The sequence below is a fragment of the Nannobrachium achirus genome (genome assembly GCF_963921795.1).
Source record: "Nannobrachium achirus genome assembly, chromosome: 7".
In the NCBI taxonomy this organism is placed as follows: Eukaryota; Metazoa; Chordata; class Actinopteri; order Myctophiformes; family Myctophidae; genus Nannobrachium; species Nannobrachium achirus.
In genome coordinates, this window is record NC_137816.1 from 22,919,830 (window position 1) to 22,991,918 (window position 72,089).

The 72,089-nt window shown below is 42.2% G+C and overlaps 2 protein-coding genes across 2 annotated transcripts; both read left to right on the top strand.

Moving 5' to 3' along the window:
* The first annotated feature begins 12,531 nt into the window (after positions 1–12,531).
* mmp2 (matrix metallopeptidase 2) lies at positions 12,532–38,656 on the top strand. The gene is made up of 13 exons (XM_080729883.1): positions 12,532–12,814; positions 13,068–13,294; positions 15,154–15,302; positions 16,957–17,085; positions 17,439–17,612; positions 19,180–19,353; positions 21,087–21,260; positions 21,709–21,867; positions 23,466–23,592; positions 30,687–30,823; positions 32,340–32,499; positions 33,014–33,123; positions 37,390–38,656. The coding sequence occupies exons 1-13, from the start codon at positions 12,677–12,679 to the stop codon at positions 37,491–37,493; spliced, it is 1,962 nt and encodes a 653-aa protein (XP_080586009.1). The 5' UTR covers positions 12,532–12,676; the 3' UTR covers positions 37,494–38,656.
* Positions 38,657–39,258: 602 nt separating this feature from the next.
* On the top strand, positions 39,259–56,204 carry lpcat2 (lysophosphatidylcholine acyltransferase 2; the record flags this gene model as incomplete). The annotated part of the gene is made up of 14 exons (XM_080730118.1): positions 39,259–39,588; positions 40,419–40,561; positions 43,448–43,665; positions 44,412–44,524; positions 47,726–47,786; positions 48,651–48,709; positions 49,012–49,046; positions 49,824–49,878; positions 50,700–50,782; positions 52,213–52,338; positions 53,270–53,423; positions 53,747–53,845; positions 54,711–54,852; positions 56,023–56,204. Exons 1-14 carry the CDS (start codon positions 39,478–39,480, stop codon positions 56,202–56,204), a joined length of 1,581 nt encoding a protein of 526 aa, XP_080586244.1. The 5' UTR covers positions 39,259–39,477.
* Positions 56,205–72,089: the final 15,885 nt, after the last annotated feature.

Here is a 72,089-nt window from a genome sequence, read left to right on the forward strand (position 1 = left end):
CGGTTCCAAAAAACCTGATCGGACCATCCCTAGTTGAAAGGTTTATGCAGGGACATACCTTTGCAGAGAGGAAGGATATAGTTCCACTACTGTCTGTCAGTGTTAATTCCATGCATTTGATGATCTGCTGGTCTGGTTGGCCACTGGTTGGCCACTGACCACCTGTCAGGTCAAAGACAGACATACAGTGTCACCACGTGTTCTTCATGAAGGCCCGACACGGACATAATGAAAACGTGTCTGTTTTGTATACATACTCTGTGTGTGTGTGTGTGTGTGTGTGTGTGTGTGTGTGTGTGTGTGTGTGTGTGTGTGTGTGTGTGTGTGTGTGTGTGTGTGCGTGCGCGCGCACGTACCTTTAGGTGTGACTGTGTTGCCCCCTCGTTTCTGATCCTGACAGAGAAGGGTTAGAGAAACAACATATTGTATGACACTCACTACACAACTGAATTCAATCAGAATATTCTCCCATAATGTACTGCTGGTGCTATACACGTCTATGTTCTCATTCAAATACTCACTTTATTTACCCATTGAATTACTAACCTACTACTAATACAATTAATCTCCATTAGGCACTGGCATCTTGACAGCAACAGAACTTCAACATAGCAACCATGAAACATGAAGAAATGTATTAACCTATATACATAGCCTATCAATTCAGACCCACCAAGGCACCTTCAATGTCAATTCAAATCAGAACCACCAAAGGCACATTCAATGTCAATATTGTCAACAGAAACAGTAAAGGAGACATATAGGAATAGGAAATAATAACACTCTAGACTAGAGCAATAAACTACTTTATCATTATGTATTAGAACGAGATTCCCTCTTTCCCAGGTGTTTCGACCAGGTGGGTGTGGTTTTGAAATGAACTGGTCACGTGACCCATGTTTCAGCACGAGTGAGACAAGCGGGCAATTTAAACATAACATTGGTTTCAATAGCAGCGCCGCGAATATCAGCATTTTATATAACTGTTTTAAAGTATTGTACAGTGACAACTAAAGTCTCTGTAATATTTACTTTATACTATTGCCAAAAACGTGGTTTAAGATCATTAAAGTCGGGCTGTTGCCTTGTCACTGGCTCACTGCCTTTTCATAACGTTGATAACATGCACAATAGCACCACCGAGTGGCAGGTGAAAGTAAGGCAATGAAAGGCATGTAGGCCTACTTATTTTGCTCTTTCGGGACGTCAATAATAGGCTAATATTTATATCGTTTGCGAATAAAAAAACAAGATATCCGGAAAAAACCTGTGATATTTTTTCATTAAAGGTCACATCACCTCCCTTCACTTCACTGACTGACACACCACCTGCCTTAATAGCTACACCTGCCTCACCTGTCGTAAATGGAACTGTTGTTGAAATGTTGATTGTTAGCTCCTTTCTAACCTCTCCATCCGCCATGCAGCTCCGGGATACTGTGTTTTGTTCATTTATTGAAGTTTAAAAACAGTTCATTTAATGGCATCATACTATAAAAGGAAATCCGTGGCATTATATTGTTCAGTAGTGTTTGTTGTTGGCTGCGCATGCGGCCACCTGGCACCTGTTAAGGCAGTGGTTCCAAAACAGTAGGTCGGGACCCATATGTGGGCCGCGGGCCGGGTCACAACAACTCGAGTAAAAAAAAAATCATAAATACATACGGCGAGTAGGCAACAGAACTTTTCCAACCTCTCTGGTCTAGCACATGACATGATCTAGCTAGCATCATGATCATCAAAGTTGACCTGAGCTCGCTACGTCACTTCTTGCATCCTGATGAGCATTGACGTTGAACCTTTTGCGTCATTTCCTCTAACCAATGGGAAGCTCATATTCGTTTAGTTTTAAACTATTTATTCTACCAACTGTACCAAGTACCGACTGTCAACCAACCAACCGACGCCTTCTTTCTTGGAATGTTTACAAGCAGTGATTTGGTTTGAATTCCTCATCATTTCAACTTGGAACAGCGAACAGGTAGCTCTAAGCAGCAGTAGGACGATCATGTTAGAATAGACATTGTCTTCTTAAACTTCAAGTTGTATCATTGATGTTTTTGCAGGGGTAGGCAACCTTAGGCACGGGTGCCAAGTTCCAACATTGGCAAATGGGAGGGTGATCACTGGTCAATCAAATATTTTTTTAAACATGGTCAATTAAATGAAGTCACCTAATTTACAGCATATTACATCCTGCAGTGCAAATGCTACATTCATTACAATTCTGAACTCTGACTGAGGAGGGAGTCTGCCTGGGGAGATAGGTTTGGTGGATTATTGCTAGTCTAATGATCATTACAACAATGTCCTACCAATCAAAATATGTCAGAATGTTTGATAGCGTGTCATTATCATGTTGTCATTTAGGTTGACATGGCACACAGACAATCCAGAAAATAAAAAACATGGCACTTCATTTCAAAAAGGTTTCTGACCACTGGTCTATAAAACAATGAAGGTCAGTTAAGGATGGTTTAAGACAAGTTAAAACGTTAAAATGTTTAACTTTAGTTTGATTTCCATTAACCGGCTCTGGGACAATATCTTTAATTGCATTTGCATTTGAAGACGTGTGCTTGATTTCTTTCTTTTCTTTTTTTTCTTCTTTTTTTGAAGCAACCATTTCTAACATGGTTGTTTCTGTCTACATTTCAGCCATTTCAGCATGGCTTTTCGTCAAGGTGAGAGTTATTTGTCAGCGAGGGACTCCAAAGCAGAATCAACGACGGAGTGCCGTCCGTCGTTGATTCTGACCTCAACGAAACGCTCCTATAAGGTGACGTCCATCCTTGGTCAAGGAACGTTTGGGAAGGTGGTCAGATGTAAGAGCTCAGACACCCAACAGACCGTGGCCATTAAGATGGTGAAGAGGAGCATCCCAGGAGCCAAACGTGAGGTAGGTAGACCTAGATCTGACACTGTCACTGACACCCCAAGACTCATTTAAACCAGCCGATTTCCATGTTAATCCTCCCTTGGAATGGGTCTGTTATCACCCCTGTCATGCCTGTATCAGGTGTTTAAACAATAGCAAAACCGGCATTAGCTTGTAGATCAACCCTAATCCAATTTATTTAGCAAGCGACATCCTTTGCGGTGATGAATGGAGCAGTACGGCTTAATCTGTTCACAGAAGTTCTTTTTTTTTCCTTTTTTCGCCACAGTATAGGCTAGCCTAAATAAATCAAGCTTTTAGCTGTGATATGATTGTCATGTATAGCCTATGGCTCAGAGTGCAGGGGTTGACGTGTCTCAGAGGCACTTTCCAGTCGAGCAAGTACAGGTCATGTTCTACTTGCCCGAAAAGTAAATCCTCCATTACGAAATGATAGGTAAAATGTGCATTACCATTTCATTTACCACTTTTTTTCTTTTATCTTTTTGTAATTTTCTTCTGGGGCTGTGCAAATGAAAAATGTCATACCTCAATTTGTATGCCAAATACCTACATAGCTATGAATATAGCTATAGGTTCACACTTGTTATTTCATATACCGGTATCATTTTTAAGTGTACTAGCAACAGTGAAAACAGCACATTACCCATAGGTAAACTGTGCTCTTATTTTACATTCCACAGACGAGACTGAGCACTCTGGCCACGTTCAGGTGTTTAGACAGATATCTGCTTTTGTGTTTAAAGACGGTTGCGTCCCCTCTCAAACAAGCTCTTGCCCAGTCGGGCAACCTGAAAGCATACTCCACCTGCCCCAATGTTTTATTTACCTGCCAGGGGCAGGTGGGCAACCCCAGCCTAGTGTCAAGGCCTGCAGAGTTGTTCAGCTACTTGTTATGATAACGGTTTATAAAAAACAACGAAAAATTTGCTGTCTGAACAGTAATTTAATTTCCAACTAAGATTCTGGATAAGTGGTTGAAGATGGATGGATGGATGTCTGGCTGGCTGGCTGGATGGATGGATTGAGGGATACCTTCACAGAGATTAGCCTTTTCTTTTGAAAGTTGTTACCAATGGTTACAGGCAGCCATGACAGGTCCAAACATTCTGTGCAGGCAAGGCCTCTATTACATAATAATAATCAGGAAAAGAGACACAAAATTCAAAACAATGAATTTTGCCTTACCCCGCCCAACTACAAAAAGTTGTGGTGATTATTATTATTATTAAAGACATAACTGGCATGGCATAATTATGTTTTTAATCACATACATAATATTTGAATTATTTGTGTGCTTATTATATAATCTTTTCTCACATCATCTAAACTCTCTCTCCGCAGTTTGAGATCTTCAAGAAGCTGCAGCAGCAGTGTTTCAATCCCGACGAACACAACTTTGTTAGTTGCTTCCACTTCTTCCGCTTCAGAGGATTTTACTGTCTAGTGTTTGAAAGGCTGCACATGAGTCTCAGTAAATTCATGTCCCGCTTCCAGCGATTGTCCCTAAGACAGATACGGCCAATAGTTCAGCAGGTATGTTTTACTATTTGTAATTTGTTGAAAGTTTGAATCGTGATATTGATGGAACTTCATCAAAAATAAGAACCACATTACTGTATGTGGTTCATAGTAATTGTTTGCAATGTCACAGGTTTTGAAAGTGGGGGCTGCCAGGCGTGCCATTTGGAAAATAAAAACACTAGATCTACTGTACAAGCTCACAATGCATTGTGAGCTTGTAGATCTGCTATTTTGTTATTTTTATTAAGCTATTTTTAAATGGGGGCGCAGCCAGAAGCTATTTGGTGTTTGTTTGCATGCATGTTTGTTTGCATACGTCGCAGGTGGCTACAGCGTTACAGATGCTGAAGAGAGCTGGAATCATCCACACTGACCTGAAGCCTGACAACATTATGCTGGTGGACCACCACCATCAGCCCCTCAGGGTGAAGCTCATTGACTTTGGCTGTGCGTGTAGCACTTCTGAAGTCAAGTGTGGCGTCACCATTCAGACACAGTGGTACAGGTGAGTGAATGTTTCATTGTATCACTGCAGCCATTGTATCATAATTATCTTATCTTCCCATTTGTAACCTCTTATTTAGGAAAAATACTGCATACATACATGTGTTTATAATAACCAGTAAGGCTCCCTAATCGGGAGATAAGCGACCGTAGGTCACTTATCTCCACAAATAGGGCAAAAATGTGTTTTGCCAAAATCTTCCTGATCCATGTTGATGACATGAGTGTAGACATACTGTGTAGTGATTTTCGTGATTTTAGGGCAAAATCTGTAGGAGCAGTGTCCAAAAATGTGTTTTTAAAAATCGGCCTGGAGGTGGCGCTATATGGGAGAGATTCATGTTGATGGGATGAGTGTAGACATACTGTGTACCGATTTGCGTGATTTTAGGGCAAAAATTGTAGGAGCAGTGTCCAAAAATGTGTTTTGCAAGAATCGGCCTCATGGTGGCGCTAGAAGAGGGCCATGTGAGAAATTAGGGGTGGGGTCTCCGCGCCGGCAAGGCGGACGAATAGGTACCGGCCCCGGCTGTCCCGGTCGCTCCTAGCCGGAGTTACGGCATTTTATGTGAGCTGCAGTGTAGGGGGTCCTCCACTGGGGGCGCCACCACTTTTGCATCCGTTGTGGAGCAGCAGGAGTTGGTGGTCCCCGGGAATTCCCCGTGAGCAGGCCGGTTGGGGTGGTCATTTGGTCATTTTTGCACATTTTGGATTTTTTTTTCATCTGGGGGTCCCCCAGGGACATGGGGGTCCCTGGAGCTCTGGGGGTCCTTGGAGGTTGTAGTTTGGCAGGCAAGGAACGTGTGTGCAAAATTTGGCATGGATCGGGGCAACGGTTGCGGAGATATGAGCAGGGCAAGAGTGTGACGTGTGAGGTGCACAGACGGAGGGACGGAGTTACACTTTGTGGTGGTTTTGATAGTAAAGTGCGACCTGACGGTCGCAATTAATTATTAGTGTGACCAGACTATTGTTCTTGTCCATTTTACTCATCATCTGATGTAACCCTTCACCCAATCAGGTACCTTGCTATCGTGATGTCACCCTTTTCCTCCTCTCTGATTGACTCCCATTTCGATTCAACAGCAACCGCACTTGCAATTTCCAATTGACCGATCGCTTTGCCCCTCCTAAAGCCGTCCTTGTCCAATGCCAAGTTAGCAACAGGTTACTAACGCAGCTGACTTGGCAAGCTGCCATGGCGGCGCGCATCGGTGTACCGCGAGTCTGGCTGCTAGATAGAGATGGGATTTATGGTTCTTTGAAGTGAGCAGGATCTCTGACTCTGAGATCCGTTCCTTTCAAAGAGCCGTTCAAAAGACTGGCTCATTTTAGTTACTGGTTACTTTGTAGATTTTGATTATGATTGCAAATCACTTCCACCCAAATAGGCCTATACATTTTGGCCATTGGATACATTTCTGGCATTTGAAAATAGGTGATCTACAAGCTCACAATGTGTCACGTTGCGATGCATTGTGAGCTTGTAGATCGGCTATTTGCAAATGATTTTTCTACATTTTACTCATTGGAAAACCTGTGAAACAGGACATTCTGCATAATGAGTAGTCTACGTTCTAATATTGGTACTTTAAGTACATTTTGATACCAATACTATTTTACTTTTACTCAAGTAGGCCTACATTAATAACATTCCAAACTTGATTGCAGTATTGATATGTTTACCTAAGTAAAGATATTTAGTACTTTTCCCACCACTGTTCATTAGAAAGGAACGGCTCCCTACTGTGAACCGAATCATATCGTTCATTTCAAAGAGCCGTTCAAAAGACTCGATTCGTTCGCGAACGTCCCACCCACTCGCTCCGTGTCACAAACACTGAAACAAAAACAGAACGGATTGCACTGACCTACAAACCCACAGAGCACTTCATGAGAAAATATAACTGGTAACACTTGTGTAGCCTACTGTATGTTAATCTGACTTTAGTATAGGCTATTGTTTTCTTCCTGGACGTGCGTTTGTGGCAGGTTTAACATGGGATTTTGACAGCTGGCTTCTCCTCTGCAGTCTGCACGCCGCCATGGCAGCTTGCCAAGGCACCCGCCTTAGTGAGCAGCACCTGGCTGCAGACACTAGGGTCCTGTTGATGTCCACGGGAGACAGGAACATCAACAAGTGGCAGGAAGTGACCTCACAGTGTCAAGTGACTTCATGCCGCTTGTGGAGGTCACGTGACGTCTCTGCCTTGCAGTCCAAGGCACTACAGTCCCTTTGAGCCGCATTGTCGCTATGTGTACATGTTATCTTTTATCTTTTAGACAACCCAACTCTACCCCCTAACCCTAAACAGAACCTCCATGGGGTAGAGCAAGAAAGAGGTGTGAGGTCACTTCCTGCCACTTGTTGATGTTCCTGTCTCCCGTGGACATCAACAGGACCCTAGTGTCTGCAGCCAGGTAGTCTTGGGCCTTAGTAACCTGTCGCTAACGTGGCATTGGGCAAGGACGGCTTTAGGAGGGGCATAGCGATCGGTCAATTGCATCTTTCTAGTTAGTGTACCTGTAGATGCCCAACACACTATGTAGTCCTGGGAAACTTAATTATTTCCAGTAGATAAACCTTATTCTAGATAAACTATTTGTGAATCAGATGCAATTGGAAATTAATGGAAATCAGATGCAATTGGAAATAGATGGAAAACCATTTGAGGAGTGGTGCTAGCTCGAGTATTGGTTGAGATTCTTGCTGCAGAATTTAGTCACGTCGGCAACCACACTTGCCGTTTGTCCATACATTAATGGACAACCACACTTGCAATTTCCAATTGCATCTTTATAACATAAGCCAGCAGAGCACGCAAGTACTGCGTTTGGCTGCGTAGGTAGGTAGCCGTGTGTGTTTAAGCCCTTAGCCAATCGGGGAACAGAAGTTCTGGTAATGTCATAATTAACAGCCAATGAGGGTCAGAGGGACCAACATTCCTGGTGATGCCAGTGCTGATGTCAGCGACCAGCATTCCTGGTAATGTCATCATCACCAGGAATGTATGGCCTACTAGTGCACAAGACGCAAGTTGGCACCTCGACAGAGTGCAGTTCTTCCCAAACAAATCTTGTATTCCTATTCTCAGAATGTAATAATAGGAAAATAGTCTGCAAAAGAAGCAGACCTACAGTACAATCCTGCAGATCTGATCTACAATCTCACACACATGGCAACGCAGCACATTGTGAGATTGTCGATGTGCTATTTTAGGCAAAATGATTTGGTCTAGAAAGGGGGGGGGGGGGGGTACGCAATATGCATAGACCCCTGGGGTACTCTAGACAATGAAGTATATAGGGTGTAAATGGTTAATAAAATTAGGATCATTGACAGACTTCAGAGTAGACTTTTCATGTATGATGTTTATCTTCTCTCAGGTCTCCAGAGATCCTGTTGGGACTCTCCTTCACAGAGGCCATTGACATGTGGTCTCTGGGATGTGTGGCAGCAGAACTCTTCCTTGGCGCTGCACTTTATCCTGGATGGACTGAATACGACATGGTAAGTATAGAAACATAAGCTCACAACAGTTACTGGAGTTAACCTCATGAACACTAGCGTCCCTATTCTGTGAATGTCATAATAGGCTAAATGTTTTGCCTAATTAGGTGAACATTCAACAGAAATGGGTTAACGTTCTGTGAAAATGGCCGAGCTTGTAGATAGGCTATTTTCGCTATTTGACGTACAACACACTCAATTACATTGGGTTTGAGTAGTTAATACATGACAATTAATTGATTAAACAATATTATGAATGACTTTATGCTGTGTTTCTAGGTGAGATTCATCACAGAGACTCAGGGGCCGCTACCAGGGCGTCTACTCCATGCTTCATCCAAGACTGACTTGTATTTTACAAGAGACCAGAAGGGTGTCACTGTCAGGAGGCTCAAGGTACAAACACACTTCTGCCCTCATGGTACTATATCCTTAAAATACAGGCTATATGTGTATAGGTATATGTATATGTAGTATAGGTATATGCAGTGGTGTGTCTTAGACTTTTTTTGAGGTCATACTATAATCTATGATCCGTGGCTATTCGCGTGGCCAGGGCATACGCCAGTGCATAATGCCTATCAGATAAGCTACTTTGAAAGGCTCACGAGGTATACTCTTTTTCAAAAAAATGTCTTCACAGCCGCATGACAGGTAGAAGACAGCACTGGGTATATGTGATATAAATGTTGATTCTATTATTTATTTTGCTTTTCAGACACCGGTGGAGGCAAGGGTCCAGTCTGGTGGGACCAGGGTGTACAAGTTATGCTCCCTAGATGCAATCAAAGATGTAAGTATTCTCTCAATTTACATTCATATTCATCATGTAGCACTTGAATGTGAGGATGTTTCTCAAGGTTCTCTTGAAACTAACATAATGTATTAAAAGTAATATAAAGGTTTATGGGTCCATTAGGTTAAATTGTACACAAACACTCAGGATGTAGATATAGAACTATGGACTAGGAAAGTGATTTGTGATGTTGTTTTTTCCATTATAGATCCATCCGTCCATGGAGCTTAAGAGTAAATACCTGAGAGCGGAAGATTGCCATCACTTTGTGGACCTGGTGAAGCAAATGCTCCAACTGGATGCTGGCAAACGGTTTGAACCCAACCAAGTACTGCAGCATCCATTTGTGACCATGAGCCACCTGGGGGACAGCCTGCACCACAGCTCCTTGTAAGTGTGTGTTTTAGTTGTTGTTTTTGGCCTGTGTCTGGATCAAGGACGTGCTGGGCCCCTGATTCAGCCCGGGAAAAAGAGTTGGAGAGGCCCTCATTGCACGCTATAGAGAGAGATCCCTGTCTATAGCGCTGCTGCTACTCAAAAGATTTGCCATTTCAGATCATGACAAGTGACAAGCCAGTGGGCCAGTTACATGAGTTATATTTACGTCGTTGTTGGGTGGAAACCTTGTATCTCCAGAACCGTTTGTTTTGTATTTATCATTTAAAAAATGATTTAAACTAGTGAAAACAGCCGATCTACAAGCACACAACGCCTCGCGCCGTGAGGCGTTGTGTGCTTGTAGATCTGCTGTTTTCACTACTTTTGTGCGACGGCCTTGTATGACGAAGCAGGGCTTTACTTTGCGAAAAAAATGTACTTGGAGATACAAGGTTTCTGCCCGACAGTGACGATTTACTTTGTTGGCCGCCCAGCCCCCAAAATGGAACGAAGGCCGACATTGTATTTTATTTTTTTCCTAATGGCCGGCCTGGACCAGCCGGGAATAAACCGGCCATTCGGGAGTTGGCCCGCTTTTCCCAATGGCCAGCACGTCCCTGGTCTGGATATGAAATTGGTTTTGTGGTTGATTAATCAAGTCATTAATTCATTGTTTCTTTTCAGTGTGAGGTCATGTTATGACAAGATGAGCGTCTGCCTGACACAGAGGGTCACAGCTCCCACAAAGAGGAAACGGACCTCATCTGAAGCAGCAGAAAGCAGACCAGAGCGAAAGAGGAGGAAGTGAACACCGGACAGGAACACAAGACTGACGGCACCCTGGCATCACTGTCAGAGCCATGACAACAACAGACACCAGGAAGGCCTGGCACGTTTAGCCAACTTCACTTCAAACAGCCTTATCCCTAATACTTTGTCCAAGAAGACAGTAGCCTGATTTCAGACTCAGCGCTGAAGCAGTCCGCTCAGAGCTAGTGGGCGGGTCTATGGGCTGGAGCCAGGCAAAGAAGACAGGGGACTACCCCACCCACTGGCACCCAGTAGCCACACATATCAAGGTGTTGGCTCTGCCCTATACCAACAGCTGGTGCATTTTGGTGCAGACCAGTCAGAAAAAATAGACAGTTGCCAAAGTTCAACTTCAGAGAACAGTGATTTTTGTCTTTTATTATTGCTTGTTGTATATATTGTAGATATTTTGTATTTTGGCCAAGTTTAATACAAACCCAGTATGTAATTAAACCATATATTATGTTACCATATATGCAAAGGTGTTGTGAATTTAATTGATGTTAAACCCGGTGCAACGGTGGTGTGAATTGAATTGGCTTGTCCATATAACTCCCTCTATTTACTGTTATCCAAATACATTTTAATGAATGATGACAGAAGCAGTTTTCCATCCATTTGACTATCAAAATCTATCAAATCCTATAACAAACAAATCTTTGAAGAGACTCTCTGTGTCTCCATAGGGAACAAAGCAAGCTCTTTGTGTCTCCGTAGGGAAACACTGTTGGTCATCAAATTATTGGCTTAGGAATGCTACAAAAACAAAGAAATATCCATGAATTCAAGTCTCCGTGGCCATAGGTGAGTAATCGTTAGAGATATCCCTTTAAGGAGCAAACACATAGGTGCTTATGAAGAGGAGGGTTGTTTAATTGTCAGGTGAAAGTTGAAACAAAACTTAACTGAGTTTTACCACATAGGTGAATTCACTCGACGCAATAATTGTAAACGTAATATTGAGTGTTTGTATCAATACGATATATCCTATCCAGATTTATTAACCTAACGTTTTTGCCTTCTAAAATTCATAGAATGATTTGACTTCTTATTAGGCCTGGCCTATGCAGTAAAATCCTTTATAAATAGGAAATAGGCTGAGACAGATTGTTAACAGGTTCATAAAAGGAAAATACTGTATGGGGTGGGGCAGATTGGTCTCTACTCATAAAGTAAGCATTGCCGCCAGCCCTGAGCCATGAGGCCCATATGACAGGAGCCTATCTCCTGTTTCTGTAGCATGATGCAGCTTGATGATGTACACCCCCCTATGGACTTACCCCCAATCCTACCCTTGATGCTGCATGCCAAGCAGGGAGACTCTGGGTCTCATTTTTCAGTCTTTGGTATGACCCAGCCAGGGATCGAACTGAGAGTATAGCACATTGTTTTTATTTTGTTTTGTCACACACAAACGCCAAAATAAAAGTCTGGGTTTCCGAGGCTACACACAAACTAATCTCTCAATAGCCTCAGAAACCCAGACTTTTATTTTGGCAATAGGAAGAAAAACTGACTCTGATGAACTTTTCTTTGATGATGGCTAGCCAGATGTCACACAAACTGATACAGGGAGGGTGATTCATACAGGTGGGTGCAAGAGACAGTGTTGCAATGCACAACTCCTCTAGCCAGTTATATCAACAAAGACTGTCCTATTTCATAAAGGCCTAATGTCATGTTTCTAAATCTAAAATATTAAAGACATTTATTCTGTATTATTTTAATTTTATTTATTTTTAAGATTCTTTTAAAAATGATTTATGATGTGGGGTTGAAGTGGTTGAACTTTGTGATGTAAGAATGTGCTAGGACTCATTGAAACCTGATACCCCTGAGGAATCGTGGGGATCCGGACCCCTGATTTATAGCCTATATAGTCCTTCGACGGTGTCGTTGTAACAAACCGAAGATAGCCGATCTACAAGCTGACAGCGCGTCGTGACCATGTAGATCGGCCTTTTTCGGCGCAGCGACACCGTCGTACGACGGAGAGAAGCTGGCTGCAGACTGGAGACTGCGCAGTGTTGCACGGCGGAGAGCAGAGAGAAAAGTGCGAGAGCAGCAGAACAGAAGTGAGGGAGAGAAGGAGAAAAGTTCATGGATCTGCTGAAGTGCAGGATGTCCCGTTAAAGGAGAGAGAGAGAGAAGGGAAAAAAACTATTCCAGAGGAGCAGAGGCAGGCAAGGAGTGCAGAGCGCACGGCATCTATCCTAAACTTTTCCCCAAATCGTTTTCCAACCCGATAACAACTATGGGGCGATCGACGATATTTGGCGTGTTTTTGTTGCAATTCATCGCTTTTCTTCAGAGAAGCTGCGCTGCCCCCTCGCCCATTATCAGGTTTCCAGGAGACGATACCAGCCCCAAAACAGACAAAGAAGTTGCCTTGGTAAGTTATTTGTTTGTGTATAAAAAAAAAAAACTTTTTTTTGCATGCACAATAAAAAAGGCTAGTGGAGAAGTCGTCTGCTGATCAAATCAAATACCCTCGAGTTTTGATAGCATTTCTGTTTTTAAATGGTAGTTTAATATTTTTTCATAGGAATGGAAAAAAATATATACTTGTGTCATCGTCAGCAGAACGGAAAATCCAAATCTGCATTTACAAAGACCATTATTGTATCTCCGCGTTTCTCTTTCAGCACTATTTGAACAAGTTTTATGGATGCCCACAAGACAGATGTAACCTAATGGTGCTCAAGGACACTCTGAAGAAAATGCAGAAGTTCTTCACTCTGCAAGAGACTGGAGAGATTGACCAGAAGACAGTGGAGATCATGAAGAAGCCTCGTTGTGGAGTGCCAGACGTGGCCAATTACAACTTCTTCCACAGGAAACCCATGTGGCAGAAGAAAGACATCACCTACAGGTCAGCACAACACGACACAACACAGCACAACACAACACACACCATATAACACAAGAGCTATTACATGTATCCTGAAATGACCATGCAAGAGGTAGGCTATTATAGCATATCTGTGTCCAATGTCATTACCCATTTTTGGTCTTGCCCAAATCATTGAATGCTTAGTTGACTGGAGTCTCCCCAGGGGGCTATAGGCCTACTAGCCCCTTTTCCACTGACATGGCCCAACACCACACCACACCACACCACACCACTCCACCGCCCACTTGTGCCATGTTTTCCACTGTGGTGTGAAAGTGGTACTAAACGTGGTACAAAAAAGTATCCAATCCAGACTCTTCCAGAGTAGGTCTGAGCTAATAGGCCAAACAGTGTTGGGTGTATAGAAAAAAATGGGAGGGGATGAATATATGATGACATTAACAGTGTTTTTAAGGTGTGCCTTTGACTCAGAGGCTTTCAGCTTTCAGGAAGTAACCAAAAATACACAGGGAAGACAACTTTGCGCATTATAACCACATCTGGTGGTCTTTTAGAGTAATGTTAACTCCATAGACACATACAAAACAGGGAAATAGTGCATATCCATCTAAGCAGGGCAAAGAAACACTAATAGGGCACAGTCACACTGCGTTTTTTATTCTACCCATGAGGGCGGATTCTGCCAATGCATTTCAATGGGAATTGACTTTTTCAGAAATCCGCAAATGGCAGAAAAGCGCTCCATCCCCATTGAAATGCATTGGCAGAATCCTCCCTCATAGCTTGAATAAAAGTGTGGCGTGACCATGCCCTAACAGAGTATTATCCTGTTTGTCCCAGGTGTGGCTCACATAAAAACACTGTCAAACACACACAGGTCTGAATTCTGTTCCCCTAACCAGTGTTTAACTGTGTTGTTCCATAAACTGCTGAGCAAAGGAAACTATAAAGAACACCCCCAGAGTCTGTTTGCTTTGAGAGATGGACCTCAGCTATGCCCCCTGATTCCTTTACACCCAACCCCCATCCACACAATCCTTGTGCTTGAATTGTTTCTTGCTAACACCAGCATTCCTCCACAGCCTGTCTTTGATCTCTTTTATTCTCCCCCCTCTCCATTTATTTGAAGTTTACAACAGTGCTGAATTGTTTTATTTATATCAGCGTTTTTTTGGTGGTGTGGCCGCCTGACCGCTTTAGCCTGTCTGTGTGTTTGTCAAGGAGGATGGCAAGGCTAAAGGAAAATAATAACAACGTGGGGATCTCAGCTCAGCCCTATGTCTAGAAGAATCCACAGTAGAGACAGGCACACAATGGATTTTTGCGGTTGAACTCTCTCAGGAAAGATTTTCCCCAGATGACTCATAGGCTGTTAGTAGGAGTAGTGTCTGCAGTGTCTGAAGATAACAGTTTTACTGGATCAGTGGGTCACTCTGCTTTGACTGTCTTGGTCTTTGGGTCCCGGGGTTTAAAAGCTACAACATGGCTATTGATTATTATTTATAAAAATAATTGCGTGTCATTGTCTGAGTGCCACGCTGAGAACTTGAAGATCTGCTATTTTTGAAAAATTGTGAAATTTTCTATCTCAAGGACCCCCAAAATGATATGTATTTGGCCAAAGACCCCCATCTGAAAATATGTTGTTCCAGGGCCCCCCAGAAGCAACATTTGTGTTACAAATGTTAGCTTTAAAAATACATATTATTCAAAGATTTGAAAAAGATTTCACGACTTTTCAAAAATAGCAGATCTACAAGCTCTCTTGTAGATCACAGAGTGACGCGCTGCGAGCTTGTAGATCTGCTATTTTTTAATAGCTAAAGTATAAAATATTTCCAGGTCTTAATGGGTTCATGTGTTGTTTCACTCTCCAGAATCCTTGGACACAGCCCAGATCTGGATGAAGAGACTATCGACGATGCTTTCTTCAGGGCGTTCAAAGTGTGGGCTGACGTCACTCCACTCACCTTCACGCGCCTTATGGATGGGGAGGCTGACATCATGATTAATTTTGGCCGCAACGGTACAGTACAACTCTTTTCCTTCCTGTCATAGTAAGGTGTATCAGTGAACAGTACACGAGTGAATAGATCACAACTTGCTTCGCGAGCATGTCTCCGCGTGGTGGCCCACCGCTGTGTAAAGTCTTGGGTTGCAGGACAGAAATAAAGTTTCTACAAAATACGGTTCTCGATTTTCACATTTGTGCGCTCTATAGAGGCCCAACAACACGTGATTCCAATTTGGGGTTGATTGGATGTTGTGTGTATGATATAATGGTAAAATAATTGAAGAAATAATAATATACATAATATATATAATAATAATAAAAAAGAAGAAAGAAAATACAATTTGGGGTTTGCAGGCTGCATAGTGTGTAAATGATATATGGTAAAATAATTGCAATAGTAATAATAAGTAATAACATAAATGACAACAACATTCACTGTGTGTAATCTCTCAAGACAGAATTTCCCCTTCTTTTTACTGAATGTGTACAGTATCTGTGGATGAGGGTAGACGCTTATTTCAAGGAAGTAGCACTACGTCTAAGATTGAACATGACTTAAAGTACCTGTGGCCATGAACAGCACAGTCAGTATTTGTGAGTATGTGCTTTGTGTGCCTAGTCATTCTGTCTGGCAACGGTCCTTTTTTCCATCCTTTTAATATTCATTCCGTACGGAGTTGCACATAATTTTGGCCTTGCACATTTAGGACAGGATAGGGCAGGATAAACTCTTATGTCTTGTGTAGGCTGTTATAAATGATCACAAGGGCAGACCTCCCAGTTCTTCACAGGGAATAGGAGTGACCTGCTAAAACTAAAATTCATTGGTATTCCCCACTGAGACTTAACAAGTATTATAGGATCCTAGCACCAATAACCCTGGCAAGTCATTTGTAACCCACTTCCCTTGAGTAAGGGCAGTAATGATCAGACCGAACCATAGGGAAGAAAGCAGTTCACCAGAAGACTCTGCCTGGTTGACTTATGGTCAAGTATAACATTTATTATGTTATTATTATGTTATTATGACACCGCCCCACACACCCAGCCTATATTTTGGACAGATTTGGGACACAAATGAGGATTATAGTCTTTAGGGGGGGGTTAGCAGGGTCATTTCAGTCAAGGTACCCATTAGACAGTTACTCATAAAATCATGGTACTGCCAGGGGTGTCTGTCTGGCTCCAGTTAACCCTGTCTGGAAAGACTCCCATAATTATGATGGCACACAAATAAAAACAAGCCACCTTGGAGTAACTGTCAACATTTGGATTTTTCAGTCGGTTGCATTTCTTCCTTCATCAGACAAAAAAAAACGGTCAATGCATTTGCAGTGTTGCGGTTGTTAGCTGAAATCAGCTAATAAGTCAGTTATCTGTTAGCAGGACTCGGGAGTGAACAGATGTTATTTATTAGCATCTTTGTTAACAATCAGCATTGTTTTAATTATAATGCAAATATGGAAACTTTAACGCACAAGGTTCCATAGTAGCCTACTTTGGTAGTAGTTTCCATAGTACATTGGTAGCTTTCATAGCAGTTTCCTTAGTACATTTTCGTCACATACTGAAAACTAAGACTCTTTTTCATTGCAGAAGTGTAGATTTAAAAGACAAACTCCTTATGTTTTCTTTTTTTTAATGTTTTGAATTGTGTCACCAACAGAGCATGGCGATGGCTACCCCTTCGATGGTAAAGATGGCCTTCTGGCCCATGCCTTTGCACCAGGACCAGGCATTGGTGGAGACTCCCACTTTGATGATGATGAGCAATGGACCCTGGGGGAGGGTTCAGGTACCAGATACAAACATATTCTTGATATTAAGAAAAAGTTAGTTCAAGTTGCACTTTTCATGGAAAGGCTCCAGTGTACCCAGCTGTGGATTCTAAAGCCTTTACCTTTTATTTGTACTTTTGTGCAAATGCCTAAACATTCTAATTATCTTGCATGGGAAATCCCACAAAATGGTAGGAGAATTGAACTATGACATATATTTGCACTATATACTGCAGATTGCACTGTACTGCATATGGGTTTCCCATAATTCAGAATGTTTTGTTCGAAATAACCATATAGAAAATGAATGACATAGTCCTCTCTCCAGTCGGATAATTATAAGACATCTTTTCTGAACTCTTTTTGGCAGTGGTGAAGGTGAAGTTTGGCAACGCTGAGGGGGAATTCTGCAAATTCCCTTTCTCGTTCCAGGGGAAAGAGTACGAAAGCTGTACGAATGTGGGCCGTGATGATGGCTTCCTGTGGTGTTCGACCACTTACGACTTTGATAAAGATGGCAAATACGGATTCTGCCCCCATGAGTGTGAGTATGGGCCACTGTTCTATTTCCTGATCTAGAGTGACGAAAGAATATTGATATCAACCCAACTCGACTTTATGTCACATCACAGGTTTGATGTGAAATGTTTGAGGTTTCACGTTTGTGTATGTTTGTTTACACACATAATCGTCAAAAATATGAAAACTATGCAAAAAGAACAAACAGAGAAGGGAGCTCTGAGCCATCCAGTTAACAACAAGATTTCACTGAAACATCATGATGTTTACTTGGAACATATACGAACATTGTATAAACAAAACTAGCTTGTAAATTACATGGACCCTATTAAAGAATATAGGGCTTATATAAGTGGTTCACCAACTGTAGCAATGAAAGTGTGCACAGTAGAGATGGCCCCATGGGCAATCAGACCAACAACTTTAGCAGCGTTAGTAACATGCTCAATTTCATTGTACCTGAACCTCAGAAATGTTCACGAAGTTGGTGGTAAGAAGCTGTTTTTCTTCTCATGGCCAAGAGCTACTTCAAGTAAGACTTAAATATATTTGAAGTAGTTCTGTTTGTTTTGGATGGAGAGAAAGTAGGCTGGAATAACTGCCAGGAAAGCGATGTTGTTGTTTGGAACGGCATATGGAATTTGCTCATTTGCAAGGTACTGTCCCACTTTAAAAATACTGGGATTTGTCAAACATGTTGTTTATCTGCGTTAAGTTGTTGTCCATGGTACTGCTGTTATCAAAGGCTCATTATGATCCGTTGCCAACATACACATGTACTGGGTTGTTGGAAATGATGTAAACACAAGTTAAAACCAGTGAGTTCATGTAATGAGATAGGATAATTGGGTTAGTACAATTACCTGCATATTGTGCAATTTCATATGGAACTGAATTCTAACAAATGTGTATATTGCAGCAGCTGTACTATTATGTATTGTAGTGTTTCAGTATCTATTTTCTGTGTGTGTGTGTGTGTGTGTGTGTGTGTGTGTGTGTGTGTGTGTGTGTGTGTGTGTGTGTGTGTGTGTGTGTGTGTGTGTGTGTGTGTGTTTCTCTGGAGTGCCAAATCTCTTGTGCACACTAACAATAGACCAACTTTGTACCTCCACTAACCTTTTGCACATGTTTTATACTTTTTGAAATATTTAACTTAGAAATTTGAAATGAAAATCAAATGGGGCTCTGATAGGGCTGAACCCTTGCCCAAAGTTGAGAGTCATACATCATAGATACAGTATGCTATAGATAACTAACGTAATTGGAGAGATAACCTGTCCAATCTCACGTCCTGGCCTCTTGAAGTTGGTATCAGAAGGAATCAGACAAGTGGCTAGCCACCTTTGAGAGGGTCTGTGTGAGTGTCTGTCTGTGTGCTGTGTCGGTCTAATGCGTCTGGAGATATGTCATCAAATACTAACATCACAGGCTGGCCAAATCATGTCCATTGTCCAAGCCACACTGTTCCCATGTAGATCCTGAGATCTTTATTACTTGATTTCCTTTCTTTAATGGATGATGGATGAGAAAGATTTCAGAGAAACGTACATGTATAGTATGCCTAACCTTGCTTTGTTCATGTGTATGAACAGTGCTGTTCACCCTGGGTGGAAACGCCAACGGAGCTCCATGTAAGTTCCCCTTCAACTTCCAGGGGACCAAGTACGACAGTTGCACCACTGAAGGCCGTAGCGATGGCTACCGCTGGTGTGGTACCACCGATGACTACGACCGTGACACCAGCTACGGGTTCTGCCCTGAAACCGGTGGGTTGGATAGTCTACTGTCTGTCTGTCTGTCTGTCTGTCTGTCTGTCTGTCTGTCTGTCTGTCAGTTGTCAAAATGTGTGTGCAGACTCTGCACCAATGCCACATTTTTGACAAATTAACTCATTTTGATTCTTAGACCAGCTTCTTTTTTAGATATTTTACCCATCATGATTAACTTGCTCTATTTTGTTCTTAAGTAAAAGGGCTGTTGCATGGAAACCATAATCTCACACTTCAATCAACATTTTTGTATGCTTGTGCGTGCGTGTGTGTGTGTGTGTGTGTGTGTGTGTGTGTGTGTGTGTGTGTGTGTGTGTGTGTGTGTGTGTGTGTGTGTGTGTGTAAGCATGCTTGAGGGTGTGCTTGTGTGTTTATTTGCTGTACAGTGCACGATGCCTCTCCGTATTGGTTGACAGGAATGTTCCAGCTGTGGTTTTCATTCTTGCTTGTGGTTTACTGAATGGTTGTAAAAGTATTTTACTGTGCAATAGCACCGCTCATTTTCCATTTGGTCAGTAGGGCTGGCTGCTCTTGGGTTGTGGTGCTGGGGAGAGTAGGCCAGAGTGAGTGAGTGAGAGAGACAGACAGACAGACAGACAGAGAAAGAGAGAGATTACAGGCAAAATCTTTCAATCATTTTCAAATAATGTAAACATCAAAACGAATATAATATTCATCATTGTGACCTTTCAGGTCGCAGTTACTATCAAAACCTCGACCAGCTGTCAGTCCGTCCGTCAGTCTGTCTGTCACACGTCACACTTTTGCCCTGCTCATATCTCCACAACCGTTGCCCCGATCCATGCCAAATTTTGCACACATACTCCTTGCATCAATTCTCACATGGCCCTCTTCTAGCGCCACCATGAGGCAGATTCTTGGAAAACACATTTTTGGATACTGCTCCTACAAATGTTGCCGTAAAATCACGCAAATCGGTACACACTTGCTCTACACTCATATCATCAACATGGATCTGTCCCATTTTGCGCCACCTTCAGGCCGATTTTTTAAAACACATTTTTGGACACTACTCCTACAGATTTTGCCCTAAAATCACGCAAATCGGTACACAGTATGTCTACACTCATCTCATCAACATGGATCTGTCCCATATAGCGCCACCATCAGGCCGATTTTTCATACACATTTTTGGACACTGCTCCTACGCATTTTGCCCAAAAATCACGCTGCGACCTGGCGGTCGCCTATCTCCCGATTAGAGAGAGAGAGAGAGAGAGAGAGAGAGAGAGAGAGAGAGATACCGAAAGAGAACAAGCGAGAGAGAGACACACAGAGATAGAGATGGATAGGTAATACTATTGGGATCTGGTTCTAATTGACTGGGAATGCAGCTGTGCAGTGTGCACAGAGCCTTGTGTGCTAGCTATAGTGTTGAATGAGAAAACGGCAGAAGAAGAAAAAACACACACACCCACAAAAAAAAAGCCAAACAAAAGATTATCTGCCTGTGAAAGAAAAGCAGTTAGGGAATTTCCCTTTTTGGTTTGGTGCCTGGAATATTAGTTATTGATGTTGAGTGCCTTATGCATACTTTAATGCCATGATTCAACATCTGAAATTATTTCACAGTACAATACATATCAAAACACTCTTTTGGAGAGCCATACGATTTCTAGGTCAATCATGACTCAAGAACAGCTGAAGTTTAGACTTGTGGCTATCCTGAAACGTGTCAGTGAAACGTGTGACTGGATTCTCCCATACAGCCATGTCAACAGTGGGAGGGAACTCAGAGGGAGCTCCTTGCGCGTTCCCCTTCACTTTCCTGGGAGACACCTATGAGGCTTGCACTTCCTCTGGGCGCAGTGATGGCAAGATGTGGTGCGCCTCCACCAAGAGTTACGATGACGACCGCAAGTGGGGCTTCTGTCCTGACCAGGGTAAGAAGCATTCAGCCACGGGTTCAGAATGCTCATAATGCAGATAATGTGCTTAGCATTTGTTGTAACTCACTTGGAGTGCCAGGTGGGTGGGACTTTCCAAATAGGACAGAAAGTTAGACAGTCATAGGTAACTATTTTCAATTTGATTTACAGTAGGTTATTTTATAATTGATTGCTTAACTGACACGCCAAAACCAGAAGCGCCATCCATCTGGTATCACAAGAGCCAGACTCACCACAATTACATTGTGTTATATCATTGGAAGTTGTATTCATTTTGTTCCAATTGTTCTGTCATTTAATTGCTTTGTAGAAGTAAAATGCAGAGTTTTAATGTTTTAAAATCATTCATAAGCTTCGGATGCAATATTGAAATACCGGTATTTTAAAATCTCTGGCTGTAAATATGATGATCTGTGAAGGTAATTTGTTTGATTATTTCCAGGCTACAGTTTGTTTCTGGTTGCGGCTCATGAGTTTGGTCATGCCCTGGGCTTGGAACACTCTCAAGACCCTGGTGCACTGATGGCTCCAATCTACACCTTCACCAAGGACTTCAGACTGTCTAATGATGACATCAAAGGCATCCAGGAGCTCTATGGTGGTGAGACTACAATCTTCAGTTTAACCACAAACTCATTCACTACCAATGACGAGATTTGACGAGCTATTTTAAAAAGCCTTCTGTCCCAATGACGAGATATGACAGATACATTTTTTATTTAATTTCATCCAACATTACGCTGGTGTTTATCTGCTCAAAAAGTAGCGATTTTTGTTTTGACCGGAAACTGGTTCAAACCGGATAGGAAAAAAACTGATGTCCCATATTAAACTTTAAGGGAAACGCCCATTTCTCTGTTTCCTGATCCTCCCATGTGTCCTGCACCATTTCTGCACTAGCTAGTGAGCTTGTAGCCGTGGAGCACTCACGTTAGCATGGATTTTATTTGATTGGATCTATACCGTGACATGTACGCAGACCGTACACGACCTGTGCACCTTAGTCTGCACCATAGTGTGGACACAAATATGACATGACCAGAATAGGGATGCTAGATTCAAGTGGCGAAGTATCAGTAACTTGAAAGTAAGTCTTGCTGAGCCATGTGGTCCATCGGACTAGAGCCTATCTCCAGTAAGTACCCCACCACCTGAACATGAATGACGCTAGTATGTTGCACAGACTTTGGTATGACCCGGCTGTGGAATCATCGAACCCGACCTCCCAATCTCAGGGTGGACACTCTAACCCCAAGGCAAGTGTTGTACCCGAACGCGTTCAATGAACGATCGTTCACGAACGCGTTCATATTTTGTGCGAACGTGAACTAACATGGAACGCGGAAACATGCAGATGTGCGCGACGTTTAGAAACCTCTGGCTTCACAATGCAGAAAGACTGGGCACTAGTGGGCACTGGGCATCTAAATATTGTGGGCACTTCAATGTTAAGTTGGATGAAATAATTGCTGTCTGTGGTTCTATAATGGGCTGTGTCAATAATTTTGACAAATAATAGCTTGCAGCAATGTCTAAAAGAAATACATTTGAATAGCCAAAAGTATAAAAATATTATGGTTAAAAAAATAACGAAAAAGAACTAAGTTAAGTTCATTTTGGGGAACCATGAACTTTAGTTCAAAATGTAGAATTATGAACTATGAAATGAACTAGTTCATTTTAGAAGTTTTGAACTTGAACTTGAACTAGCTCATTTTGAAAGTGAACTTTCCCAACACTTACACTGCCCAAGGCATCACAATCATGTGTGTAAGCATAACATTTGTACTCCATAGAAACGGACTGGAGATTAGAGATTGCAACATTATGTTGTTCCCAGCTGCTTTGGGTTTTAGCTTTGGGCGTGCACAGGGAATGTAATCTTGTTTAACACTAAAATCTTGTCTGTGGGAATTGTTTAGCCAGGCAGGTTTTGTTTATTTGGCAATACCACTCTTCATGTTGAGCAATAGGGGAGTTTTTTTTATTTTTAATCTCAGTAAAGGTTGATAATAATTCAACTTTATAATAATAATAAATTGTTTCCAAGGCAATATTTGATCAATTTGATTATTGGCATGTTTGGCAACAAAACTAGAACAAGTATCTATGAAACCAAAGTTTTAATTTTTCTCCTGCACCATGAATCTATCTTTCAGATAGTGAATATTCAGGCCATGTTGTATGTTTCACTAATAGGTGGTGGTGATGGTGATGGTGCCGGACCCACCCAGGGTCCTGTCACTCCCATGGACATCTGCAGTGAGCCGGTGGTGTTTGATGCTGTAGCACAGATCAGAGGAGAGACATTCTTCTTCAAGGACAAGTAGGCCTAATTTTAACTATTCTCATCCTGTGCATCAAGCATCTGTATGTCAATTGAGGAAGGAGGTCTATCCATGTAGTTATGTTACAATACAGGATACTTGTTTAACCACTTTAACCCTCAAATCAATGTTTTGGGCCAATTTTAAAATGCAAGCTGTGAGCTTGTAACTATTTTCACTATTCATATGACAAAGTGAAAATCTAAAATGGTTAAATAGAAAATGTGGGTTTTCAAACCAAAATACTTTTTCTCACATAGATGGTAACAGTAATAAAACAGTTATATCATATACAAGCGGCACATGACTCAGGGATCTTTCTTGATGGCATGTTGCCCTTGCCTTTCCAATATGACAGCGATGTTGGTGCAGCATCCAGCAGCCAACGCAGCATACTATTTAGTATGTTATGTCTGTTGCCTGGCCAACTTGTAGAACAGAGCTCCAGAATGCTGAATGTTTTGGGTGCACAATGCAACTCTGTCCAGTGCAACTAAAAATGTTCATTGGTCGCACCAGTGCACCTCAAATTTAGCAGGTCAGGTGGAATGTGTGTGTACTAGGGCATTATTACACAAGTCGACTCCCACCAGAGAAAGCCAAAAGTCGAAGTAAAAAAAACGAAAAAAAAACGAAAAGAAAAAAAAACATTTTTCTATAATTATTTTTGCTCCATGTGTGCGTCTCTACAGCATTCAAACAGTAGGATTGCTTATTGTCAAGGACGGAATGATCCAATATTACAGTGCTACATTACATTTGGTATAACATGGTTCTATTGTGAAAATAGCAGATCTACTATGTGTGGGTGCATCTGAGTTGTATGCTGTACCTACAGTACATGAAAGAATTCGGTGCACCAACTAAAAAGTGAGTCTGGGGCCCTGTAGAGTCACTAGTGCGCCGACAGATTGCCTTCCACTGCCCGCATCCCACTGCAAACACTTTCAATTGTGTTCAATGCCTAGCCAAGTAGCCAACCCCCAGAGGCACCGTGAACGAATCTAACCGCATTACCCACAGTGGTAGGCAGGAACTTTACCCCTGCACCACCCGGGCACCGGGTTGAACCCTCTCTAAACTTATCAAGTCTTTGACATTGTTGTAAATATAACTGTCTTTTATGTAATACTTATACGAATACTCAATCACAACCAAATGTAATATAGCAATACAAACAAGTGGACTGTCACAACCCAGGAGGTAGTTTTATTGCTTATACTCATATTCTGTTCTGCTTTCTATGGCCTCAGTTGTTTTAGAAGTTTATTTTTACTGGCTGACTTCATGTCGAAGAAGAGGCTTTCTTATCTTAGTCAATCTCTCTCTCAGTTCACAAAGCGATGGGCTTTGGTCTAAATAAACGCTTCCTGACAGCACTTCCACCTGAGGGAGTTGAGCTCTGCCAGGCACCACAACAGAAAACGTTTTCTGATCAGCTCTAACCCAAGCAACTGTATGACTGACTACTGTCCTGAATCGCAAACCCTATCGTTTTTGTAGGAACTCTTTTTAACTAGCGAATATGGCCGTACTAGCTCCATTTCATGGTCCTGATCAGGGCCATTTAATGAGCTGATAACATTCGAAACCGCAAATAATAACACATAATTGAATTTTTTAAAGAATTTCCTGAATTAGTCCAAGCATTTCGGGCAAAAATCGTGCACTTTATGATAGAAGCATGACATTTGGCACACAGTTAGAACATGCCATATGGAACATTTTTGGCTACAGGGCCATCTCAGATTTGTCTTTGGAAACTTGTGGGAGCCAATCAAAGTTGGGCTCTCATAGACTTAACTATACAGTAAAATAATACAAAAAATAAATATGCTTTAAGTAGCATGTGAGGGGTCAAACTAGATGTTTTTCAGGATTATGAATCCAATGCAAGCATTTGTTTTGCACGAAAAACATTCCTTTCTGAAAAACGGCACTGACAAAACTGTGAAAAGTGATGACTCATCACTAAACCATAGTTTTATGGTGGCCGTTTTTAGCCCAAGGAATGTTTTTCGTGCAAAACAAATAAAGTCTATGAGAGCCTAACTTTTATTGGCTCCCACAAGTTTCCCAAGACAAATCTGCGATGGCCCTATAGCCAAAGATGTTCCATATGGCATGTTCTAACTGTGTGCCAAATTTCATGCTTCTATCATAAAGTGCACGATTCCATCAAAATACTGCCCGAAACGCCTGGATTAAATAAGATTTTAAGTGAAAAGTGAAAATAGCAGATCTACAAGCTCTCAACGCCTCACATCGTGACTAGTTGTGAGCTTGTAAATCTCCTATTTTCACTAGATTGTGTCCCAGGGAGACACATTTCTCTTTTTGGGTCTCAGAGAGAGTTTGGGAACCATTTTCTTAACAGATTCCCACCTCTGTAATTTTGAGGTTGGCAGAGCTGTAGTATATCTGTCATGTCCATTTCGGAAGCGCATCCAAAGCAAACAGGTCAGCAGACCTCCGTACCAAAGAGTGAAGTCATTCACTTTAAGGCTGTCCTGCATTCCCCTAGAAGCCCGAAGTAGTCAGAGTTGGAAGAAAACTAACACCGATCCTACACACAAATCGTCACTGTCGGGTGGAAAAAAAAAACTTTAGTTTCCAGGAAATGGGAAAAGAATTACCTGAGTTCAAATGGATCCAATGTCTTTATTATTTAGTCACAAGCTTCTGTTAATACTTTTAATTGGTTAAATATCTATAAAACCAACAGACAGTTTTGACCTCTCTCACCCTGGTGTGCCTATCATTATACTATAAAAGTAGTATAGGCTTGGATCATGTCAAACAGAAGGATGAAGTATTTGCCTCTTTCATTTAGGCTATAGTATACTGTGTGATGGATCTTCTAGCCGTTTGAAACAGGTTCAGTTTCAGTTTTTCGGTATAGATCTTTGTTGTACATCACAGCATAATATTGGAAACTAACAGTCACTCCCAGTGGCATCTAAAGTGCATTTGTTAATGTGGTAAAAGTGAGCATTGGAAAACATTTGGAATCTATGAGCAGAGAATGCGCCTGTTATCCTGCTAAAGTGTATTTGCAGCCCACTGGTTAATCACTGATCTCTGGAACAGTGTTTCTCAAAGTTTGTGTGTGTTTGTGTGTGTGTGTGTGAGTGTGTGTGTGTGTGTGTGTGGGGGGGGGGGTCCAGCCTAGGGGGTCCCGTGAAGTAGTTAACATAGCATCACAATCATTTAAAATGTTCTGCCTTTATTGATAGGTATACAAGTAGGTTGACAATAAATGGGGAGAGAGATGGGGGGGATGACATGCAGCAAAGGTCGTCGGGATCAGGACTTGATTGGGACTCGAACCCGCTACACGCTGTCAGGCCTGATTACCAGCCTATAGGTGCCTGGCCCACTACGTAGGTGACCCAGGACTATAGCTGCTATTTTTTACATAAATCTTCTCTTCTGGGGGTCCCTGGCACAAAACATTTTCAGATGGGGGTCTACGGCCAAATACACGGTGTAACGAAACGTCATCAAGGTTTAGTTGTAATTGAACTACCCGGTACTTCATAACTGCATTATATTTTCACCCTGGGTTTTTTTTCTGCTAAGGATTACTCCAGCATATTATTTGCAGCTGGACTATTGTGGACAGATGTTTAACCACTTAAACCCCTGAAGCCTTAGAGAACTGGACTTGAGTTACAACTGTACTTTGACCACTTTTTCCATCACACCAAGAGATATATTTTCATCCATACCTTACCCCTGATATCCCTAAACGTCACTATTTTAAAATACTTCATATAGCCGATTTACATCTAAACTTTGTGAGCTTGTAGATCAGCTATTTTTGGCTAATGCTCCCCCCAGAATATGCACACAGGGTTCAAGTGATTAAACTATCATGACCCAAACTAGAATGGTTCTGTGAGCTCTGTTGTTCATAAAAGTTGTTGTTTGCTGAAAGATACTTACTGAAATTAAGAAGATTTTAGCTGAACTATTGCATTTAATTGCTTTATTTTCTGGCCTTTGTGGAATCGCACAAGGCTTTTGCGTGAAAGGGTCTATCTAGCTAGTTTCAAGCAAGCTGTGTGATTCCTGCTTTGAAACGTGAGAAAGGCTGAAATAGGGCTGCCAAGCACACTGACCCAGAGGCACCGCGCAAAATGGGGAGGAGAGAGGGAGGCTGGACGCAATAACATTCCCCTTTCCAAAGTCAGAGATGAGTAACGTTTCGGACTGGAACTGAGACTTAATGAGCTGCCTCAAGGCCACGTCAGGTCCTCTGGCTGTAGAGCAGCAAAGCAAGTCAACTTTTATATCAGCAGATAAAAAACAGTGCACTTTGGGCCTCAGCAAAAGTTCATCAGCGCCTGTGCTGAACGTACAGGGGATTCCCCCTCTCTTTTCCCCCCGGCGTATTTATGTCGGACAAATCTGGACGTGATGAGACAAATAACACTGAAAGTTCCTCACTGAGCTCAGCATAAAGTAACATGTCTGTCTGTCTGTCTGTCTGTCTGTCTGTCTGTCTGTCTGTCTGTCTGTCTGTCTGTCTGTCTGTCTCCAGGCTTTAGAGGTAAGCTAGCATAATCTCTGCTCCTGTCCAACCTGCCGATTCTGTTGACTGTGTTTATTCTTACAGGGACAGATACAACCACATGTTGCCAAACTTGTGGTGCAATGCATCTTTCAGGTGTTGAGTAGAAGTAAAAGTGAGTGTAGAAAATAATAAATATTCCAATAAAGTAAAAAAGTACAGTACTTGAGTATTAATGTGCAGTACTTTGTCTTTGTCCACACCACTACTTACGTGTCTTTGGTCAGGGAAATCTTTGCCATTTTAAGAACTGTTGGACTGGACCAGCAACCCTTTGACTAATCAGCTTACATACGTTTGTTTCAGAAACAGGTCAATGTAATGCACTATATTTGCCAGGGAAGGTTTTATCTGCTGTTGATATTATAGCCAACTATGGTTTCGTCTTGGTATGACAGCATACGGTACTGCTCTAATGCTAATGCCATGCCGTTTGTCTCACAATATGTGTTGAGAATGTACCACATGGAAACTAGCATCCCTATTCTTAGCATGTCATAATAGGCAAAACATAATTATATGTATGTATATATATATATATATATATATATATATATATATATATATATAAAATAGCTAGCTCACAATATGTTGCAATGCAACATGTGAGCTTGTAGATCTGCTATTTTCCTGTGAAGAGATTTTGTGTAAAGGGGACACCAAGCATAGACCCCTGGGTGACCTCGGTCAATGAAGTACTGTATATAGCGTTTAAATGGTCAGACCACAAGTCACATCCTCCTACGTCTTTGACTGTGGCCGCCGGTACGTTTGTCTACTCTGCCAGACAAATACCGTAAGTAGCAAGCTGACCCATCATTTGATGGTCGAGTTTTATGTAAAAGAGGTTGGAAAATCGTCAGTGGCTGACACTCGTGGTCTGAATGAAGTTTGCTTTCCTCGCCTGCAAGGCTGCAACTATCATCCAGTTCTCTTGATTCCATGTGACAGACTTGAGCAAAAACACAAGGTTTGGGAAATCTGCTTTGTGTCTTCATATTTATTCATTATCACAACTTATCTTTGTGATGGGCAGCCCTTGCTCTGTGTAAAATAGGTCAGTGGAAAAGAGTTTGGGAAGCTGTTGTTGTGCAGCTGTGTATTGGAAATCCGGGCAAGATGGGTCTTGTTCCGCTGGCGTCGGCAGCCCTGGCCCTAACGAGGACCAGATGCTCATGAATCAGGCCATTGTGGCTGACTGGGGCCAGTGAAGCACTTGTACTAACCCCCCTGTCCCCCCCTTATCCCTCTCTCTCTCTCTCTCTCTCTCTCTCTCTCTCTCTCTCTCTCTCTCTCTCACTCACTGACTCACTCACTCACTCACTCACTCACTCATCAGGAGTAGTTAAGGGTCCAGTGTCTTACTCGGGGACATTGTGACAGGAATTAAGCCGGGGATCGAACCAGGGACCTTCCACTTCTCCTTCCTGAACCACTGCCACCCTCTGTCTGTTTTCTCTGTTTCTGTCTCTCTCTCTCTGTTGCATTTTCTCTCTCTTGCTCTCTCACTCTCCCATCCTGCCATCTTCCCCAAGGGATGTAGTGCTGTTTGTTTAAGTGCCGTATTGCACCTATGATGCGTACACATGCGTGCCTGCTTGTTTCCAAGGTTATGTAACCACTGTGTGGTAGTAGTCATACTGTCGGTTGGGTTAGAGCATAGACTGTAAAACATATGGACAGTGGGAAGCCATTGGTTTCTATGCTGCGAAAATTACCTGTATGCTTTTTTGGCCCTTGTACGGGTTCCGCCATCATTGTAGAAATCAACGTTAGTAGAAATGGTACCATCTCGAATGTTATTGGCTGCCAACGGTCACGTGCAAGCACACGAAGAATCATCACAAGCCTATGATCAAAAGCCCCTCCTACAGCCTACCCTGCTTCTACATCAATTATAATATAAATTGGACCATATTTTCAAAAAACGCATATCATAAGAAAGCATAACAAAGAAAGCACCTTCTACTTGAAGACAGCCACTCAATATACTCTAAGCTTAGAAGCATCTAAAACAGTCAAGAAGGCCATAGAAAGGGATTGGTAGACTGACTTTATTAGTAGTTTCATAATGTTGAGTATGGAAATTACATGATTATATGAATATGAAAAGATCAGTGACAGATGGTGCATCTTGACAAATGGGAAAACATTGGTGACAGTGCACACACCCTGGTATAGGCTATATGAAAACATTATTGGTGACTATCACAAACATGCATGCTGGATCACCACTGAATGTAATACACTGCGCCGCTCATGTTACTCTGAGCATGAGTTGATGTCATGCATCATTCGACTTTAAATGTCAACATGACAACTTTGACTGTTTCATTTGCTTTATTGCTAGCTGTTGTCAGGTATAATCATAAACGGGGTAACAAATGACTAATGATAACAAATACTAATCAGTAAATTACCATCACAAAACATGTGTATGATAATGATTGAAACTCAGTCCAGCTGGCCTCATTAATAACTCCCACTCATTCCCTTGGTCCTCTCTTCCTCTTCCAGATTCCTCTTCAGGTCAGTGAACTTCAGAAGCAAGCCCAACGGGCCCATGCTGGTGGCCACCTACTGGCCAGACCTGCCCGTCAAGGTGGACGCTGCCTACGAGAACCCGCTGGAGGAGAAGACCGTCTTCTTTGCAGGTACGTTATGCTGACAAGCACATGCTTTATTCCTCCCCTCTGATTTCATTCCAGAGCAGTGATTCTCACCATTTTTGAGCGGTGGTTACACCGTCTCCTATACGTGGCCGTGTGTGTATGCGTGTGTGTGTGCGTGTGTGTGTGCGTGTGTGTCTGTATGTAGCCTGCAGGCCTGCAGTACCTTTTATGACCTCACATGTTAAGGGAGGGGCGCTGTTGTTCAGGCCAGGCCAGACCAGGCACACACACACACACGCACACACACACACACACACACAGGGGGGAAGGGGGGGGGGGGGGGGGGGGGTAAACCACCGCTCAGTTCACACGGGTGTGATTTTTTAGTTATAGGAATCCCAGGTTGATATGCATTAGTCCATGGACCACCATCTGATACGATTTATATCTTGGGACCCCAAACGACACTGTAAAATCCTGTGTTCATTTAACTCAGAGGACCCGTAAGTGTCCAGTTGCTGCCTAATCAGTGATTTAGGTGGGGAACCCACCGCGATGACCCCTGGGGTCCGGGCGTTATGTTGATAACCAGTAGAGCTAATACTAGAGCATTGTTTTCCAAACACTGGGTCGGGGGCCCATGTTTGGGTCGCAGACACATTTATATGGGTCACGACTTGAGTAATTGTTTAGTTTTTATTTTTTCCCAAAAGATATTCAAATAGTGAAAAACATTTAGTTTCAGAAATAAAAAAGAAATGTCAACATTCAATTCAATTTAAATCAAAGAAATTCCATAAGCTGTGTTGTGAGCTTGTAGATCTGCTATTTTCACTAGTCAACTTTGGGTGTTGTTCTAAAAAGATTGGGAACCAGCTGTACTAGAGGATCTAGTTGCTCTGGAGTTTTGGTCACGTCACTTCAAGCTCTACGGTGATCAGAGAAACAGCCGTTATTCCATTTCCATGACTTAATGGATGGCATTCCTTTTTCTGTTTTCCCCTGGTCTAGTGATGGTCCATTTATAAGAACTGTAACATTAGGATAAGGAGAAACATTAGCAGGGTACGGTTGTAAGTGGTGCACGCTCGTGGACACTTTAAGACATTAGACTGTGGTTATTAGTGGTTTATCATGCATGCCTTGCATCGCAGCATCATGGCAACCTTCCTGACTCTTGACTCCATTTACATAATATCTTCTCCAGATTGTAGGACACCGGTGGCAGATCTGCTTCACTGCATGGCATGTGTAGGCTCAGGGTTGGCTGAGCAAAAGATGATATTCTCCATTTTGAAAGATTATATTTTCCATTATCAGTCTTCCTAATAGTTGACCTATATACATAACCGTTACGTATCCAGTCCATTATATGCAATATATCTGAATACAGTAGATTTGATGAAAAAGAAGTAATGCATGAATGCATTATTGTTTATATTAGCTGGGATAATTCTGAAGACATTTCATCAGAAGAAACACACACATCATATTTATTCATTCATGTCTTTGTTTTCCTCTTTGATTTGGTGCCTCAACACCCCTGTCTTCATCCCAGGCAATGAAATGTGGATTTACAAAGCGGACCAACTGGAGAGAGGCTACCCCAAGAGTATCTCCTCCCTTGGCCTACCCAGTGATGTACAAAGCATTGACGCAGCCCTCAGCTTCAGGAAAAACAGGAAGACTTACCTGTTTTCTGGGGACAAGTTCTGGAGGTGAGGCGCAAAGCATAAATGCACGTCCATAAGCATAAAGCTTGTTTGTTACAAAGTCCAGGCCTGCGTTGATGATGTTATCATATGTTATTGCTGCCCAGAGTCATGCCTGGTTTCAGTTAGGCTCTTTCGTATGATTGATTTACTGTAAACCACAACAGCTCTTACACAATGTGAGTATATAAGAAGATGATGACTGCACACTTCCTGTAACTCTTTCACTTCCAAGGAAGAGCGTGTTTGCTTGTTGAGTCCTACGTTTACATTTAATACCTCCGCAGCAATAGGCAGTGAGGCATTTTCAACAATATAGAAGAGGAGTTGTGTAGTTATGCTATAAAACTAGGATAACCACCCAGGTAAAAAGGGGGGGGGGAGAAAAGAGAAGAAATGGCTTGCAGGTTAGAGGCATGGGGGATGAATGGAAGAATATATATCACTGAGTAATTAAAGATGTGAAATAATACCCACTAAGACACTATACAAATCCATGCTCTTCATGATGATCCCTTAGGTACAATGAGGATAAAAAGAAAATGGACCCTGGGTTCCCCAAGCTTATCGCTGACTCATGGAATGGAATCCCAGATGGCATAGACGCTACCTTCAGTCTGAATGGCATTGGTAAGAACGCATCTTCATTTGTTCTATACTTTTTTTTTTTTTTTTGTATACTAATAATAAGATAAGAAAGAAAGAAGACAAGACAGGTACAATTCTACAAGACTGGTACTAACATCTGCAATTGATCTTTAGATAAATATACAGTGACTATAATACATAATCTATGTATGTATCAACCATGAATATTTGAGTGAATATATAGTCTATAAGACGTCTCAGGGCGACATGCGACTTCGCCTTAAAGGGCGAGGTCGCACCAATTATTGGCCATCTGGCAAGTTATGTACTGTATATCGGACCAGTTAACCATATATGGAGACCCCTGCGTGATAGTCAACAATGTTATGTCAAAACATGCCCATATATGGGCATTACCAAATATGGGCATTCCCAGATATTAGTAGGGGGAAATAAAGGCAAAACATGGCCAAAACGTTATGCGTTGGATACAAGCACCAAATTTGGTACAGATGTCCCTTGGGTCATCCTAAAACATCCTAGAAGGGGTGCCCAAAAAAATCTTAAACAGGAAGTGAGTTATGGACAAAATTCAAAATGGCCGCCTAAACTGTTGACCGTTGACTCAAAAGACACCAAAATAATCTCCAAAAAGCATGACATTTGGCACACATGTCCTGTGGGTCATCTTAAGACATCCTGGAAGGGGTGCCCAAAGAAATCTTAAACAGGAAGTGAATTAATGACAATATTGAAAATGGCCGCCTACAGTGTTGGCTATTGCCTCAAAAACCTATAGAATCTCATAGAGGCATTTGGCACATGTGTCCCTATTGGGTCATCCTAAGACATCCTAGAAGGGGTGCCCAAAGGAATCTGAAACAGGAAGTGAGTTACTGACAAAATGTAAAATGGCCGCCCACAGTATTGGCGATTGACTCAAAAGACAACTAAAGAATCTCATAAAAGCATACAATTTGGCATACATATCCCTTGGGTCATCCTAAAACATCCTAGAAGGGGTGCCCAAAATAATCTGAAACAGGACGTGAGTTATTAACAAAATTAAAAATGGCCACATACAGTGTTGGCATATGAAGCAAAAGACACCCAAACAATCTCATAAAAGCATGAAATGTGGTACAAATGTCCCTTGGGTGATCCTGACGCTTTCTTACAAGGGGTGCCCTAAAAGGGACTTCATGAAAGCCTATTTAAGTTGCTACATATTGAGTACTGCTTATTATCCTAGAAGGGGTTATTTATTGGTATGGGTAATCCTTTTGAAGCATTCAGCCAGAAATCAAACAGTTTTACAGTTCTTGAAAAATGCACCTGTTTTGTATGACAGGAAGGACCTGTTTGCTCAAAATTGTCTCTAAATGGAAACCATTCCTCCCATACAGGCTGCACTGCTACAACATTCAAATCGAGCAGCTTAACAATCTGGCATTTGGTCCAGAAATCTGAAAGCTTTGCAAACTCTACCATCTCCTGAAAAATATGGATGAGTTGCTGATTCATGGACACCGTTATGGACACTCTTGCCTCCACCATCTTTGGCAGCCTCTAGCAAGAGTGTCCATAAAGGTGTCCATGAATCAGCAACTCTTTCAGTTCTGACATCACATTGTCGACTATTTATGGGCATAAAATATATGGACATAAAAGGGACATCAAGCCAGAACGTGATGTCAGAGCCCATTCTGTTAAGAGTGGTTCCCCTGACATCACAGTGACATCAGAGCATGATGTCAGAGCGACAAACCCATAGAACAATACACAAACCCATAGAACCATAGAGTAGACTGTAAAAATGTGTACTGACGGACTTACAAGCTGCGACATTTCTCATGGTATACTGCGACCTTTGGTCGCATTAACAATGAATATGTGAATAAATATATGTACAGTCTATCAACAGTTATCCCTAAATGCTTTATGTCAATGTTAGGCAATATGCATCCTACTGTAGTAGTCTGTGTGCCGGAGTGCCATATTCTATGTACAGGAGCCATAATGTAGATGTTTATGACTATGACCATAGTCATAGTTATTATTTAAAAAATAATAAATAAAAATGCATTTATAGCTGCCATTTTCCACATAATACCAGCCATTCCACAAACAGTGTCAGCTCTCATGGCCATCCTGGTTTTCAGTTTATTAGAGCAGGAGTGATTATTTTCCAGACCAGTCTTCGGTAACTAACGCTTTGGACGAGCAGAGCAGAGTGAAAGGGCAACCATGAGGAAATGTCCACGTGTGTGTGCATGGGCCGCATTGTCTGTGCCCATTCATCAGCAGCAGCCTGGCATTCCTCACCCTGCAATACAATAGACATACAGTAGAGTAGAGACATAGTACTTAACAGCACCAGACCAGACTATCAGCGAGTGCATACAGTATGCAGCAGGTTATGGTTACAGGTAAAAGACTGGAATGCATGACACAACGTCACAAGTCGGTGTGTAAAATGCTTTGCTCAACTAGAGACTGAGGACAATCTCCTAGTTTTTGTTTCTAAAACTGGGTGGAAAGAAATTAGCCTGGGCTGGCTTCCAATTTCGGGCTTTTGATCCGGTCGGGAGCGGATGGTGTCCTACGTCATTCTGTAGTAAAAATGGACTACACTTTGGCAGGAAACACCAAACCGCAAACAGTTTTAACCCCTAGTTGCGTATGCGCTAACTACTTGCTAACTACTTGCGCATGCGCTAACTGGTTTGAAACTGTTTCCGATTTGGTGTTTCCTGCCAAAGTGTAGTCCGTTTTGAATACAGAATGACGTAAGATGCCATCCGGTCTAGACCGGATCAAACAACCTGTTAAGTAAACGAAGACCAGACTTTCTCCCAGCAGAAAGTCTGGTGACCCGAGGTTAGAAAGAAATTGGGCCAATTCCTTCACAGGTCTTACCAATCTTTTCTTTTTAAGATTTGTTTTAGGGCTTTTATGCCTTTATTGATAGGACCTGACAGTAGACTGTCAGGTTTTTGAACTGCAGTGAGAGAACCAATAATGTGAAGATATTGGAGACTAGAAAGATGCAATTCTGGGAAATTGCAAGTGTGGTTGCCTGAAGCGAGTCACAAGGAATCCGCTGTGGCTTGGCTGTGTTCATACTGTGGCCTACCCACATTAGGATCAGATTGGTTCAGCAAGTCTGAACAGCAGAAAATATTTGAACCACGTTCAAATGTTATTTCTAAAGATGTGTCACAGTGTGGACAAACAGATTTGCCTGCAGTCTAAACTAGAACTGCACTCTGTCGAGGTGCCAACTTGCGACTTTGCACAAGTAGGCCTATGCACCAGCAGAGCGCGTCATGAGTTGTGCTCACCACTGGCATCACCACTGGCGATGCCATTGACATCACCACTGGCATCACCAGGAATGCTGGTCTCTCATTGGCTGTTAATGATGGCGTTGCCTAAAATACTGTTCCCTGATTGGGCTACGGGCTTAAACAAAGAAGGGCACTGACATACATACTGTATGCAGCCGAACGCAGTACTTCTGTTGCAAGTAACTAGACCTTTAGGGTCAGTGCTGTCTGATTCAGTTCTCTGTCGTGGCATGCCTTGTTTCCAGAGGTCAGGCCGATCCAGCCAGCCTCTTTATCATGTCTGGCACCATGCCTCCAACAACAACACTGCTTATATACCAGAACTCTGCTTGCATTGCTGACGCCATGCAGCCAAAAATGTGAAAATGTGAAAATAAAACAGTTGACAAGAAGAAGCGGATGGCTCTACTGATATTGTTCATTTACGATTAGACTTCATCATTGGTACTGGAAAGGTTAATGATAATAATATGAACATTAAGCATGAAACCTGAAGATGGCCCACGATCAGCATCATCCATAACCATAACCCCTGCTCTGTGAGATGGTATGCACAGTTTGGTTGATGGCAGTCAACCAGGGGTTTTTCCATTACTGCTCAGGCCATTGCTCCTGACATACATACTGTAAGCATCACGTAGCACCTCCCCCACATGGCGAGAAAACACATTTATATAGAGAACTTCTGTGCCCCTCACAGTGGTGCCTCTGTACACTGGCTTATTAGCATTCTGAAAAAGAGGAGTTCCAACTTTGTGCCTGATTTATGTTTTACTCTGAAGGCAAATTATGTCATTGCACTGCAAGTCTATTATACTACAATGAATACTACCGTATGTTTGTCAACTGAGATTGAGATGAAACAAATTCAGTATGGTTTAGGCAGACATTTCATTTGAACTGCAAACCAATTTTACAATGAAGAGTTTCAAATGTGCTACTGCTATGCTTATTCCAGATTACAGCTACTTCTTCAAAGGTGCCCACTATTTCAAGTTGGAAGACAGTAGCCTGAAGATTGTCAAGTTGGGAGAAATTACAAAGGACTGGCTCGGATGTTAAACATTGACGAGATGCAGAGCCATCGCCACTGCCACCGCTGGCTCTTCCTGGGGTAACCTTTGGCCTCACGAGGACCCTGCCATGGAATCGCGTACAGCTAGAGGTCACCAAAGTGTATCCTGTCGCTGGGCTTCCAGGCCCTGCTGCCCCCTTTGCTCTCGTGAAGGGACATGCCCCGCCCCCTCAGTGTGTAATATTAAGCCCCTAGCTTGGCAGAAAGGCAACCCTGAGGCCTTCTACGCAGGCTGAACATAGGCAACTGGATATATTGATGTATTACTGCGCGATATTGGCATTTTATTTGTTATGCTGATGCAGATTTGTGTATGATGTGTGGCCACCCCAACCCCCACCCCTTCACATTTTATATTTGTTGTGTTTTTTGTTTTGCCTTTTTTTTTTTTTTTTGTATTTTCTTTTTTTAAACTTGTCATAAATTCAGACATCAGGTATGTCCATACTGTGCTGTGAGATATTGCCTATTATGCAAATTTGATTCCCAACGGCTGGTCTTTCACCACATGAGGGATTTGTGTTGACTTAAAATGACTTCTATGTCCACAGTGTATAAAGTGCATTTTCTTTTATAAATGCCTAAATGTTTTATTAATTAATTGTCTCATTGTTGTGAAATACATTTGGAAAAAAAATGACTTTGCACAATGTCTCTCAACCGAAGATGGTGCTTTAGAAATGGCTTTTTTTGCATACTAGTCCTTTGTATTTTATATTCTGTGTAACAATGTCCGTCTGGACTACTCTTTTTGTTTGTTTGTTTTTTTACGTCAGAAGGTAGTATTCATAGGCACATGTTATTCTTCATTTGGCTAGCACTTTGTATTGCAATATACAGGGGAACTGCACAATATGGAGACCCAATTAATTTTCATGGAACCTCCATTTTGCATTTTCCTTCAGTAATGGTACAGAAAGAAAAAAAAAAGGCACAGGTTGCCTACTGAGACTGTATAGGTTTGCTGCATGATGGAATCATGACCAGAGTACCACAGTAGTATTGTTTGATAATAATTTTTATATTCAATCTTTTTTCCTTGAGATTTAACTCTGCAGTCATTAGTGATTGTGCTGTGTTTGTTTTGTGTGTTTTTTATGCTTGTGCACTTTGTCATTCTGTCGTCAATAAAGATCAATGGTAAATATTAGATGGTTCAGTGATAAAGAGTGAAAGCACATCACTTAACTAACTGTTCATATGCAGCTGGATGGGGGAACATTTTGGGGGTATATTTTTGACCTGCCATTAACAAGCCAGTGGGTGGAGCAGAAAACATGAATTATAGGGGAATATGGATTTCCAATTGTGTGTGTGTGTGTTCTGTGTGTGTGTTTATTTTTTTTATTATGGAAGTGCGCCATCTTATGGCCATTTGGTTGTGGCAATTTACTCAAATTCAGTCCCGTTGTCATTGGAAGGAATGAATCGAGCAAACAAAAACGTTAAAATTATATTAATTTACAAAAACATGATTTAAATAGGCTACTTCTAACCATGGCGTTCCTATTGTAGACATGTCCACAATTTAATCAAACTGTTATCCACTAGATTAGAAAAATCCATTCCATTAATCAACAACACATGCCATAGCCCAGAGGGTCGAGCTGTGATTGGCCGGTCGGTTGTCAAGCGCCTGTAAACGTTCTAGCGGTTGCCTTGACAACCGCAATAGCCAATCACAACTAGACGACCAACCCACCAGGCTATGGGATCTATAGGATCTAGACTAGACTGCTAAACCCACAACAACGATCGAATCGTCCTCTGATCACCTCCATGTGAGCCATGTCAGCGTCTATAATGGCGACGGATGGGAGATTTGCGTCGTAGGATGGCGGTATAATAAATAAATAAGCCGACAATAAAAAATAAAATTAAAAAAACTACGAAGAAAGAAAGAGTGGAGAACAGGCAGCAACCTGAGCAGCAGCAGCAGCAGCATTGTGTTGTGAGCTCCACAGCGTCAGCATGCCGCCGCAGAGGGTGTTCGCTCTACCGCGGCAGCAGTCCCTGCTGCTGCCCGCTGTCATCAACCCGTTCATACAAAACACCAAGCTGTGCAGGGCTGACATCATTAAAGTGAGTGATATATATTGCGTTACACGTTTTAGACGCATTGTTTGTTTGTGTACGTCTTCTTCTGGTTGGTTGCAGCAGGGCAGTCTATTGAAGAATAATAATAAATAGCCCAATGTGTTGAGAGAGATGCGCGCACCTTGCGCTTCCATGTATGTGTCTCATTTGGTGAGATGGTGTGACCCATTCAGAAACATTGCCATTCAGAAGATTGACTGCCATTATTCTAAATGGAGGTGTCACCTAAACCTAACCTTAACCCTAACCCTAACTTCAGTGGAGGTATTGAACTGAATGGGGATATTTCTAAGTGGTGGTGTTTCTGAATGGAGGTCTGCCCCCATGTGTCTCATCATTTGGTGATGGTGTGACCCCAGCCCTATGTTCCCTCAAAACTAACCCTAACCCCAAACTGAGGGAACATATAGCACACAGTAGCATGCACATTGTGTGGCAACTGGCAATGGATTATAGCTTATCATATGGAGTTTGGTACATTGGCATTTCTTTCGCAAAGCCTGTGCCCCCCCACCAATTCTTTTTTTCTTTTAAAAACATAAACAATAGGGCTTTTGTTGTGTGCATTCTAGAAATCCTTTTAGTGTGGTCTCTAGACTAATCATGTGATTAGTTCTGGACTGGTCTGTTAACAGCCGCCTACTATTTATGTTATAGGTCAGACAGCCATACCATTCTTTGCCAAGTATTTGTGACATTAAAAAGACATTGTTATGGTGTGTGTGTGTGTGTGTGTGTGTGTGTGTGTGTGTGTGTGTGTGTGTGTGTGTGTGTGTGTGTGTGTGCGTGCGTGCGTGTGCTCTTCTCCTCTTCAGTGTGTTCTCCTTGGGATATTCCTGGTCCCTGTTCGCGCCATCCTGTGTTCCCTGGTCCTCATGGTGACATGGCCGGTGTCCGTCATAATAACATTCATGCGTCCAATGAAAGGAGAGGTGGAGCCCTTTACAGGCTGGAGACGGTAACTCCAACAACGAAATGCCCTCACACATCATTCGAAAGGGGTCCATAACACGGGGAAATCCCGCTAAGGCAAACGCTGATAAGGCAAACTGGGCAAATGTACTGCCCAGGTCTCCTACCGTACTGTCCAACGAATACAGAGTAGCCTCCTTTTGTTATGGTGAAATGAATAAAGAATTTTTAGCAATACAATGGTTATATGTCACAGTTATTGTCCACGACATTGCAAGCGGTGCGAAGACCAGCGGACCTTGGTCCTGCTCTTCGCGCCCAAGCTTTGCAGGCGTGAATGCCTGTGAAGAGCGGGCCAGGCCCGCCGGCCGCGCAAGTTACGAAGCCGTGGTGAATGCAATCGTTATATTTACGGCCTGGGCAAGCGCACGATAAACGCATGAATGGGATTAAACGTGATGCAGGTGAGCTCACATTTCACCATAACAAAAGGAGGTTTAGTAGCCTAGATTTTGCCTTATAGGTACTTTGCCTTAACAGGCTTTTGCATTACGGGACGCGCCCCCAAAACACCCCCCAAAAAAAACACTCAAACTCACAGCCCATCATCAAGACCACCTAGCAATCAGAGTACCCATAGGATCAACAGGAGCATGGCTGTGACACTGCTGATTAGACTTCTAGAATCAGTTCAAACTTCACAGGAAACACTGTAAAGAAAACCCCTGATGGGGTATTTCAACCTGTGCTATCACCAAATAAATTCAGTCAATAGTATTGGCATTTGGCAATGTTGCGTCAGGGTGTACCTTTTAAGGTACAGACCTAATTGTGAAACTGAGAAAACGGCTGAGCTGGCACACAGTAAATGTCCTTTTATTTTTATTTTATTTTATTTTTTAATTTATTCTCCATCGACAGAGCAACGGACGCGCGTCAATCCAACAGGTCTTAGGTTGAAACAAACGTGTCCGTTGCTCTGTCTGTGAAGATGAAATGTGAAAAGGACATTTACTGTGTGTGCTGGCTGTTCTCTCAGTTTCATGATATTGTTGAGACCTGCACCTTGAGACTGTTGTTTAATCTGGAGTGTTGCAGGCATTCTGCGTTGCAGTGCTTTCTCACAGACCTTATGGTCACACCATATAAAGGAGGGAAGCCAACTGTTGAGTAATGCATCTGCAGGCCTGGGTGTGAACTATGATTGACCAATAACCACAAACAGTTTTTTTACTGACACACAGAGGAAATGAGGTGTATGTAACAAGGAAGAGAGAGCAGAGTGCTGATCTGGGTCAAGTCCTTATATGTTGACTAATATACAGTACTTCTGTAACCGGTTCATTAGTTTTGTGTGTTGACAGTTAAAGCTGTACTGAACACGTTCAGTCGTGTGTGTGTTTATATTGGCAGCTCATATTTTTGCACATGGTGTACCGAGGTTGTATTTCACAATAATATATGTACGTAGTGTGGTTTAGACACTGGTTACTCATAAAACTCTGGTCTGTATTACTGCCACTTCCTTAACTTCTGTTAAAGGTTTTGAGGAAGTCATTAAAGTTGAAGCTAACACATATTACTGGGCTTCCATGCCAAGCCATGCCACTGCAGGATACCAAATTATTGGAGACTTGATCCATTTATAATTGACACATTTACCAGACACTCGTATGAAGTCGTATCTAGAGCTATTTACAGTACAAAGTGCAAGGTTGGAGTAAGTCTCATGAGACATAGTCAGTCTTAGGATGGTGGCAGGCCCAGGAGGGTCTTCTTGTCATCACCAGTGTTTTGCGAGGGCATACAGAAAGAGGTGTGAGAGATGTGATGTCATTCTGCATCAGTTGTAAAGGTTTGAGATCTCTCAATGTCTCTCTTGCGGGGTGCCCCATGTACTGACTTAAACAGATAAAGCTCATGCCATGCCACATTAGGCACAGACATGATAGCCAGTGGTGGCATCATCTTTCTCTACCTGTTTTGCCCTGCTTATCCCCACTTTACTAATGAAGGCCTTGAAAATCCACTCAATGACATTCTCTCCCTTTACTACGTAAACCCTGCGCTGCAGAATAGGCTGCTCTTTGATAGGGCTGCAATATTGAGTATTTTCTTGGCGATTAATCTATGGGTTCCTTTTTCAATTAATCATAATAAAGCATGGTTCTATTTTTTAGATACTGTAGTGTCTATATATCAACAAATCAATGTGAAATACATAAAATATATATTTTTATAAGCAAATCTATTTGACTGATCAACCACTTAAGCCCTACTGTATACTTCATTGAGAAACAGTATCACACAAAAATAGCTGTGCGACACTAGCTTACAATGCGTCACGAATCACGATGCGAGGCATTGTGAGCTAGATTGGTTATTTTTTAAAGTCTTTCAAAAATGTTCACCTATACTTAGGGCTGTCACGATATGACATTTTACATGACGATTAATTGTCACTCAAATAATTGGCGATTAACGATTTAATTGTGTTTTTGTCGTTGATAATTACATTTCTGTTTGGCTTTTAGGCTTTGAAGTTGTACATGGTTGATATGACACATAACCTAAATATACAAAGAAATTACCGACATATTTGACAACTTACTACTTAAAAAATAACATTGATAGTGGAAATAGCCGATCTACAAGCTCACAACGCGTCGCGATGCGACACGTTGTGAGCTTGTAGATCTGCTATTTCCACTATTTCGGACATTTTTCAACATTCACGATTATGACGATTATGACAAAATAATTGCGATAATGTCAAATAATCACGATTAGACGATTATGTAATAATTGTGACAGCCCTACCTATACTGACATGCCCAAATAGGAATGCCAGGTTGAAAGTGGTTAACTGTTGCATCCCTACTGGACTTAACAGTTCTAACAGTTAATCTTGGATGTGGGTCTGTTCGTTCAGGTTTATGTGTCGGAGGGTGATGGCATTCTTGGGAAGGGCCTACTATTTCACCATGGGCTTCAGAGTGGTGGTGAAGGGCAAGCAGGCCAGCAGCAGCGAGGCTCCCATCCTGGCAGTGGCCCCACACTCCACCTTCTTTGATGGGATTGTGTGCGTAGTTGCGGGCCTGCCCTCCACCGTGTCCCGCACCGAAAACCTGGCAACACCCATCTTTGGCAGTGAGTCTTGTTATTGTTATTCTTTTTCCTATTTCCTTTTCATTTCAACACAAGGGTGGGATGTTGCTGATGGTGGTTACTGGTTATGGTTATTGTGTGGGCATAACTCTGGCGTCGGTTTCTTTGTCTACTAAAGACAATGACGGTGTTTGGACTTTTGGGATGTTGGGAGTTCAGCAGTAGTTGTGACAGAATGGAGAAGATTGTGGCATTTTGTTTTGTATTGTGTAACTTGAGGAAGAATTTAGGCCTGATAGCTATTGTTTTGGTACAGCCTGTCTTGTTATGGTTCAGCTTGTCCTTGAAGCAGCTAGTGTAACTATGGTCTGATCCCTGTGCTCGGTGGTAGAGTTACCGTTCCACCGACCCATGATATCATGTATATGAAAGCATAACCCGTTATCACCAGGATTCCTAGAATATTGTCTCTGACTCCTATTGACTCATCAATTGCTGATTGATCCAGAATTCCACAACAAACTCAAAGTTTGTCGTGGAATTCTTCTTATAGCTTTTAATTCAGTTAAAAGCCCTTGACAGATCATGTGTGTATAGTTTACTGTATATTTGACTTTATAAATTAAATAATTTTTATCCATGTTTTGCAATTAGCACTGACTTTTATTTTATTTTAAGGGCTACCCCACTAAATGATATTGACTCAAGCTGTGCCATATGTCACATATAGATAAAATTAAGGAAGTGCGAGGGACATGACTGTGTGCCTGTGTATTGTCTCACTCCAGGGTTTGTGCGTTGCCTCCAGCCGGTCCTGGTGTCCAGAAAGGACCCAGACTCCAGGAAGAACACCATCCGAGAGATAGAGAGTAGAGCCAAGTCAAATGGCCACTGGCCACAGGTCAGTCAAAACATACGCACAACACGTATGCAAAAACACACAGAGCTATATACATTTTCACAATACAGCTTGTCAGTACTTGTTGTAAACATGTTGTGGCTCAGCATCCCATAATCCTGGTTTGCCACAAGCTTTGTGAAGCCCTCATCTTTCACAATAGAGATCAGTATAATCATTTTTCTTCTTGCCAGGTTTTGTCACACTTCTTCAAAGTAAAATCTAGTATTGATGTGAAGTAGTAGGGCTTGGACTGATGTCATCGCTGCCACTAGCATCACTTGACTTCACTTTGCATCAAGTGATCCAGTCGAGTAAATCAACTCGCTATCACAAAATTACATACAGTACGCCCACATTATCACGTGAGAGATAACCTTTTTTTCTCTGTTTAAATGACTAGAGATTTGTCTAAATGTTTACAATTTTTGTTAATGTTTAGCGTTTAAACATTTACAAGTCACACCCCTAATTGCACCATTATCAGCGTTTGTTGGGGAAAGTGCGCTGGTGGTTTTGGTTTAAAAGGAAGGAAGTGGTGAGAAACACAGCACAGGGGTTAGGTTTGGTCTTCCTCATTCCTCTCTGTGTCTTCAGACTGAGGACTTGCTCATCACACAAACACAAATCTCTTGTCGCTTTAAGGAGATGAAAGAATGACGTAAGCAGAGGCTCATAGTTATTTTAACGGCTAAACTAAGCTCAGCCTGCAATATTTATTTCAGATTTTGCCAAATATACAAACCTTTAAGGACACTGGATAAGTTATTATGACTTGTGGCGGCAGGGGCTCAGGAGTGGCTTTCTGGGACCAAGAAGTTTCCCAGTTTACTCCCCGGCTCCTCCTGGTGTAAAAGTGTCCTTGAGCAAGAGAATCCCTACCTGCTCCTGATGATTAGGTTGGTGCCTTGCATGGTTGGCTCTGGTGTGTGAATGCATACCTGCCAACAATGAGGCTGTGAAAAATAGGGAGATTTTGTTGTTTTGGTATCTGCAAATGGCCTAACCTCAACAACCCCCGCCCTACATACATCCCCTACCGACACCAAAGTGAGCTTTTACATCTGCTATTTACAAAACATTTAGGAGAATCTTGAAAATGTACTTATTTTTATGTGAAATGTTTCGACTCCCAATGCCCAAAACCAAAAGGCAAGCCAATGTTAATGTGGATAATCTATCTATAAATGCGAGAAGTCTCTGCGTGTGTGTCTGTCTGTCTGTCTGTGTGTGTGTCTGTAATCCGCGTATCTCGAGAACCGTTCGTCCCACCGGCTTCAGATTCGGCACGCGCGTTCAGAGTGATGTCAGAGTGCAGTGCCGGGTCTCGACCCGACCCGCGGTTTTCCCGAACCGGCGCGAAACGTTCGGAATCTCCTTATGCGGGGTTGATTGTTGACATCAGGCTGTTCCGGAGGAAATCGGCGAAAGCTCTGACTCATTGTGACATCACTTCATAAAAGGCTCTGACATCACGTACGCCACATGAGTCAACAAAAAATCTCTGTGATTGTGTATGTATGTATGTAATCCGCGTATCTCGAGAACCGTTCGTCCCACGGGCACGCGCGTTCTCCATATATGGGCATAAAATGAATGCCCCCATATATGGGCATAAAATGGATTGCAGACAGACAGATACAGATATCTCCATATATGGACATAAATGGACAGAGGCAAACAGATGGTCAAAGATCTCCATATATGGGCATAAAATGGACGCAGACAGACAGATACAGATATCTCCATATATGGGCATAAATGGACACAGGAAAACAGATGTTCAAAACGGGTCCTATGACAACAGGTATAATGAGGTTTGCATTAAAGGGGGAACCGGTACTGTGTCTGCAACACAGTTGGAGGCACAGACAGATGCTCCATATATGGGCATAAAATGGACGCAGATAGACAGATATCTCCATATATGGGCATAAAATGGACCCAGAACTATAACTGCAGTGATCTCCATATATGGACATAAAATGGACGCCGACAGACAGACAGACAGATACAGATATCTCCATATATGGGCATAAATGGACACAGGCAGACAGATGGTCAAAACGGGTCCTATGAAAACAGGTATAATGGGGTTTGCATTAAAGGGCGGGGCATTCATTCCCTATTTACATTGTTCCGAGTTGGCCAGGTCGCCGACTAGACGCTGGGCCGCCCCAGCTTCTAGTAGAATAAATTCAAGGACGGAATTCATTTTCAACATCATTGTGATGTCAGAACAGGTCTGCTATATCCTTCTGCTGAGCTGAGATGAGGTGTCACGCATTGTGACGCACGCACAGGATCTGGAGGTTTTTATAGTAAATGCGACCTATGGTCGCAACAAGGAAATCACAATGATTCTTAAAGGTGATACACCATGAAATTTCACTTTTCCTATTTTAAAACCTTTTTTTGGGCTCCCACTAGCACCTTCTATCCTCACAAAGTCCCATTTCTGACCGTTGTGTCTTTCTCTGGTTTTGAGAAGGTGGAGGTTAAAAGCATCCCACGGGTTCTCAAAACAGGCTGTCCAGATTTGCTGCCGATTGTGACGTCATCTGCCGATTGTGACGTCATCATAAAAAATAAACATTTTTTTTTTTTTTTTTTTTTCAAAAGGATTTTGGGGGGGTAACGCAGTTCAGGCCAAAGGTGGTACTGCAGCTGAAATGCTCTGAGAGCATGAGAGCCATGAGAGAGGCTCTATTCAGGAGTGGTAATTTAGCCTCAAACCTTTTGAAAAACGTTTTTGGGACATAAACAATATTACATAAATACTTTTTAAATGCATGGTGTATCACCTTTAATTTAGTAGTCTTAAATTACGAGTGTTTGTTCGTGCATGGCTAGTGGTTAGAATATGGATCTACGAGAGGTCAGAAAGGGGAAGTTCTCACACTAAGCAGTCACCAGTGTCAAGCAACGCACGTCAGACAGGGTTTTTGTCCATGTATTGCACATTAAACGGGAGGAATAACTGTGAGTGCAGTGGGAGAAGAAAGGGTTAAATAGAAGGAAACTCCCACTATAATCGGGAGTGTTGGCAGAAATGTTAATGGTTGCATGTAAAGCGCTTTGGGCTATAAAATGCAGACCATTGATGACATAAAATCATGAACCCTACCACTTAATCACCATGGCCTTCTATTTTTTATTTTATTTTACGTTGAAGCTTCAGTGTTAGTCTATTCTTTGTTCCAGGTCCTGATTTTCCCTGAAGGGACGTGTACAAATCGCTCATGTCTTATAACCTTCAAACAAGGTATGTTTATATACTCCCTAATATTAATAAAATATGCACCTGACTAAAAATTATGTGCTGAGGATGTATTACTCGTATACTGTAGATATCATAGGAGACGACTTTTCCATGCTGGACAAGTTGACTGCCAGTCTAGTAGTCTGTTAAGGCAAATCACTACTTGCAGCATTTACAACTAAAACCTCACATACTACATTGTACATCATATCCTCTATTCAAATCAACGTAGTTGTGAGGGCGGCGTAGCGACCCAAAACTCTAGTAGGGAAAATATACAGATCTACATGTTCACGACTCAAAACACGACATTGTGAGCTTGTAGATCTGCTATTTTTTTGCAGATCGTTCACCTATTAGGACATGCTCAGAATAAGGATGCTAGGGTTCATGTGGTTAAATATTTGCATTTTGCACATTGATCCTCAAATAAGTGACTCATGCAAAAATGGTGTAGAATTCCCAAGCAGCCCTAAGGTATATAGGCAGAACCACGTAACATTCCCATGGGGACAGAGTCTATACAGTAGCAGGAGAAATGCTATAGTTTCAAGGTGTGTATTGTCAGGACCATACCTATTTGTTCTCCCATAATGTATTGTATGTGATCATGATCAAATGATAGACGCACAAGGGGCAACTTCAGATAGGATTAGATCTCTATGGAACTCACTCCCATCTCACATTAAAGCAGCCACGACCCTCTCTTCTTTTAAAACCTGTTTTCTGTAAAGCGTCCTTTAGTACTTAGAAACATGCTAAGATGTTTTAAATGTATTTGGGTATTTTAAGTCTACAACTGACGCACAACTCAGACACTTAACCTCTCTCTCTCTCTCTCTCTCTTTATCTGTGATTTTCACTCAGGTGCCTTCATTCCTGGGGTCCCAGTACAGCCTGTCATCATGAGATATCCCAACAAGCTGGTAGGTACAACGCGTCTGCAGCACGCTGTGAGCTTGTATATCGCTATTCTCAGTGTACACCTGCATAGTGCACAGTACAACTACTGTACTGTACATATAACCCAGGTTTATGATTCAGTTGCATAGAAAAAACAGGACATATTGTTTTTTTTATTGCATTCTGTTTTATGAATACCTTTTACTGTGATGTCCATTGGCGATCTAGCATTTTGCTATAATCTAGAAAGTACTAATAACCTAGTTTCCACTTTGTCAGTTTATGACACGTTGGCGTGTGTTTGTTCCTTTTTTCTTTCTACCAGGACACAGTGACATGGACATGGCAAGGTTTCAGTTCGTAAGTGTCCACTCTTTTTGTGCCATATTTGTTCTGACATGAGCTTGAAGAGTTGCGTACATACTGTAACAAGTGTTAGGGAGAACTATATACCGGTATGTAGTTCTACAGTATAAAGTTTGGAGTGCTGGTAGCAGGTTTTCAAGCTCCGCTGGTCAGGGCGGTTTTACTTCCTCAATGAGGTCATGGGGTCTATAGTAACTACTGACAGTAATGAATGAGTCTGTGAGATGTGGATCTTCTATGAAGTCGTCCGATCTCTTTTAGTTGCGGTAGCTCAGCCTTATATAGAGGTGATTTAGTTATCGCCATATAAAGACGACCCTAGAGCATAGCCGTTTCATCCATCTTCCGTATATGCATATTAGGAAATGTCCGTATTGGGGCATCCCAATACGGATCCCCTATTTAACAGATATGAACCATTACTAGTCCTTGCTTTTTTCAGATTGGGACATTTTCAGTTGTGAGATTATTTTTTGGCTTCAATCCCTGAGGTCTACAAAGCATAAAGCCATTTCAGAGAACGCATTACATTGTTTATTCAGCGCCAATATTACAGGAAGTGAAACCACTTCTCCTGTGCACTTAAAAAATGATGAATCATACTGCAATAACGAGGAAGGACTTTTAAGTTCCTTGTTAATGTCATGCCACGATCAACATCTTAATGTTTTAGTCAGAATAGCACAACAGCATTAACACTTGTAAAAAATAAACCTTTGGTCTGTTTACAATTTTAGATGTAACTAACTATTCTGTTGCTTCATTATTCAGGAGGAGTCTCCTGCTTCTTACGTTGTCACAGCTCTACACTACAGTAGAGATTGAGGTAAAATGCAGCCTTTCTTCCATTATTGTTTTATAAGCAGGACCATTACAGTATTTGCACATCCATTTAAGATCTGGTGGGGGAAAACTGGACTGGGAAACAGAGTAAAAAATGTTGGTAACTAAAAGGGTCATGCAGTCCTTAAGGAGGTAGCAGATTAAAGCATGGTTTCATCTCCAGCTCCTCCTGGCTGTGTGTCCTTGAGCAAGACACTTAAACCAATTCTGCTCAGAGTGAGCAAGTTGCTGGCTTGCATGGTTTCCTCTGCTGTTGGTGTGTGAATGAGTGAAAGTATTGCACATTATAAAGCACTTTGAAGGAAGGCACTTAACTTAATTTGCTTAGATGCTTAAATGCTTCAATGAGTGTTAAATGTGGGTTCTATGGTATAGCGTTATGTTGGAAAACCACAGTAGCGAAACAGGACATGATGGAAAAATCACCTGCACTGCACAGTCAACAACACTATCACAATTTTAACTATTGTCTGTTTTTATTGATAAAATCTTGTGTGGACTCCAGGAACATTGGTGACCACTTTGTGGAAGCTAATGGCGATCCTAATAAAGAAATAATCTAAAGCGCTTACAGTGCACACACCTTCATTTTAAAGTTGGCTACAGTGGGAATAAAACTTTATTAATGCCATGGTCTACTAGTTGAGCTTGAGAGAATCAGGTATAAAACACACTATCAATGATTCTTTGTATTTTTAAATTCTACGAAGGTTTACTCTTAAAACAGAAATACTTGTTTACTTTTTACACAAGATGAGTTGTTGGAGGCTTTATTTGTACTGGTCTTGTCTCTTCGTTCCTCAGTTCCTTCCGATACAAATCCCCACTGAGGAAGAAAAGAAAAGCGCACCGTTGTTTGCCAGCACCGTACGAAACGCCATGGCCCAGTAAGCATCTTCTGACCTTGTTTGACTGACTATTTAGATGTGTTTACAGTTGTCTGGTATGTTGAAGGGTATAGTTAACTAAGAATAAAACTAAATGAGTCAGAAACTAGAATAAAAACATAACGTTATATAAAAAATAAATAGATATAACAAACAAACTAAATCAAATTAAATAGAATTGCATGTCAAATTGTCTCTCTTTTAGGTTTTTCACCATTTTATCTGATATCATGCATCCTGTCATCCCACCTTTTAAGATTAATTTACACATCTTACAACTTAAACCATAATCAAACACAAAAATGAGAAACTAAATCAAAACCAAAATGTATGGATATTTCAAAACTATAATAACTGTTGTGATGCAGAGAGTTAACAGTATATCTAATAATGACACCACCATCCCACATGCACTGGCATGCAATGGATGTCTAGCTGAATGTTGGAATGGCTGAAACAAGTCATCTAAACATCTTTTGGACATGGCATGAGGATCGCCGGCGCCTGGCTTGCTGGTTCCAGTGTCTTGCAAGCAAAATGGAGCAAACAACCCAAAAATATCCAGTCATTGGCATTCATGTGGGAAAACAGAAGAATGACAAGAATTGTGCCAAAGCACACAGTCACAGACAACCAGACAAAACAGCTACTGTAGATTTTTACATAGAGGGACATGCCTGCAAAGTGTTTAGAAATCACACTGTTGACATCTTCCCTCATTGGGTAATAAGGGTATTTCAGCCAGGGACCTGATAATGGGTGGGTTTACTGCATGTGCCTGTGGGTGCATGTGATCAGATCTTATATGCCTGTCTTTCTGTAGTATCGCCGCAGTCGGTGGAAACTGTCCAAAAGTGTTACTTTTCAGGAAATTTAAAAAATAACCTGTTTTCCAATGGATCCAATATAGTTATTATTTACACTTTGACTGCCATAGTTTTGCCATAACTAATGTAGATTACTGCCAAGGCTTTTTCCTATTGTATTCACCAGATTTTCGGGGCCTCCGTGTGCACAGCATGTGTCCATTGTGAGCGCGGTGGTCTGACCAACATCTTTTCTTTCACACAGAGAAGAAAAAATACAACCGCGATGATCCGTGTGTAAGTTATGGTCCATGGAAAACAGGCCGTTTTGACCAAACGCGCGATATGGGAAAAGAAGCCGAGCTATATACATTTTTCTGCAGCCAGAATGAATACAATTCAATGGACAGCCGGATGTCGCCGGATGTAGTATTTCGCGAGGCATCATGCGATTGTGAGCTTGTAGATCGTCTATTTTTTGCTACATTTAAGTGACATAATAGTATGACGAAGTAGGGCATGACATTATGGAAAAAAAAACATTAAATGTTGAAATTCTGAAAATAGAAGGTTTCTCTTTCTGTGTCTGTCTTTCCATGCTCTTCTAATGCGGTTCTTGTTCAGGGCTCTGGGAGTTCCAGTGACGGACCACACATACGAAGACTGCCGTCTGATGATCTCTGCTGGGGAGCTGACGCTGCCCATGGAGGCGGGCCTGGTGGAGTTCACCAAAATCAGCCGAAAACTCGAGTATGAACCAGGGTTGGAAAATGTACATCAGCCAAATGTCAGCAAACGTCACACAGGCTCACTGTGCCGAAGAAGAAAAGCCTTGGCTTATCTTTTATTGAACGTGATCAGTTTTTAGATGTATGAGTGCTGCTTTCTAATCTCGCTGTGCATTTTTTATCTCTATACCTTTCTTGCCTTGTTTTAGAACTACATTGCAGTACATTGCCACTCTTTTAGCACCCACTTAGAAGAAGAATCGCTTTAAATGTGACATTCTTATTTTGAGCAGGTATTTTGGGCTGAAAACCTTCAAAAAGTATCAATAAAAAATCTAACAAACAAGGAAATAGTGTTGATTGCCCATAGGCAAGCCCACTATTACAATTTGGCTGTTAACACATGGGATGCTAAGGTTTATAACATTTCTAGCTGTTGCTGCTGCCGCCGTTCACTCACGCTTTATTTTGAAGAGCCTCGGAAGCTTCGTGCGTGTGCACATGGGTGTCCACTGACGATTGAGGAAGAAAATCCATTTGTTTACAAACTAAACTAAAATCCAAACCGCGGCCGACCATCGCGGTAAAGTGTCGCCGTGAAAACAATCAGATCTCTGCTTCCCTGGCGTTCTTTTCACCTCATTCATAGATAAAGCCCTTTTTATGTTTCAGAGTAGAATGGAAATCAATGCAACCAGCTCGTGCCATTTTCTCTCTCTCTCTCTCTGAGCTACGGGGTGACGTATGGATTAGGGTCATTCAGAGGGCAGGCAGCTGCACGTAGAGCTGTACAGTTAACCCCTTGTTGTCTCGTTCAGGAACGGGACAACTCCTTTTGGCAGGGTGACCCCTAGTGGCCTTAACTCGTTACTGAACGAGTTTGGCACCCAAGTTGTTAATGGAGATGTCAACCATAACCCACTCAAGTCCCTGTGTCCTGTCTCCCCATGCAGCCTGAAGTGGGACAACCTGAAGACGGAGTTGGAGGGCTTTGCGTCCATGGCCAGCTCCTGCCAAGGGGGACGCATCAACATCCAAGAGTTCTCTGCCTTCCTAAAACTGCCCATAAATCCTGCCCTGGAGGAGCTCTTTGCGCTGTTTGACAGGGTGAGAAACTAAAGCAATCAGCCACATTGGCGCTTAACAATGGCTAAGAGGTGACCCTTTAACCATTTGTAGCATCAATGTCATGCACACAGACACACGGTATATATATATAGTAATGCTAGTAATGTAGCCACTTTATACCCTATATACTTAGTTGATTGGGGTCCCCCAGTGCTCCATACTAGATCTACTATATTTCCCTCTACACCAAATCTCTTTGCCACTTGTAGATCGTCTATTTTTGCAGAATTTCTACCCCAGATTAGGGACACTATGGGTTCATGTGGCGGGAAAAAAAAGTGTAACCTTTTGACCTCGTCCAGGACGGAGATGGCACCATAGACTTCAGAGAGTATGTGATCGGTGTGAACATCCTGTGTCGACCAGCCAACACTGAGGAGGTTCTGCGCATGGCTTTCCAGGTGAGACACTCACATTCTGCTGTTCCTTCTGCGACTGTGCTGTGTTCTTCTGTTTAGCTTTTGTTGAGATCTACTGTATGCAGCTTACTGTATTTTTGATCAATCTTCTGTCCACTGCACTCTTTTACTTTTGACTGTTGGAATGGAATGACCACATTTCCCCTTGGAAGTCATCTACTAAAGGCTAGTTTAGTATATGTGTGTTGCACTGATTAATGTTTAATATAAATAAACAATAGTAAATAAACAAATATCTCTACAATATATAGATATAGTTGGATGGGACAATAAGCGATATTATCGTATATCGTGATAAAAAACACTTCATTTATCGTGATATTGTCCTCCGTCACTGGGTTCAATTCACCTTTTGCTGAGCTGCATATCCGGTACCACTTAAACCTTCTAGAATTGGTAAAAGGTACTTATAATATAAATACTGTACTTGATACAGTCTTTTTTTCCCCTTCCAATCTATCAAATGTCTTTGCCAAAAAATTGCCTATCTACAAGCTCACAACGCGTCGCAACGCCCTCTAGAATTGGTAAAAGGTACTTGTAATATAAGTACTGTACTTGATACAGTCTTTTTTCTTCTCCACTCTATCAAATGTCTTTGCCAAAAACTAGCCGACGCGTTGTGAACTTGTAGATATGCTATTTTTTGGGCAAAAGTTCCGCCCAAGGATAATGTATTTTGCTTATCGCGATAACATCGCAAATCGCGATTTATTTTGTCACAATAATCGTGATATAAAATTTTCATATCATCCCGTCCCTAATGGAGTTACAGTAAGAGGTTCATTAAAAGATTCATTCTAATGTTGTTGTGTGTTGTCTGTCTGTCTGTCTGTCTGTCTGTCAGTTGTTCGACATAGACAAGGATGAGAGGATCACACGGGAGGAGTTCAGGGCTCTGCTGCGCTCCACTCTGGGCGTGTCCGATATCAACATGGCCAAGCTCTTCAAGTCCATCGATGCCGACGCCTCTGGCTTCATCACCTTCGGTGTGTACAGTCACACACTACACACACTTCAGATCACTGGTACTCAACCTGTGGGCCACGAGGGTATTGCAAGTGGGCCCCCAAACAATTGCCAAAAACACTTAAGATTTTAATGATAATATAACATTAATATTAGAAAAGTGAAGAGGCACGGAGGGCGCAGTGGTTAGCGCTTCGCCTCACAGTTAGAAGGTCCTGGGTTCGATTCCCTCCGGGGGACGCTGTGGGTGCTGGGGGCGTGTTTCTCCCTCCGCATCATCAGCGCCCACACCCTAGGTGGGGTCGGCGATACGGCCTTTCTGTGTGGAGTTTGCATGTTCTCCCCGTATCTCCTAGGGTTGATACCCTCACAAAAACATGCAATAATCCTGGTCTCATTAATGCCTCCCCCTGGCCAGCCGGGGCGCTTGATGGAGGGGAAAGGAACTGGTTGGAATAACGTGTTCCTTCCACGCGCTACGTCCAAACCAGGGAAATCCCCCCCTGTCAGCTGAAAAGAAACAACTTGGACTACTCATGCATTGAAGGAAGCATGAGGTCATCCTGGGCTCTGGTCTCCCCAGGCGCAGCAGAGGGAGAGCAGAGCCCAGGATTACATAGGCAATTGGCACTGCATGAAAATGGGTTGCAAAATCTTGGGATAAAAATTATAAAAAGAAAAAAAAAAAAAGAAAAGTGATACCAATAAATAAGAACGTAAAGTATGCTACTGTATGTTAGTTCCATTGATCCAAGCCAGAACACAATCGATTGATTGTTCGTAAAAAATAAACAAGATTTTCAAGCGTGCCCTGATCCAAATAAGGTTGATCCAGTTTGTAAATCTGCTTTTTTTTTTTTTTTTTTAAAGTGACAGTGACATTTGTTCTGTGGGTTCTATAAATATTGATACCAGGGCAAATATTAACAAGAGCTTGTGACTAAATATTAAATAAGTATATTGGATCCATTGGCACACAGTTTTTTTTTCATGTCTCTCAAATCACTCTATTTAGCTACATATCACACCAAACTGTATTTGGATTCCATATTTCCTACAGAGAAAATGAATGACCACTGCAATGCAGGGTGAAACGGGCGTGGTTTAGGCCTGCTTCGCTTAACCACCCTATCACTAATAATGACATGATTTTAATGACCCCGTTCTTTGCATGTGTGTCCTGGTGACAGCTGAGTTCCAGACCTTTGCCATGCGCCATCCAGAGTATGCCAAGCTCTTCACTACGTACCTGGAGCTCCAGCGGTACCAGGCCCTCCAGGAGTCCGGAGCAGACGATGCGGAACAGGCCAGTTACGCTAACCAATCAGAGGACAAACAGGAAGAGAGCACGTCTGATAAGAAAGATGACTGAGATTTAGGAGGGAGTGGGGATGGGGGGGATTTTTGCTTTTTGGACTGCACTGAAAGTTAGATGGCCGTGTCAGCTCCATGGATATGAGAACTCAAACAGTTTTCTTTTTCTTTTTCTTTTTTGCACTGATTTTTGGAGACGCAAAATCTCTCACTAGCTCTTACCACAGCAGAGAGCTAAGTGAACCTCACTGTATAATAGGCTGGTGCGTGCTTGCCTTTTTTATTATTATTATCATGACGTTTAGTGCCTTATTGAGATTTGCAAGAGCTGTTGTGCCACAAGCCACTGCAGAGGAACGGTTTTACGTCTTCATGTAATGCTAACAGACACACACACACACACACACACACACACACACACACACACACACACACACACACACACACACACACACACACACACACACATACACACACACACACACGTTTGTGTGTTTGTGAGCAGGGGCTCACAGAGAGAACTTCAATGAACACTATTGGCTGTGTTCACTGGAGGAAAGCCAGGTGGGGAGAGCGATTATTATTATCATTGGTATTATTATTATTATTATCTCTGTCACTGCACTCCTACAGGTTGGTCAAAGGCTAGCACCTTGAACTATGAGGCATAGCATGTTTCTTTGCATGCCTCCTGTGAAACTCCTCACTGCCGGGTGAAAAGAAGACGCTGGTTACTCTTTATGTGAAGATGTGGTTAGCATCCCCGAGACCCAACAGTACAGGTTGTCAGTGACGGGGACTATTTCTAAGAGGAATGTAAAATGGGGGGAATTGGCAACAATTAAATTGGGTAGAAAATTACAAAAGCAAACAAAAAAAGTTTCTGTCCCTGTTTTGGGCAAGTCATTATAGGCAAAACAAACCAGTATCTTAAATAGCAGATATACAAAATAGATTGGCTATTTTCGCCGCACGACACCTTCGTTCGCTGAGGTATAAAATAAAATGTACATGATTAAATATTGTGACACTGTATTATACATTTTACCTTTTAAATTTAGATTGTAGTGCACTGCAACCTGACCTCAATAACTCTGTACACTCACTGTGCTTATCCTAGCATGGACAACCACCAGACCTCTAGCTCTATTTCTACCTGCTAGCCGCGTCGGTAATGAATTAACAGTATACATTTGAATGAAAGTTGAGACATTTCCAAACCTCAACATTTTATAAAAGCAAAACATTTCACTGTTTTTATTATATATGAAAGTCCCAGTGTTGCAGAATTAATTACTGCACTTTTTTCTCTCTCTTTTTTTTTTTTTAAACATATGCCCGATCTGGCAACCTCGCAGCGGTGCAGTATGAAAACAATGTCTGCAAAGAGCGTACATGCTGCGCTTTCCCCTTTTCCCCAGCGCTCAGGGACACAGACCTTGTAAGACGCCTGTATAATTAGCTAAAGGTTTTGCTCTGCATCTGTATCTATTTGCATTTCCATTGAAGAGTGTTGTTGCTGATGCAGCAGTGTGTCTGCACAGCGTTAAGTCGACTAAAGCAGATAAGAGCAACCAGCTGAAAATAGGGCAATTTGTGAGCAAAAAGGCAACTGTGTCTATTCACCAGAGCATATTCCAATGGGGGTAGGCCTTCAAATTATCTCTGCAGCATTGCTATTTATTTAGGGTTGCGTCGCAATTACATGAATTTTTGTTAACACAGCAGAAGTTTGCTTTCTTGCAATAAAACGAGTACCATTTTAACTCTCTCCTCTTGTTTGTTGTGTCCTTTGTGGTTTTTGTACATCACAGTGAGGAAACTTGTAATCAGTAGTTTCTTAGACTTTGTAATTGCTTGTAATGAGGCGTGAATGCTCTGCACTGAAGACCTTTTTCTCCCCCCTCCTATTCTTCAAACGGCCACCAGGTGCCAGCAGTTCTCCATAGAAATGATTCTATGGAACTGCAGCACAAGTCCTGAATCTGATTCAAACCCAAACATAACTCACCTGTTTGTTTGTGAGTTGTGTTATTTACAGGAATGACCCCCAACTTGAGCGGCCAACACATGAATTCTATTTTATGACAAAATGAATAAAAATAAAAAGAGTTAAGGGTTTCATAAGACAAATATCTGAATAGCATGTCAAGTAGGCTATTACTTCACAAAAGCAAATGAACAAAACGAAAAGCGAATTTACCTATTTTTCCACATATGGCTATCGTTAGGATTAACGATAGAGGTTTCTGATTCTGCTATCAATTCTGGTTCTTATCGATTTCCTATTTTGGTTCCATAATGGTATGATGAAAAATGGATTCAATATTTAGATATCAAACTACCTGTATCTAAATTATTTTGATTGCGGAAGTAAATAGTACTCACTATTTCTAGTAAAAACTGTGTTAGAGCCAATGCTGAAACATTTTGTCCTGAAAATACTGGTGTCTACATTAACCAAACAAAATTATCCCTGTGAACTAAGTTCATGAAAAAGTATTGACCTTATAGGTTTATTCGATGACAAGTTAACACAATGGGAATGTCTTGTTTAAATCTCGTTTTAATAGGAAACAGAATGGGGCGCTTGCATGATTACGATTTTATTGATTCTGATTCAATTCCTTTAGTATAGGTATAGTGTGACCAGCCATTTATATTCGGTTCGGTCCCTACTTGGAACCAAATTTTTAATACTCAACCCTACATATTGTTAGTAAGTGTCTGGAAGTTAAAAACCATAAGCTACTGTACCATCTGTTCCAGTTTCTCTCTAGGTCGTCCTCAGACGAGCCTTCCATCGTCGCTTCCAGTCATCCCGGTTCTCCATACATCTGGCCAGCTCGTTGGTACTTTGTGCTCCTACGTCTTTCTTGAGTACATCCACGTATGTTATTGTGGGACGTCCTCGTGACCGGTGCCCATGTGTTGGTTCCCACAGCACCAATTTGCTGGCAGGAAGCTTCTGATGTCTTTGGCAGTGTCCTGCTAGTCTCATTCTTCTGGCAGCAATTCAGCATTGAGAAATACGTAATCGTATTCAGGACAGGTGAAAATGTAATTTGTTTAATGTTTCTCCTGTCAATGGTACCACAGGCTAAATTGTTGGATAATGTACCTGCTGGATTGGAACTCTCTGAACATCACTCGCAGTCAGCGCAAAAGGTGACATTAATCTGACATGACTTTGGACTAGATGCTGCTAAGCTGACGTGAAGCACAAGGTCGGTTAGTGATTCACGTCAGACCTTTTATCCTCCACCTGGACTTTGTAGTGTCACCTGTGAACATATCAAATGATCTGTAAATGACCATTTCTTTCCAGGTTCACTGACACATGCATTCGACCACATCATTTGGCCAACATCACATCCTCGTCAGTGCCTACCTCATGATCTGACACTATCCACCTGATACGGTATGTGCTCAACTCTTTAAATACATCAGCTATGCATCTCTCTCTCTCTCTATCACACGCGCGCACACACACACACACACACACACACACACACACACACACACACACACACACACGCGCGCGCACACACACACACACACACACACACACACACACACACCACACAGAGGAGCACAGGATGAATGATGGAGAGCAAAGCGCTTCATTAAAGGCCTGCTGTTAAACTGTGATTACCAGCTGTGATATCCACCTTCAATTTGTTTTAACCTTTTCAAACGTACCTGGCCCCATTTCATTTTAATCACAATTGATGAGATGGCATGGAATCGATTAAGTCATGCTGTTGCCGCACTTGTTTTTCCTCACACCCACAACTCTGGCTGGCTCTCCCACGGTGGGAGTCCCACCGCATCCACCCACCCACACCCCCACCTGGCCACCCACTCCATATCTCTCTTATACTTCATCGTACGATGGTGTCGCACGCCGGAAATAGACGATCTACAAGCTCACAATGGGCCACATCCGCGACGCAATGTGTGCTTATAGATTGGCAGTTTTTGCTCCGCGACACCGCCGTATGGCGGGGGATAAATCGCACTCCGCTCTCTCTCCTCTGGGTTGCTGTTGTGCATCGCTGTATCCATTTCAGCCCCTGCCCCTGGGGGCTGATCCTGTCTCAGTAGATTGTGAGAGTTATGCGTTGGTAATCTCATTTGGTCCTCTCAGGTCCTGTGAGAGTGAGGAGGCGTCCAGTGTTTTTATTTGTGGACTGAGGCTTGGATGCAGGGGCCTTCAGATGGATAGAGGTGGGGAGAGCTGGACAGAAAGGTCAGAGCCGACAGGCCGCGGCTATTAATTGATGCGACTTATAATCGAGGGCCTCCTCCACTCCGGAAGGTAACTTGGCTCTCAGGCGAGTTGCCCTGTTATAGCGCCACCATGAGGCTGATTTGAGAAATTTGAAGTGGCATTTCTTCCTCGGTCTAGTGAGAACGTGCGCGCCCAATTTCACCCAAGATTGCACACTGTGTTCATGATTTGAGGCATTTTGTTCAAAACGGAGCAATCCTGCAAACTTTGAAAGCCAATTGTGGCCAATCAGGATGGAATATGGAAAATCGGACAGATCCATGTTGATCACATAACTATAGAGATGTCTACCGATTTGTAGGATTTGTGGACAAAATCACTAAGAGTAGTGTACAGAAATGTTGTTTTGCAAACATCGGCCTCATGGTGGCGCTAGAACAGGGCCATTTGAAAAATGAGGGGCAGAGGTTCTGAACTGGCATCCAGGGAGTGTGTGTGCTCATTTTGGCAGCAACCGGACCAACGGCGCCGAAGATTAGCCGGTAACAAACTGGATGGACACACGGACGGACGCACACACAGACGGACGGAGGCGAAAACATACTCTCCATTTTGAACACATTTGGTAACACCGAAAAAGGCGCAGACTGAAGCCGAAGCTTGTGTTATGTAGGTTTTCGTACATGGAAAGCTTCTTTGAGATTTATGGATTTATCTACTCCCTTAAGCAGGTGAGAACCAGTGAGCGGACAGGGAAACTGGAGGAATGCTGCCAGAGATTTGAGCAAACAATGGATGACATTGAGGCAAAGGATCTGGTGCGGGAGGTAAAGGCTGCTGTCAGAGCTTTTCCCAGAGACATCTCATCACCATATGAGATGCTTGATTACATTTATAGAGAAAATATAATTTGCAACTACCCCAATTTGAGCGTAGCTCTCAGGCTGCTTCTCACTTTACCTGTGACAGTAGCTTCATGTGAGAGAAGTTTTTCAAAGTTGAAGCTCATTAAAACTTACCTTGAACAACCATGTCACAGGACAGTTTGTCTGCCCTTGGAATTATCTCCATAGAGCAAGACGTCAGAAAGTCTTTGGATATGTGAAGAGTGTGATAACACAATTTGTTGAGGCCAAGGCATGCAAGGTAAAATTTTAGTATGTCTCCAAGGCAGGCACAAAAATCACCCAAGTGACAAGTGTACATAGTCTTTTTTTTTTTTTTCATTTTATACTTTTTAAGTATATTTTTTTTAACTACAATGTCTGACTGTACCTCAGGCTGTATATATTTCTGACTAATAAAGCATAGGACCATGGTGTAAACAAGTTCCTAGGACATTTTGTGTTAGCCTAATAGAGCATTAGTTGTACAATGTTTGGACTGAGCTGGTTTACTGTATGTAGCTATCGTTTGATCAATTTGTGTGTTTGTGTACAATGTTTGCACTTTGCATTTATGTTTGCTGTTAATACTATTTTTATACTATTTATTACTATTGCGTGATTTTTGCACTTCCATGGTTTATTGCACGTTATACCATTTTTAGACTATTGCATGAGGTTTGTGTTTCCTTGTGTAATAAGTGGGACTGGTCTGGTGTGTGCAGTGGCAGTCCCACAATAATCAGTGGGACTGGTACCTGGTGTGTGCAATGGCACCACACCCTTTAAAATGGCATCTGGACAGGCAGAGTGAGACCCCTAGAAATTGGTCCGTGACCCGAATATGGGTCTCGACCTAGGGGGGCCTCAAACTGGGGTTTGCCTGGGGCCTCCAGAACCCTCTGCACGGCCCTGTCACACGTCTACACGTCCAGACAGACAGACGGACACGGACAAGCTGTGACTTCTCACCTTTGGTCGCAATAATATAAATTCTAATTCTAATTGTCCTTTCGTCAACATGTAATTTGATACCTGACATTTGTAACGTGTGTCTTCTTGACTTGACCTGAACATGGTGATGAGGGACATTACTTTAGACTTGCCCTTCATGTCTTAGATCGGAGGACGTAACAGTACTTGGAACCTGAGACTTGGAACCTGAGACTTTGACTTGGTCAGACCAGGCCCGTGGCCATGGTCATCACCTTCAACTGTAAGATGTATTGATGGCTGCAGGTAGGCCTTCCACTGGGAGGGCTGGCACTGACTGTAACAGCAGTGATTTCTGGCTAATTACATGCAATGAAAGATGAGAGGATCTCCACTAAAGCTGGCCTTACACAAGCAGATAATCGGACACGATTGAATCGGGTAACATATAAACACTACAGGATAATTGTTTCAGATTATCTGACCAGATAATCTAAACAGGCTCACACTAGCCGTTTTGAGAAGTCAGGCGCTCCGCACGCTACAGGATTCTATCCCGATTGAGTCGGGCTCGAACACATAAATAATATAATGAAAACAAAATGCCACGGGAGCTGTTCTGAGCGCTGTGCCTTGCAACACGCACGCACACGCACCTACAAACAAACACTATGTTATCCACTCACTCAACACATTGCCTCATGCAACGAAATAAAGCCTGATTTATACTTCATTGCATGGATGGTTTTGTTTGGCAAACATTTGCGATCTACAAGCTCTTGTAAATTGGCTATTTTAACTCTTTTAGTGCTAAAACCGAACAATTTCTGTTAGGGTTAGGGTTAGGGTTTTTTTTCAATCCAATCCAATATTTGTTTTGCTATTTTACTTAACCTGAGCTGCTTGTAGAGACGTGGGTGGTCCTGGCTCGTCCGACGCTTTCCAACGAGCCATCCTACGTGTTCCGACGATTTATTCCATTGAAAATGGTTTAGAATAAAGTTTAGAGCCCCCCAAAAAAAAACTCAATCTATGCGCGACGTATCCGAGGTGCCGAAACCGAACAATTCCGGTTTCTTTTTTTTTTTTTTTTTCACTTAAATTTTTTTATTTGACAAGTACAAAGTTAAAGGACATTAAACAAACAGTGACACACATATATCAAACACAAAACAAAATAAAATAAAATAGCAATAAATTAACAACATATAGGGCTGCCGAACATCATATAATGGTAATAAAATGAATTAAATAATCGGAGGCCTCAACGAAGCCTGACTCTAAATTTTCATCCAGGCCGCCGACCGCGAGCTCTTTCCACCGGCCCGTAATCGGGTAACGCCGCCGCAACGCCCTGCATAATCCAATACATTCTCACATCTTTGAAGACCATTTTCTCTGAACTGTGTTCTTATGGACGCGAAAAAGTTTTTTTTTGCGGCTAAATCGCCGCAAATCGGGCCTCTAAAAAAAAGCCTATAGCCATCTGTTGGCGCTCTTCATCCGGGTCATGTTCATTCCACTGTTCAACGTGAAATGAAGATCCACTGCTGCGTGGGTACCCGTATGTTACAGTGGTCGCCTACGGGGGAATGTCTGGCACTTTAGCGGCCTCTTGTGGCCCTTGGCAGTCAACAAAAGATTTTTGACATTCTTTGGGAAAAAAAGAAGATATGACATGCGAGGCACGCCAGGTTCAATGTGGTTAAACCTTGTTAAGCGAAAGCCAATCAGAGCATCTTAAACAAGCTATAGGGCGGTCGCATTATTGCAATACCACAATATTAATTAGACAACCGCAAGAGATGGGAAGAAACCAAAGCCGACTTTCACTTACCGCATGGTCCCACCAATTTGTGTTAAAGTAGGCCTAATATATTTGCACTTAAAAGATGTAGACTAAACAATATGTAGCATTCGTTTTGTATCATTCGGTTCTGGGGTGGGCAAACAGAAAACTGCTACAGTATGTTCTGTTTTTATTTGCATTTAAGGAATTTGGCTTACTGCATTCATTTTGCACCTTTTTTTTTGGCAAACATATTCTCCTTTTATTTCATTAATTAAGGCCAGTTGTACTTTATTTAGCCTAAACAATTTGCTTTCCTGGCAATTTACACTATATATAACCAAGGCTCAATCCTTTTTATAGAAAATAAAGGGTGTGTGTGTGTGTGTGTAGAATAGACTACGTTGCATTCTCATTGTGCCTCATCGACATTCTGCACTGAACAATAAACTAAAGCTATTTGTTTTAAAACTGTGTAATCTCTGCCATTTGAAGAGCAACACTGTACTTAATCTAACAGTAAAATGTATTTATATAGTGTAAGCTTTGTTTATTGCTTATTTATAACGCATTAGATCGGGCAGGGGGTGTCGGCCAACACAACAATACCGCATATCAATATCGCAATGCTGGGCCACCATATCACACCGTAGGTATCCGTGACACTGCATGACAGCCCTAAACGTGTAGCTGTACTGTTGTCAGTGTGTCCTTGAGTAGAGTATTGAACACTCCACTGCTCCAGTGAACTATTGAGTGGTCAAGGACACACGCAAGCAGTTTATCACTCACACACTCCCAAGTGAGAGTGTGTGTAACCCTTATCCTTGTCCTGTAACTACCCCCACCCCCATGCTACTATTGTGTGAGAGACTGAGAGTGTGCTCTGCGTGCGTGGCGTGCGTGCATTTTTTGTCAAATCAGCTGGTTGAATAGGGGTTAAGCATATGGGTTAGGATTTGTACATGTGTATTGTGGAAGACCTTTCATTTCACTCAGTTTGCATTGGTTCTGCTACTTGAATATAGGCTGAGTGGGTAGAGAGGCCATATGGGTATCAGAAGGTCACTGTTTTTGACCTAAATCGCGTCCCTAAGTGCCAAGTGTCCCTGAGCAACACACTTAACCCCTGACTGCTCCCCGGGCGCCGTATTAATGGCAGCCACTGCTTATCATAGTTAGGATGGACAAATTAGCAAAGGACAAATTCTATGTGCAAATATGCTGTAGCCAATACACCAACAACAACTAAAGGGGGCACACTTATTATTAGTATAACATGAGCTAAATGTTTGAGTTGTCAATAATACAGTATGTGATTCTAAAAGTGGAGTAAAAGTTAAAGTATAGAAAATGTTAATTAGAGTAAAGTAAAAAAAACCTAGTAAAAATACAGTACTTGAGTAAATGTACTTAGTTACTCCACCACTGTCTCTAATTATAAGAGAAAGTATAATTCAAGGTTATCCTGGGATGAGCCCTAAAGGCATCTCCAGTCAATCAACTGAACTAATTTAGTTGGAGGGACTGTAGCTTCTTTTAAGGATCTTAGGGACGCTTGTGTAATGACATTGAACAAGTGCACCTGTCAATATTTCTATCAACACTTAAGTTGACATTCTAGCTAGAGGTTTTACTTTTTGATTGACCTTTGAGATAACTGTTAGTGTCAGAATTCCTCAGAAAAGGAAAGGTAGAATCTCAAGAAGGGGAAGTGGTCCCACCCAGCACAACATTGGTCCCCACGTTGTGGTGTGCTCCCTGGTTCACACTCAGCTGAGAGTCCCTGCTCTAATATGCAGCTACAGTAAGTAACTTCTATTCCTGTGTCTGTAACTTTAAAGTCACCTACAGTACTATCACTCTGAAGCCAGGAAACGTCTTTAGAGGAATGACTCTGTGTTGCCAAGCTGGAGAGGTCTGATAACTCAATCATCAGCGAAAAAGGAACAGGTTTTATTGTCCAGATTCGGACAATACTGTCCGAATCTGGACAAATTCGAACCCAGTGTGCATGAGGTCATAGAGATACCATGTGTCAATCTTTTCCATGCGGAAAATTGGAAATAGGCCTTTACAGTGACAGGCTGACTTCATGTCATTAACATATAATAAAAAGAAAGGAGCACCTAAAATGAATGCTCCCTGTTGGGGGTGGTTTGGCTGAGAACATGGTGCCATTCACAGCCACCACTTGTTCTCTCCAGGATGATAGTTTTAGGGTTTGATCATCATTTGCTTCACTTTTTATCTAGAGGGATTACTCTCGCCATGTGGAATTCTTGAGGATTAATGTCCTGGTTTGAAGGACAAGTTCGCTATGAAGGTTATGCGGGGGAGCGATGCGTTCAGCTGCAACTCATAAAAAGGCTTTTATGACGTGTTGCTTTGGGGGTTTTCAGGACTGAGCTTTTTCTGTACAACTTCATCAGACACTTTATTAAAAGAAAAGTGCATCAATCTGGCTTCGTTAATGCTTGGGTCGGGTGGTCTGAAACAAACAGGCTCAGCTAAAATGGGTTAACTTTGGATTTCGGTAATAAAATGTCCAGCCACTGCCACACAGCCTCAGAACGTGGTCTTTCTAGCTCTAGCCTAAGTCAGATCTAACATTTAAATCCTTTGTCTGATCTTCCATAAACACAAACACTGCCTCCTTTAGGTTTCCTAATTCCTGTAAAATGTTCTATTTCTGTCTCAGCATTGTTAATGGTGCTGTCAAACCATGTTTCATGGGAAACAACATCTGAACCTTAATTGTACAGATCATTATCCGATTTTGTCTATCCCATGAATAAATCTTATGTTGAGATGAAGCATGTGCAGACCTCTGGTGGAGAATAAAGAATAAACTGTGCATAATTATCTCTTGGCCATCAGGATGATTTCTTGGCATCATGGCGGCACAGGCGTGCCCATCTTTCACCACACACCGCTTCAAGTAGATCACCCCAATTTTCCCCCGCCTCCCCGTTCCACTGAGTTTGTGTGTAGAGCAAGGTTTCCTACACACATTTGGTTCATAACTTTTCACTCACCTTGGGGGATGGGGGGGCTTCCCTATGGTAGTCACATGGTTTCATGCCTCTTCCAAGCCTCTTGGCTTAAAGCGACTACGTCCTACCCCAAGAGGCTTGGAAGAGGCATGAAACCATGTGACTTCCATAGGGAATGAATTGGATTCCACTCTCCTAAGACAAGGAAAGGGTACATCACTCTTTAGTGTGAATGCAGCCCAATAGCAATAACTTCCAATCGTATGACCTTTGGAATGGTTGACACGGTTAAGAAACGTGGCGTCTGAGATTCACGTCATGAGGAAGCTGATCAGTATCTGATCTACTAATCATTGCTTTCACAGAGGCAAGAAGCGCCTCTGTGAGCTTGGTGTTATTTTCTTTCTATTTCATTAATTTTCTTCTCTCTAGTTTGGAAGACTTCCGAACGGGGAGGTGGGGGAAAAAGGTCGATCTACTTGAAGCGGTGTGCGAAAGATAGGCACGCATGGCACAGTATAACTAAACTTTTTCAGCTGTAGCTCCAAAGGCCCACGTCCATGACTCCACGCCTCCCTCCTGGTTGCCAGTATGGCTCCCATCAGTGTGGACACCCGGCGTTCCAGAACTCAGACAGCTTAAGTGGGATTGGTGGGTGGTCATAACCAAAATGGGAGGATTCTCTGCAATCCATACACACCTGTATGGCGAGGACCACTGAGCGTGCATCCTCATAAGCTGAGTCTGCCATGATCGATTGGCGGTTCTTCCATCAGGAACATGGCCAGGCCCCAAGCATGGGTGAACATCGCCTGATAACAGCAGTCAAATAATTACAATAAAAACTCCTCCATCGATTTCTTATTTGAATCCTTTCTTGTGTCCTGTATTCCTATGGTTTGACCAGTTAGGGGTACACAAGCCTGTAACCACATTTTCAAATACATTAGGCCATTCTTTTCACACGCGCACACACACACACACACACACACACACACACACACACACACACACACACACACGTGCACACACACACAATGAATGACATACAGTAGCTTATGTGCCTCCCTCTGTTGCCAAGAGTCTCAGAGTTCAGCCCTGCGGGGACGGCCTCTAAACCTCATTGTTCGCGTTTCTCTGGTCGTTCCAGATGACACCTTGTTGATCTCCTCTCCTCTATTATTCCGCCAGAACAGTGATTGTTGCTTGATTTCCAGATTGATGAGGGTTCAGGAGAACAGTGGCGGGTCTGGGTGAAGGGCAAGGTTTTGGGGGAATGCTATGAAACATGAGTGGTCCACTCTGTATGCTGCTCTCCCAGGTTTGTTTTCACGTTGGTTGTTATGGGTGGGTTTCGCAACTCATGCCTCAAGCGCCTGTGATTCTCTTCCAGATGTCTGTTTGAGAGAGATGTTCACAAACCTTTTCCTGTGTCATAATTCAAGGCTGCGTCAGTGTGGGGTTTTCGGGGGAAAACCCTGCTGCTTTCATAATAATTAATTGTGTTGGCTTCTGTGCAGCGAAACACACCAACACAGATGCAGATGCTGTGTGTTGTGTTCTGACTGTGGCTAATTTATACTTTGTTCAATCAATTTTCAATAGAGTTGTGCCAGAAACCAGGTGAGGAAAACAGAAGCAATGAGGTTGGTTTAACTTAAGAATGACTCAAATATAAGATACAATTATATTAAATACATGTTTTGAGCTGTGCTAGCCGCTCTAATACGTGACTTTGTTACCAGCTTGCAAAGCTAGATTGTCAGCCATCTAGCCGCCACAATCAAATACTTGTGAGGAGCCCCCACTGGGAGGACATGGAAACTTCGTCCTACTCCTCCCGCCCTAGCACTCCCTGCTGACAGGAGCCTCCCCGCCCCCAGCTTCCCTCCCCATGCAGAACACAGGCCAGCCGTATTAGTGTATAGACATTTGACAAAGAAAGCACGTGCATGGATTCAAACCCACTGTACGAGCCATATTCTAAAACCCTTTGCACACAGGCGCGTTTAACCGCACGGATAAAACGGACAATATAATTTTTTGAAAAGAAAACAATGATTCTCTATGACCTCATGCACACCGGCTCCGAATTAGCCGTGCGACGAGTGGCTGCCGCCGTGCGTTTTTTTCTCGATCGAACCCAGTTCGATTCGTGCGTCTTGTCGCATGCGGTAAAAAACTCATCACTCCTTTTATGACTCCTCTTTGGATCCGCAGCGCCGATTCCGCACAGCCTTGCACACCAAATCCAATGCGTTTTATTCATGCCGCAAACGAAAAAAACGCAACTGTCCTGTGTGCAAAGGGCTTAAGTCTAATTATTTGAGTTACTGTGTGTGTGCTGTAATGTCAGGCTGACCTGTTATTTCATGATTGCATATCTCATACAGACTTGTGTAATTCAGTTCATATTAGTTCATGCAGCCAATTGTATCGCAAGCAAGTTAATTTGTTGAACATTACAGCAGCTGTGTCCAGCAGACTAATTCAGTTCTGAGCTAGAAGCCTGTGAGCAAACACAGTTTTTTGACCCACACTAGAAATTCACTGTATTAGAAATCACTTTTTGAACATTTTTGGATCTGTACCGTTTTTGTTTTTTGTCTACCTTTTTTATCAAGTAAAAAGAGTTAAAACTCATCAACGGTGTGGTTTTTGGAGTCAAGCTGACTGCTTTACGGGCTTTCTGGAAACTAGAAGGAACACCCACATTATCCGCAGAGGTGGGCAGACACTTTACCCCTGCGCCACAGAAGCACACAACATCTATAGTGTAATTCCAACTGAAGCCATACCGTATGTTGTCCTCCCCCTCTCTGCCCCAGCTTCCCGTCTCCCTACATTCTGCAATTTAAAAAGAAAATAAAGCAGACAAACATAAAATGACTGCCTGTTTTTCTTACAACCACAAGATAGGCCATTGCCTTTTTCTACTTTGTCACATGTCAATCAATCAGCTATTCAAGTGTATTTATTTAATTATTTTCCTACAAGCCTGGCAGCGTACAATTATGCCTGTGGAGAGGGCTATAATAAAGCTAGACTATCAATCATCGTGCACTTCTTATAATTTCCAGCTGTGGTTCATGTGAGCGGAATATGTTGTTAATACTGCCCTGGGGTTAGTGGATTTAATAACATCTGTGGCCACCCATGCTGAAAATGTATACACTTATATGAAATATGATATATGAGATGTGAAATATGATATAAAACCTGATCTTGATCGTACTGATTACTTCAGATAAACACCAGTCCAGTACACTATAGGCTACACCCGCCATCCTTCCTGTACAGCGCTGTACCACCCAACAGCTGCTAGACTATACCATAGGACCTCCAGCATTAAATATGAAAATGAATATAGTTTTCTTATTTGGTAGTAGAGAATGAAGGTCTCTAGTACCACTGGGGGTCTTTGGTCAACAGCAGACTTTTTAACCTAGGTGATTTACAAGTTTGAAGTTGCTCCAGGGACCAGCTCTAAACTTGGTGCCTTGGGCACTAAGTTAGGTCCCTACTCCCTAACATGCATGTCTTTTGGTGCAGGGGCAGGTCCCTAACATGCATGTCTTTTGGTGCAGGGGCCAGTCCCTAACATGCATGTATTTTGGTGTGGGATTTAACTGATGTGAACACGTGGAGAACTTACAAACTCCACACAGAAAGACCCCAGTCGGGTTCAAACCAGGGGCGTAGGCAGCGGTAGGCGAACGAGGCGACCGCCTACCAACTGAGAAATGATCTGGCAAAAAAAAAAAAAAAAATCTCCCCAAAAAAAAAAAATCACACCCGTGTGAAGTGGAGCTGTGTGTGTGTGTGTGTGTGTGTGTGTGTGTGTGTGTGTGTGTGTGTGTGTGTGTGTGTGTGTGTGTGTGTGTGTGTGTGTGTGTGTGTGGATCATGTGTACCGATTTTTGTGACATTTGAAGAAAATATGTAGGAAAAGGAGCAAAAAGTGTTTTTTGGAGAAAATTCAAGATGGCGGAAAATCTATCATGGCGCAAATGGGCGTGGCCTATATGGGGAGATGCGTCATGACCCAAGGAATCCAGGGAAAAAATATTTTTAATTTTCCGACCTACGGTTCAAGAGTTATAGGCCAAAACGTAAAGTGGGGTGTTATGGCGCCACCATGCGGCCAAATGACACAATTATTTTTTATTTAATCCTTGAAATCATTATGAACCTCCTCTCCAAGTCTTGAAACTCTAGCCCCTATGGTTTGCGAGAGACAAATAATTGAATGTGAGTTTTTGCGATTCCCATTATAAGTCAATGGGGAAAATTAATTCACTAATAAATTAATATCAATTAAACTATTGAACCTTTCTCTTAGCAAGTTACTAGCCCACGATTCCCGAGTAAGCCGGTCGATTTGACATATGGCGCGAGTGTGTGGTGGCATAACTGTGGGACTAGTAGCGTGCCGAAAGTTCAGGCTACATACACACAGACACACACACAGACACACAGACAGACACACAGACCCACACAGCCACGTATAGGGAGCCTGTGCTTCACACAGCTCCAAAAAAAAAAAAAAAAGTCTCTTATTTCCATTGTGTAAAGGCCTGACTGGGCAGTAGGCCTACAGTGTGGAGAGGACCATAGGCCTATAGAATGTCGCTCAACCAGTTCCATTCATTGACTAGTAGGCGGCCTGGCCATTGAGAAAGTGTTACCCTTTTAGAGATATGTAAATTTGGGCTGCCGGGCTATTTAACTCAAGTCGCAACAACAGAGACAATAACATACTGAACAAAGTCCATTCTGCTTTCCTCCTACCTGTAGGATATCCTCTGTTCCAAATGAATAAAGTCCTTAATGTAGTAGGTAAACAGCTTCCAAACACAATACGTGATCATTGTGTTGTTTAAATCCAGCACTGCTGAATTAAGAATTGACATCTTGTTGTCTCTCCAGCTGTAGCATATTAAAACTCATTAAGCAAGCCTCTTCCATAAATGTAAGGCCCATTCCCACTGGGCCAGATAACAGATAAAAAATATATCTATAATATCTACCACAGATAAAAGTACCTGTGGCAAATATCTGTGCATGGTAGATATATATTTTTTTTATCTGTATCTACCATCCACTTT

What these genes read in the sequence shown, in the direction of transcription:
- mmp2 (XM_080729883.1), top strand. Translation starts at nt 12,677, where the DNA reads ATGGGGCGATCGACGATATTTGGCGTGTTTTTGTTGCAATTCATCGCT. An exon ending in CAGACAAAGAAGTTGCCTTG is followed by an intron (nt 12,815 to 13,067) that starts GTAAGTTATTTG and finishes TTTCTCTTTCAG; the next exon opens with CACTATTTGAACAAGTTTTA. An exon ending in CATCCAGGAGCTCTATGGTG is followed by an intron (nt 21,868 to 23,465) that starts GTGAGACTACAA and finishes TTTCACTAATAG; the next exon opens with GTGGTGGTGATGGTGATGGT.